The sequence below is a fragment of the Leptinotarsa decemlineata genome, unplaced genomic scaffold (genome assembly GCF_025532065.1).
Source record: "Leptinotarsa decemlineata unplaced genomic scaffold, Ldec_3_MD MMD2_tig00078422_RagTag_RagTag, whole genome shotgun sequence".
In the NCBI taxonomy this organism is placed as follows: Eukaryota; Metazoa; Arthropoda; class Insecta; order Coleoptera; family Chrysomelidae; genus Leptinotarsa; species Leptinotarsa decemlineata.
The window spans coordinates 3879718-3951806 of record NW_027412747.1 but is presented as its reverse complement, the minus strand read 5'-3'; the positions used below and the strand labels follow the sequence as shown (position 1 = coordinate 3951806).

At 35.5% G+C, this 72089-nt stretch overlaps 3 protein-coding genes and 1 long non-coding RNA gene across 4 annotated transcripts; 1 reads left to right on the top strand and 3 right to left on the bottom strand.

The window, feature by feature from the left end:
• Positions 1-18149: 18149 nt before the first annotated feature.
• Positions 18150-26799, bottom strand: Naa80 (N-alpha-acetyltransferase 80). Its single transcript, XM_023160535.2, has 2 exons — positions 26674-26799; positions 18150-18863 (listed from the first exon to the last, which is right to left on the bottom strand). The coding sequence occupies exon 2, from the start codon at positions 18861-18863 to the stop codon at positions 18309-18311; it is 555 nt and encodes a 184-aa protein (XP_023016303.2). The 5' UTR covers positions 26674-26799; the 3' UTR covers positions 18150-18308.
• On the top strand, positions 26798-45149 carry MED6 (Mediator complex subunit 6). The gene is made up of 3 exons (XM_023160534.2): positions 26798-27000; positions 27061-27235; positions 44658-45149. Exons 1-3 carry the CDS (start codon positions 26798-26800, stop codon positions 45018-45020), a joined length of 741 nt encoding a protein of 246 aa, XP_023016302.1. The 3' UTR covers positions 45021-45149.
• An 8808-nt stretch (positions 45150-53957) lies between these two features.
• Positions 53958-55640, bottom strand: LOC141487198 (uncharacterized). The gene is made up of 2 exons (XR_012468255.1): positions 54976-55640; positions 53958-54910 (listed from the first exon to the last, which is right to left on the bottom strand). It is a non-coding gene; the product is annotated as an uncharacterized lncRNA (long non-coding RNA).
• A 3257-nt stretch (positions 55641-58897) lies between these two features.
• Positions 58898-59901, bottom strand: CIAPIN1 (Cytokine induced apoptosis inhibitor 1). The gene has a single exon (XM_023160531.2). The coding sequence runs from the start codon at positions 59748-59750 to the stop codon at positions 58995-58997; it is 756 nt and encodes a 251-aa protein (XP_023016299.1). The 5' UTR covers positions 59751-59901; the 3' UTR covers positions 58898-58994.
• Positions 59902-72089: the final 12188 nt, after the last annotated feature.

Genomic DNA, 72089 nt, shown 5'->3' with positions numbered 1-72089 from the left:
CGTTTCCTGGCTGGACTCAGAGGATAGCTCACAGTGTCATCAGCAGTGTCTGTACTGGACATCTTGGAAAACAATTTTAAACAATATACTATAACGCACGCCACACAAACACGCAAACGACTGATTACAACCCTGTGCTGGTACCGAACTCGTACCAAGAAGGCGAATTCACCAATGAACGCTGCCCTTTCCATCTGACACTGGGCGATCACGTGAACATCACGTTTCGGTTTTGTTTTCTTTAACTCTATCTTGGATTTGGATAGACTTTAGGTATTATCAAAAAAGATCTTCAACGGAATGGTTACTCCAAAGTGATGGTGGGGCAGACTTTGGCTAGAAGACAGCAAGAGCCTCGCAAGTAGGGAAAGTCTCAATACAGTCCATCCCCACTCCCCACCGCGTACCCCGCGTACAGCGGGCAATTCAAATCAGTAGATGAACAATGCGAATCCAAGTCCAATCCCTTGCTTTTTCTTATGACGCTTCTTTTTTTATAATTAACGACCTCCGATCTGAAATTTGTGAAACACCCAACTCGAAGTAGGAGAGTGAGTAAGAGAGAGAAACGTGTGACGTAATCGATGCAGAGACAGGTCGAATGAGTATCGGAGAGATTCAAAGAGCGTGGCCCCCTTTGGGACTCCGCCTCGCCCCTCGGGCCTTTTTATGGTTGACCCCTGAGCCCCTCTTGTCACACACCAGTCACCTGGTCCTAGTGATCATCGGCAGCTGAGGAAAATTAAAATAAAATAATTTACTGGTCAGAAAATTGAACCCAGGTCGTCGGCGTGGTAGACGTTGTCCTTAGCCTCGACACCAATATAAGATGTTGGAAATGAATGTGAAGTAGCGATAATGATAGCGACTGTTTTGTCGGCTGTCATCGGTTATTCAGAGTGACAAATAAAAACTACATTATTAATGAAAAAAGCATGACCTCAATGTGTGCAAGGTGTGGCAAAATACATCATTAGAAAAAACGATGATGACGAACGTTTACAGTGTGGCCTATTTGAAGCGTGTGCTATGATTTGTCATTTATATTGTTTCGCTTACCAAGTGGGCGTCATTTGGAGATGACGAACTATCCGCCTCTCATTTGTTTAGGATTTAACGTTTGAACGTGCGAGCGAACATGTCCGAAGGACACTAAGCCGTATCTTCGTTAACCAACTTGGCATTATCAAGAGGAGGAGAAGAGAAGAAGATGGCACCAAGAAGATCAGATGAGTATGAACATGAATAGAAAAATTTATATAGGTTATTGTTTGAGAAAGAAAAAAATATGCGGTGACGAGGAGCTTGTACTATAATTTGTTATTTATGGTGTTTTGCTAACTAAGTTCTCGTCATCAGGAGATGACAAACTGTCCGCCTGTTTATTATTTATGATCCCTCGACGCGAATTGAGTTTCGGAGCTTCCGAAATTGATTTTAAAAAAATAAAACTTCCGAAAAACTCAAAGTTGAGTTACAATTATATTTTATTAGCAATGTTAAAGCCAAAGGTACAATTATAACTAACTGAAACAAAGAAAAACTCATATTTATAATATCGGGTAAGCTTGGGTAGAATTGCAGCGTCTATTGAATTCCTGATATCCAGCGTGAGATACTTAATGTAAATGCACTCCGGGAATTGGCCTTGGCTATATCTATAACATGGGTTGTCCATACATAACACCTCCCCTCGTTGTTTAGAAATTAGGGTTGATTTATCAAACCTGATTTCTAATCCTAAGATCTTCAATCGGTATGCACCGATTTTCTGTATCGGGATCCTGTCTGGTTCTTCTAGGTGGTCCAAGTTTCTTCATTAGTTGAACTGAGATCAGGTATGTTGCGAGACAGATCATAACGATGTACAGGAATATTGTCCACAAACTAATACCTGACGAAACGATGGGTTCTTCCTCTTGAAGTTTGTCCCGTACATGGTCCATTTGATTTTGGATACTCTTCAAGTCGTCAAGATTCAGTGATTCGAGTCGAAATGGAGGTGTTTCTTCAATGTTTTTCAACAGGTTATCTTCGGGTTTGATATCCAGATGAGGTACTTTTGAAACTTTTGTTTCAATATTAGGGTTTTTGTGGGTTTGTAGAATGGTGGTGTCTAGTTTCAGTTTACAGGTTTCTGGAATTTCGATCACATAGGTCCCTTTGAGAGATGACGTTTCTTCTTCGTTGTTACACTCTGACGAGGCCGTTGTTTCATTTGGAAATATTGCGATCCACTGGTTGGAATTTATCTTTTGAATTTTTTTGTCACGTAGTTTTATGGGCTCTGGATGACAATTTTCATATGTTTGCGTGAATCGGATAAGATGCACTTCGCATGGAGATTGTGCGTCCGCTGGGTTTGCCTCTGGCAAGGTACATAAAGCTTCACCTGGAATGGCTTCTTGACATGGTTCGTTAGACAATATATAGTGGTGCTCATTGAGAAAAAGGAATTTGTTTTCTGGGACGATAATTTGGTATAGATTTGGTTTGGTTTCAATAGGAAGAGAGTACAGGTGATAATAGGTATAGTCGTTCGGTTCGGCGACTGGAACTTCCAAAATGAATACTAGTTTTGTTTCTTCCTGGTATGCTTTGTTATTTTGTTGTTGTTGTTATTTTTTCGAAAATGATTATGTTTTCTCTGTTTGGAATATACGGAAGAACAGCTTCATTCAAATGGTGGGAGATATTTTGCAATTCTTCGAGAAAATCATCGGCTTCTATAATGGATGGGTGTAGAACCGCTATTTTGGCAAAGGTAGTGGCAATTTCTAGATCTTCCAGTATCCTCAGGATCATGTTAGTGGTAGCTATTAATTGTGTGAATACTGCATTCATATTCATTCGTTCATATGTTTCAGCATACGATGTTATTTGTTTCCGGATTGCGCCTTCTAGTTGTTCAAGTTTCAGTTGGATTGTTAGTTGATTTCTCGCTAATGTATGTATTGTGGAATTGAATTTTTCGATTGCTTTTGTGGTTAAAGAAATCTGTTCATCTAGTAACATTTTTTGTTTATTCTGTTGACCTTGGATTTTTTGAATCGCATTTTCATAGCGTTGTCCATCTTCCGCATCTAAATTACCGGTTATCACTTTTACGAAACTACCGAGAACATTGATTAGTCCTCGTTTTATCCGAGTCAATATTAGTGTGCGTCAATTTAGCTTCGATTTCATGTAGTTGCTGATCCATTATGTGAAGGTAGTTTTTAATATCCTTGCTAGAATTAGGACCATGCTTTGGAAAACCGGAGTTTATATGACTGGTAATATCCTTTATTAATTGAAATTCTTGAATCAGGTCCTGCAGGTCAAATACTCTGATGAAGGTCCAATAATCTATGATATTTTGGGTTGTGCCAAGTTTTTGAGGCAGTAGTCCCGGATTTTCGTTTATTTTTGTTGTGGTTATTGTTGAGGGTTCAACTGTTCCAAGGGTCCAGCAGATTGTTCTGGAACAATAGGGTGTCTTAAGTTATCAAAATGTACTCTGCGTTTTTGATTGTTACCATTCATTATAATGCAGGTGTTATCTGAATTGATTTGGTCGATAGTAAAAGGTCCTAAGTACCGGGCTTTCGATTTGTTTCTTTCGCTTTCTGGGTTTCTTTCAAATATTTGATCTCCTACTTTGAAAATGTTTTGATCCTTTTGGTTCTTATTTCGGCTTGAAATAATACGTATTTTATCATTTTGAAGTTTCTCCTTAACCTTTTCGTATGTTAGTGATATTTTCTTGCGATGGTCTTCGACATATTGTTGGTAATATTGACGCTCATAAAATATGTCGTATGGATTTCTGGAAGCTGTGTGTCCATAAACCAGTTCCAAGGGTGTGTATCCTGTCGCAGAATGGATTGAGTTGTTGTATCCTATGATGGCGTATGACATGAGTCTTGATGGGGTATCAGATGATTGTTGTTTCACAATACGATAATGTTCAGTTAAGGTGCCATGTAGTCTTTCAATCAATCCATTTGATTGAGGGTGCTGGGGTGTAATAAAATGAATGTTGATTTTATGAAGTTTCAAGAGGGATGAAACTGTTTCATTTTCGAATTCGGTTCCTGAGTCGAAAGTTATGGATTCTGGCGTTCCGAAATGTTGAAAAAAATGAATAAGTTTATCCGAAATTTCTATCGCATTTTTACTTTTCACTGGGTATGCCTGACCTAATTTGGAAAATTCATCCACTACAGTGAAAAATGTTTGACCTTCTATTGTGAATAGGTCCGTATTCAGTTTTTCAAATGGTTTAGTTGCTGTTTCCGTTATTCTCAAGGAAATGACGAGTCTGTGTCTTTCATATTTGTTCTTTTTGCAAACTAGGCAAGAGTTGATGAAGTTTTCTATCGTTTGCTTCATGTTAGGCCAGAAGTATTTTCTGTTGATTGCTTTATAAGTTTCGTTGATGCCTCGATGATTGGTTTTTCCTTCATGATAGTTCTTTATGAGTTCTTCTTGTTCCGAAGGTATGTCTACAACTATTGTTCTGGTCTCACACCTCACCAAAATTGGATAGTCTTTATTGAAGGTGATACAAAAAGTTTTACAAAAATCTCGATACATTTCTTCCTTGTCGAAGTAGCAGAAGTATTTCTTTCTTGGTTCGCAGAATTGAATGAGTAAAGCTTTGATTTCCTCTTCATTGTTACCTTGGGAAACTTGAGCATGGACTATGGTTTATTTACCTCGTTTTATTACTTTTGGTGGAAGGGGATTGTTTAAAACAGTAGTTATTATAAACTGTTTCTCCTTCTTGTCGATTGCATCTGGTATAATCGATATACTATCTGGTGGTTCTGCTTCTTGTCTGGAATTTAGAGTAGTTTCCGAAATATCGGGCATTGGTGATGGTTCGGGTGGTATCGTATTTTCAACAATCATTGGTTCCGGAATAATCGGTGGGGAATCAGGTGCACGAAAAATTTCTTCTTGTCGTATTCCCGTGTCCATAGGTTCTGGGGTGATCAATCGGTTTCGACTATCTTCTTCCATCCGTATGAGATCATCTAGGAGTTGGTCTAATTCGGGGTCGTTCTCGACTTGGGTGGATCTAGCATCAATTTCCATTGGATTAATTTGTATCCTTGAGAGAGCGTCAGCATTGGTGTTGTGTTTTCCTTTTTTGTATACGACTTTGTAGTCATATTCCTCGAGGCGAAGTCTCCTTCTTACTAATTTTGAGTTGGGTTCTTTCAACGAAAAGAGCCACTGTAGTGGTCGGTGATCCGTATAGATAGTGAACTTCCTTCCGTAGAGGTACGGGCGAAAATACTTCGTCGTCCAAACGATCGCCAAGAGTTCTTTTTCTGTTGTCGAGTACTTTTGTTCTGTGTCGGTCAAGGTTCTTGACGCATAGGCGATAGGCTTGTCCTCTCCGATTTGTCCTTGGGATAGTATAGCTCCTAGTGCGAAATTGCTCGCATCGGTGGTCAAAATGAAGGGCTTACTAAAGTCTGGATATTTCAGTATAGGGTCATTAATAAGAGTTTTCTTGGAATTTTCAAAACTTTCTATGAAGTCAGCTGAATGCACGACTTTGGCATTTTTCTTTAAGCATTTGGTCAAGGGTTTGGTCAGCTTGGCAAAGTCCTTTATGAATCTTCTGTAATACCCTAGTCGTCCAAGGAATGCTTTAATTTCCTTCTGATTTTTTGGTATCGGAAATTTTTGAATGGCACTAACTTTGTCTGGATTTGGTTTCACTCCATCTGGAGTTATTATATGTCCGAGGTAAGCGACTTCTTTTCGCAGAAATTCACTTTTGTCCAACTGGATTTTGAAGTTGGATGTCCTCAGTCGTTCAAAAACTTTTCTGAGGTGTTCCAGATGTTCCTGCAAGGATGTGGAGAAAATTATGATGTCGTCTAGATACACAAGACATTTCTCGTTCTGTATACCTCTAAGGATGTTATCCATGACGCGTTGAAACGTCGCTGGAGCATTTTTAAGCCCAAATGGCATCCTCTTGTACTCGTAGTGACCATTCTCCGTGCTGAAGGCTGTTTTTTCGATATCTCGTTGATCCATCTGAACTTGGTGGAACCCTGAAGCGAGATCCAAAGTGGTAAAATATTGACTTCGGCCTAGCTTGTCCAAGATATCGGTGATATTAGGTAGTGGATATTTATCATCCACTGTCTTTTGATTGAGTTTCCTATAGTCAATTACAAGCCTCCACTTCTTCTTTTCTGTCGCGTCCGGTTTTTTCGGTACGATCCACAATGGTGAACTCCAAGGTGATGTAGACGGCTGTATGATTCCTTGCTGTGGCATTGTTTTTTTTGGTTGCGAACTTCCTGCTGGTGAACTTGAGGATATCTGTATGATTTGGTGAATATAGGAGTGTCTTCTATTAGCTTGATGGCATGCTTTATTTTATTATTGAAGGTTAGAGGGATCTGCTCACAGTGAAAAATATCCTTGAATTCGGAACAAAGTTTTCGAATTTCCCTTCTCTCTTCTTTATTCATGTGATCTAGCCGTAAATTTTTTAAATTTATATTTCGTAGTTCTTCATAAGATTCTTCATTTCCTGTGAAATTTGAGTCTTCAAAATTGGTCACTTCGTAAATGTCGATAGGCTCGATGTTAATTGATTCAAATAGATCTATTATCAATTTCTCATTTGTTGGGTTTATTATTGTTGTTAAAGCCTTTCCGTCATCAACTGCAACGTATGCTGCTGGCATTTCCAAATCTTGAAATTTGTTGTAGCTTATAATTCCTTCTTTTAGTGGTTTGTTGACCGGTATCTCCACAATATGTTCAGTTCGGGGAAGAAATTCCATATGAAAAATTGATGTTTTCGACTTTTTGTGTTTTCTTTGGTTCTTTTCTCCTTCGAAATAAAGTGGAATGGTTGTTTTTTTTGTTAGCAGCTCGTTCCTGTCTAAGTTAATTGATACTCCAATGTTTCGCAGCAAGTCGATTCCAATGAGTCCATCGTATTTAGGATTGAAATCGAAAATGAAGAACTTTTGGCAAAGATCGGGTCTTTTGAAAATTTTTGATAGAGGTATAGTTATGCTATAGTTGTGCGTGGAAATATTGTGAGCTGATTGTATCTGGAAATGATCCTCTTGAATATGCTGTGGGTAATATGTGTAAGCCGAATTTGTACTAATGAGAGTTTTTGTTGAACCAGTGTCTATCATGAATTTTGAATTAGTTTCAGGAAAAATAATGTACGGTAGTTTGGAAATAGATGTAGCGTTAATCTCAACTAAGTCATTGATTTGTCCTGTTGGGTAATACGAAAATTTTGGCATTCTTCCGGTTCATGTCCAGGAATTAGTTGTTCCTGTGTTTCTGTAAAATTTTCGTACAACTGATAGTTTTCTTCTTCTTGTTGATCGAGTGAGTGGTACTGATTGTATCCATAATCCAAATTTCCATTGGCATAGTCTGCCTCTTCTGAGAAATATAATTCTTCAGACACGAAGGTTGGTTTAGGTTTAGGCTGTGTGTTTTTTGGAAATCTTCCTGATGACGTATCCATTGGTGTTGGTCTGGATGCTTGACGGAATGGATTTGGTTGAAAAACGTTCCTCTGGGTAGGTCTGCTTTGTTGGCTACTCTGCATTGTAGATGAATTCCAGGCAGGTGGTTGCCTGAAGGGTGGTCTTTGGAATGTCACTTGATTTTGTGGTATGAAAGGTCCAATTGGTCTCTGACCAATAATCTGGCGGTTTTGCGAAAATCCTGGAGTTGGACGAATTACTGGATTTCTTGGTTGTGACCTAGTGAACGGTAATGTGTGAGTATCTCTCCTTTGGTTATGCACTTGTATCAAAGTATTGGTTTTGTTTCGCGCATATGAAATATTTTCTTCACTTAAAACTTGAGATAAAGCTGTTTCAATATTTTGGGGGCCTCTTGAACGAATGATTGATCCTAATGGTTCGTTCAATCCTGTGAGGAAAGCTTTCAATGTGAGACTATCATATGAGCTGGTTTTGACAACTCGAACTTGTGCATCAGGTTCGTTGCAGGCAAGGTTTGAAAGAAGAAGGCTTCTTATACCATGACATCGAGAACCATATTGTTGTGGTGGATCGCTATTTCCTTGTCTCAAAAGCATAAGGTCTCGAAGCAGTGAATTTTCGTCTCTTTGATCGGCAAAATTTCGTTGAAGTAAGTTGCGAAGGTCTGCCCAAGACGTTATTTCCCTTGCTCCGGTTATAGTTTTTGCTCTCCCTGTAAATTTGTTTTTTATGCAGGTTATCGAAAACTTATTGATGAAGGCTGCTGGGTCCTCTCTTTTGGAAAACTGGTTCACTATGAGGTCACATGCTTCAATAAAATCTGCTAGCTCTGCTGGTTCACCTTCAAATCTTGGGATGGCATCCAAATAACTTGTTTGAAAAGCGGTCATTTCGTCAGGTTGTTCTTGGGTATTGTTTTCAGATAATTCGTTATGAAGATTGATATTCGAAATCAAATTTGCGAGATAATCAATTTCAGACATATAAAGGGAATATAAGGGGTATGACCGTTAAGGATTAAATTGGGATAAACGAGCAATCACTTACAATAATTTTTGTAGTATCCTCATTGGTCCAAATGGTCCTGAAGGGTTACCCAAAAATTGTCAGTGGGAGACTGACCCAGAATCGCCTCCACTTAACTACTGCTACTGGAGATGAAATTAATTGAGTGTTCCTGGTATTTCAACAGGTTGATTGTCACTGATAGTCCACTGATAATCCAATAAATTGTTTGGCACTGATAATCCAGAGTTTTCTTATCACTATGTTCAAATTTTTTCACTTGAATGTTCGATGTTTGTTCAGTTCTTAAAAATAATTGGAAATAACTTCGACGATTTTGTTCGAAATCTTCCGGTTCGAGGATATAGCAATGGATTAGTGTCGATTTTTAGATCACTACGGGCCACTACTATCCTACCGACTGCGCCAATTAAGTTTGGGAGCTTCCGAAATTGATTTTTAAAAAATAAAACTTTTCCGAAAAATACAAAGTTGAGTTACAATTATATTTTATTAGCAATGTTAAAGCCAAAGGTACAATTATAACTAACTGAAACGAAGAAAAACTCATATTTATAATATCGGGTAAGCTTGGGTAGAATTGCAGCGTCTATTCAATTCCTGGTATCCAGCGTGAGATACTTGATGTAAATGCACTCCGGGAATTGGCCTTGGCTATATCTATAACATGGGTTGTCCATACATAACACGCGCGATTGAAACACGCAGACATTCAAGATGTAATTGAAAGAAAAAAGTCTTAATGATATAATAATATGTCAAATTCATTTGCATCTATTTTTCTGGAAGGGTAAAAATATTATCCATTTTTTGATAGAAAAACAAAACGTTAACACCATAGTATGATATTTTCTTCTATGTTCAAATCATTTAATAACAAACATATTATCTATAGTGAAATCGTATTGATCACTCGACGGCTTGAAGAATAAAATATTGATAGTTTTGTAGTTTATCAATAGGTTACCGTATAATTCGTATAATCGAGTGACTATCACTCGATTAAATTTTCTTGAAATCACCATACAAATTCAGTATTCAAAATTTCGAATGATAGGTTTTTCGTATCAGAATATTTGTCAATATTCATTTTGTTGTCAGTTATGGGAAAAACCACACACAACAAATTCATTATTTTCGTTGCTAGTTAACGGTATTTGTGAAAATATCATGGATAACTCGAGGAATCATCACGTGTGAAGTAGGTATATGACAGTGATAGGCATGTTTTAGAGCACTACGTGTCATGAACCTGTGTTTCATGATAAAGCGTCTTAGATTGAGGAAATTCTGGTTTATGATATACACAGAATGGCTAATTCGTTTGTTCGCTCGACCGCCCCATCGTTCGTTTGCCCTATGGGCTGAGGATGTTATATTTCCAGCTCTTCTTCAAAACGGACTGGAAATAATTTTACCTATTCTCACAAAATTGTATAGAGCTAGTTTGGCGTGGAACTATATACCACCCAGTTGGTTGGCAGCTAGGGATATATATTTACCTGAAGTGGGCCGGAGAGACCCACACCCCAAATCGGTACGACCAATCAGCCTTACATCCTTCCTGCTGAAAGGACTTGAGAGGATACTGTACGGACATATCAGGAGGGTAGCAATATATGCATCCCCACTGAATAACCACCAGTATGCTTATCAAACCGGCAAATCGACAGATTCAGCATTAAACAACCTCGTTGAGAAAATCTCCCAATCCATTGACAACAAGGAGATTACGGTTGCTGTATTTCTTGATATTTAAGGAGCATTTGACAATGCACTACCTTAAATCTATAGGATTGTCTCTGGCTAGAAAGGGTATAGAATCCACAATAGTTGGCTGGATCTATGCCATGCTAGTAAACAAAACTGCAACTACGACTCTTCAAGGCGAGGCTATCAGGTTCAGGGTCACTAGGGGCTGCCCTCAAGGTGGGGTACTATCTCCCCTTCTGTGGTCGCTCCTGGTGGATAGTCTGCTTGATGCCCTCGACAGAAGAAAAGTTGATCTGCAAGCTTATGCAGATGACCTTGTCATCCTGGCAAGGTCCACGTCGAGAAGGGTAGCTTGTAATATCCTCCAAAGCGCGTTAGACGTTGTTCACAGTTGGTGCCTGAGGGAGCAGATGCCTGAAAACCCCAGCAAAACTGTGTTGATCCGCTTCACCAAGAGAAGGAAATTGGACGATCTAACGCCACTTTCCCTCAATGGTGTGTTCATTCCATTTGGAACGGAGGTGAAATATCTTGGCATTGTCCTCACCTGGAACGCTCACTTGGAAAAAGTTTTACACAAAGCCAGACTGTCTCTACGGACATGTCGAAGGATTTGTGGTAAAACTTGGGTTTAGGTCCCAAACAAATCCATTGGATTTATGTGATGATTGTCAGACCAATGATCACGTCTGGTGCAATTGCTTGGTGTCCGAAGGCTTTACAGAAAACGGCCCAAGCGAAGCTCTCTGGATTACAGACAGGCTTGTCTCGCTATCAGTGGTGCCATCAGTACCACACCGTCAGCGGCCATGGAGATCCTTCTGTTTCTGGAAAGAGAGGCTAGATGGACTGCATACAGACTTGTGCACATTGCCAATTGCAGAAATCAATTCAATGCAGAGTGCAACAGACTGTTGGTTGACATTGGAAGTCATAGCATTCTGGAAATGACCTCTGACTTTATGCCTCCAACTGTCAACTACGAACTGCCTATTCCCGAGTAGAGAGGACTGGATCCTGCGGGAGAAGGAAATATTAAGAGCAGATAGTTGTTGGTTCACAGATGTATCAAAAACACCTTCCGGTTCTGGTGCAGGTGTTTTCAGTCGCAGATCCAGGACATTGTTATCTACCTGCCTAGGAACTTATACGACTGTATTTCAAGCGGAAATTTACGCTATTGAATTGTGTGCGGAGAGATTGGATAAATCCAACCTCACTCACAAGTCAATAAAAATATTATCGGACAGTCAAGCGGCATTGGAAGCTCTTGGCTCCCACAGAGCAACGTCTTAATTGGTAGCAAACTGCCAAAAAAACTCTCCTCGATAGAAAGACTAAACATATTGTCTCTGGTCTGGATTCCTGGCCATACTGGTCTGGAAGGCAATGAAGCTGCCGACTCTCTTGCGAACGAGGGTGCTGCAAGCGGCTTCATTGGACCAGAATCTGTCATTGACATCGCTTTGGGCTTTTCCAAACAAAAATTTAAGACCTGGGTGGCAAGAAGAGTTATGGACTTTTGGCAGGATCTTCCAGGATTGGCTCACTCCAAGGCGTTTATTCACCCTTCGAAGCTTGATTCCAAACAGTTGTTGGACTACAGTAGGGATAAACTACGATGTCTAACAGGCCTTCTTACAGGTCACTGTCATTTGAATCATCACATGCAGAGACTTGGACTGTCGGAAGACAGTGTGTGTCGCTTCTGTCTGGAAAATGATGAAACTGCAGAGCATATACTTTGTGCCTGCCCCGCTGGGGACCGAATCAGGTTCTTTGGGTCCGGCAGATCCGTACTCTCACCATCTGACCTGAAAGACCACTCACCATACAAACTAATCGGCTTCGTTGATTCGTAAGAAGCTGGGTTGATTTGGCCGAGTTTGAATAGGTGTAAGCCACAATAAACCCTTATGGGTTGCGGTGGAGGATCGAATAGACCCACTCACTTCAGACCTACCTACCTACCTAATAATGGTCTTCAATTTATTATCTACCGACTTATGCACTGTTGCTGAGAATACCCCATTTTTTTCAGTTTTTTTAAAGACAAAACACAAGCCTTATTGGAAAATCCTCAACGTTCTCTAAAAGCGGCATCTATGCGAAATTGGCGGTTTACATTGGATTTGAATCGATGGAGATTATGTTCATCTAGAAAAACGTTCTCGGAAAGATTATTCCACATAAACGCAGTTCTCCAAATGAAATAGTTTTTAAACAGTGAAGCCCGAGGTGTACTGAGTTGGACCTCAAAACGATAAGCAGCCACAGTTCGTCGCGTATTTTTGATATGTACCGCTCTTGGTAAAATCAAATATGCCGTGTTAGGAATCACACGTTAAAAGGTAAGACCACGTTAGTTCTTAGCTCGCACAAGTTTCTCAACTTCTAAGAGTTGTTATTCGTATGGGGGCGACAGCTGATCAACGGAAAAACAGATTTTTCAATTGAACACCTCTCTTGAAAATGTCTATAGAAGAGAGAAAAATCTCCAACCTATCTTCGATGTTTCAGACTATCAAGGTTGCAAGTAATGTTTTTGTCTTCAATCAGGCAGATAGCTCTTTTCCAGATCGAATTCATCAACTTCTTTTACAGTAAAAACAACATCTGAATTATCGGAAAGTTTTATTTAATTCTCCTTCAATGCCCTTTGAAAAATCGTTAACATTTCTTCATCAGTAAAACAAGAGGAAGAACGTTTCGATGCAATTGGCATATCTGAGCGAAATAATTTGCTATATCATGTAGGCCCTGTACTATTTGCCTGTCCCAGGTATAGTTTAATGACAATTATTGTGGATACTAACAATCAAAACGTCATGAAAGATTTCAAATAAAATTTGCCGTGAAACATTGTCAACCACTTTCAAACAAAATTTTAATGTTCTTATTTCCTATACCCTTAATAATTGAATCAATATTCTCTTTGTAGATATTTGAATTCAATATTACTGGAGTTTTTTCCCAACACCAAATCGTTATTTTTTTTTATCTTCCTCTTGAAGATGATCACTTGGTGATCAAAACACGTGTCGAGGTGAAAAAATAACGATTTGGTATTGGGAAAAAACTCCAGTAATATTCATTACTACACCAAAGGTTCCAAACAGTACATCATAAGTATTTGAATACAGTTTATTTATGTTAGCAAGTTTTTTAACACAATTATCACTTAGTTTTTGACCCTTTCTGTGTGAATGGTTTGCAGCGTCAATTAACAAACTTTTTTAAATTCATTTGTGAGTAAAGCAAAGATCTGAAAGAAATGTCTTCATATTTTTTACAAAAAAAAAATTGTTTGAATGAGCGCTATCATTTACACGCATTTCCATGTAATCTGCTGGTGCTGCCTAATTCACGGAATCTGTAACTTAACATGGTGGACCGAATTCCGCAATCAAGAATTCATCAATATTCAAACTACTATAAATATTTCTACTTACGTTATTCCTTTTGTTTGTGGTTGTTTTAAATTTTTTAATAAGGTAGAGATCTACCGACTCCATTTTTCCCAAAATTTGCATTCAACATTGTAAACGTTCGTCATTTTGAAATTTATCAGCTTCACAGCTTTCATTCATGTAAACTTAAATTAAAAATAAAATACATTGAACTTCCATGGTAACACCCATATTTCAATATTTCAAACAGCAACCGACTAACGCACTACATTTAACAAACTATACTCTTTCGAGGAAATATCATTAATGCCTGAATAATCATTCCTATTTTCTTACCGCTAACTTACATATCTCATCTCATAAATACTCAAACTATCAAAAGAACCAATGTGTTATAGAAAAGTCTCATCGGATTCCTATTCACAGCTATCATTTGCCTCCATCGTTCCCGTCGACAATGATGTCAATTCACACCTCTACCAGAGGATTAGGGTGTTCAGTCCGAGAATACCTACCACAGAGAAGCGACAAAGACGGCCATTTTGTGTCCCTTTTTCGTAGACGCATGCGTCGACTTGGTTGTCTCCACGTCATTATCGGGCTTAGTTGTCTCCATTAGTCTGTGAGCACTGAGCAAACATAATGAGGTAGGTAGTTAGTTACAAACGGTACCTACCTAGCTCTGTATACATTAAAATTATGCTATTAAAGCAAGAGTTTTCAGGAGATAATTAGTTTTGAAGAATCCATCGTGAGAGAAACAGTAGTTGTGTGTTTTTGAATCGACACTAGTGACAATCTTCGAGTGAAATTCTACGAGTTAAACTAATATCAACATAAAACTAGATTTTGTGTGTATTTATAAGAAGTGAAAATCGAAATGCCTGGTTACTATGTGTTTTCCGCGGTGGTTCAGCTAGAACCGGTGAAGGAACGAGTATTTTTAGATTTTCCCAAGACTGTGAAAGGTATGTTTGGAAAATGTATATCTAAACTGATAGTAATGAGAAATAATTAAATTTGCGATATTTTAAAAGTAAATTACTAACTATTTTCAAAGTTCGATTTTCGAAATATGTGACGATGAATGGGAATCTTGAATATACTTTCAATCAAATATTTAAAATTAAATAGATCTGTTTATAAAAGAAAAACTGATATATTATTTCTTCCTACAGGGCAAAAGTTTGGTTGGAAGCTTGCAGTAGGCAAGATTTACTACCAACAATCGATTCACTTCACAAAAACTACAGAATTTGTGAGCATCATTTTGAAAGTAGGTACATATCAAAGGAAACTGTGAGAAATACATTACTACCTGAAGCAGTACCGACAATATTTCCACCCATTTTGAAACCGGAAAAGACCAATCTCAAGTACCTGATAGAAAAGTGATCAATTTGCCGGGTAGATTTATTATGGAAATTGAGACTTAATCCTTTCTTCAGGTATCACAATTGTTCCACCCTCAAAGTGTGTGAAAAACGCAAATGATGAAATGCCTTCATTCTCCTTGACCGTAGATGGTAAGTTTATTTTTAATTTTAGTAAGTGGTTACACCATTTGAATTTTATATTTTTAGATATTATGTAAATTACACCTTGTAATGAGCACTCTCTTATTCAGGTTTCTTTCCTGACCAAAAATTCAATTTTACGAGTAGATAAGCAGTTTTTTTTTAATTTAAGGTCCAAGTACTTCTCGAGAAGTTGGTTTGCAGATGTTCCAACCTGCAGTGTAAATGTGGAATGCGAAGAAAGAATTTCACCACCTCTACTTTCGCCATCTACTTTCACTCAAACTGAGTTGAAATTAAGCAGCAATACTCCACGAAAAAGAAGATTGCGAAGTAAATTGAAAATTTTACGGAGGGAGAAAATCAAAAAGGGATCTAAGGCGACAACCCGTTTATCAGTGAATAAATTTTTAAAAGGGTGTGATGCTTTTCTTGAGAATCCTTTATCGGAAGTGATAAAATCGCATGTTGTACAAAAGAACAAGAAACCTATATCTCGCAGATATTCTTCAGAAGTGAAGCAGTTTGCTTTGGTCAACTACTTTTCAGGTTCTAGGAATTATAGACATCTTAGCAAGTTATTGACTCTTCCAACATGACGATGTTTGCAAAGGATGACCCAAAAAATATCATGTAGGCCGGGCTTGGAAAATTCAGCAATATTCAAGGCACTTGAAATTAAAATTAAAACAATGCTCGAACGGGACAAGCGATGTGTGATATCTATAGATGAGGTGGCTTTAAAATCCTTTTTTTTTACAGGATGTGATGAAATTATTGGTTTCGAAGATATTGGAGAGGCAAATAAGAGGAATTCCATATGTAGAAATATTCTCGTTATTATGGCTAGAGGAATTTATTCTCCCTGGAAACAACCGATTGCTTTTTTTTCATTGAATCACAGCTACCAGCAAAAAACCTACGTAATATTTTGGATAAGTGCATTTCTAAATTATCCAATATAGGTCTGCATGTTGATGGCATCGTGAGTGACATGGTCTCTAACTTTTATGAATTGTCAAAGTTATTAGGGGTCACTTTGGAAGAATCTGAATTTGAGCTCGGTGGTAAAAAACTTGTTTATATTTTTGATCCAAGTCATTTGATAAAAGCCACTAGAAACAATTTTTTTAAACATTCATTTCATTTTGAAAGCAGAAGTGCATCTTGGTCTTTTGTGCGCTCTTTTTATGAGCAAGACATAGGGCAATTTTATAGATTTGCACCAAATCTTACCAAATCACATATCACTCCAAACAATTTAAAAAAAATGAAAGTGAGTCTAGCAACACAAGTTCTAAGCCCTGCAGTTGCCAGTGGAATGAATGCATTCATGGCAATGAACTCACTTCCTGCTTCTTCTTTTGGTACAATTCAAGTAATAGAGACATTCAATAACCTTTTTGATTTGTTGAATTCGTGTTCTTTACGACATCCCTATAAATACAAAAACGTTTTTGAAACTTCGAATTTCCAATTAGATTTTTTTGAAGAGGCTCTAACGTTTTTGAGAAATTTTGAAATTTTCAATTCAGAGGACATAAATGTCACAAATCGAGTCAAATTTAGAAAATGCTGCATTATTTATATGAATAGTGTAATTAAAATGTGGGATAAGCTTTCCAAATTAAATTATAAATATTCAAAAACGAGACGAAAATTTCTTTGGTGCTGTAAGACAACAATGCGGAAATAATGTTAATCCGACCCCCATACAATTTCAAAGGGCATTCCGGAAGTTGTTTTGCCAAAATTATTTTCATTCCAATCATATAAATTGTAAGAATGATTTAGATGATTTATTAATCAGTATACAATCCACAAACGTAAATGATATATTTATATCAGATGAGAATCACTTTTCTCCAGCCCTTGCTCTTTCGGATTATGATTATAAAAATGAAGATGTATGTACTCAGAATTCATTCAGTTACGTTTGTGGATACATGTTAAAAAAAGCTCTTCAAGTTCATACATGTTATGTGTGTCACTCTTTCAGCACGAAGTGCAGGACTTTGGATGTAAATCGTCTGTTAAGTTATTTTAAAGCTTATACTACGGAAAAAAAAACATGTTTGGAAATTTGTGCTCACCACCAGATTAATTAATTGATTTTATATATCAGTTGGAATGTTTATTTAACAATCGATTTACAGAAATTTCTACTGGGGGAGCAGTTTCGAATATATTATTCAACCTAATGAAGGGTGTATATTTTCTTCATCCTTGTGAAAATTTTCCAAAAATATACATAATTAAGCTATTCATAAGAATGAAAATTTTTTATAGTATCAAATATACTAATAGAGATATCAATAATACCAAAGGTAAAACTGTAAAAAGGAAACTTAAGATTCTGTCACATTTTTAAATTAAGAGGTTTTGGTAAAATATCTTGTTTCATTATTTTTTCATTTGGAACCTTACTTAATTAGAACCCTCAGATTATATTGATATTGTTAATGAAAGTTTAAGTTAAGATTACATAAAATATCAAAAGTCACTCCTATTCATTTCATCCTTAGTGGACTTATTCATTTCAGAGGATATAAAATGATTATATAATATAAGCATTATTCTATTATCGTAACTTTATTTTAATTTTCTATCTAATGAATTGGATTTATAAAATAAAGTAATTTAATTTATTTCTTAAAAGCCAATTCATCATAAATGATAATAAATTGGCCACATAGTTAATATTCTCTATTATTACTGCGAAAGTTGTTCAATTAGCAATATAAAAATTGAATAGAGTAAGATGCCCTTCACATTATAATTTTATATTTCACAGTGAGCCCACGTACTATACTAGAACGTAAGAGTATGTATTTTTATTAGTGTATATCGCTGAGAGGTCATTTTTCTCAGTGAACCAGGTTGTCTATCACTCATAATCTTCATCAAAGGATCCGACGTTAATGTCACTTCTCTGTGGTAGGCATTCTCGGGTTCAGTCGTCAATTAAATAAGTGAAATGATAATAAGTGTGAAAGGTTTTATTCTATTGTATTTACATATAAAGTATGATCTTGTCCGTTCTTAATAATTGAGTCTTGAATCAACTTTCAGTTGATTCAATTCTTGTTAATAAGTGCCATAAAACCAATAGTTTGAGTCGAAATTTTTGTCCCTGAAAGTCATCATAATGCTTTTTTCATAAAGATCTTCTCCTTCACATTTTTGAATATGGGCAGAGGGGGTGGCAAGGGTATGTTTCCTGTAACGCACGTTTTGATAATACTGTTGTTATCAGATACCGGCAGTGGTGCTGCATTTGAAAATACATAATTTCCGTATATAGACACTGGCATACACTCAATGTATCCTAACTTAACGTAAAACTCCTCTTGCCCTCTCGTCGATAAATAAACTGTGTCAAGCCCCAATGTGAGTTTACAGTACGCTTCGGCTTCTTTCATCAAAACGGTTCCGTATCCTTTTCCTCTATGGCTCCTCTCTATCACCACGGACTCCACGAAGCATGCGTTTTTCTTACTGGGGATGACGGACAGTTTCAAATGACCCACTAGTTTTTTTTCTTCAAGAAGAATTAATGATGTAGGAAGGTTATCGCAAGAGTTCTGCAGGCTGTGTAACCGGGCAGTTTTGGATCGTTTCCATTCGTCATTTATGAGGTCGCAGCAATCGTTTAGATATTCCTGATGTTTGTGGAGTGGCAGTACTGAAAGGGCCATCTGAAATGAAAGAGGGTTGCAAACAGGTACGTATTAAGAGGGTGAAACTCATGAACAAGACAAATTCGGGTTTAGGATATATCAAATGAAAGGATGTGAAGGATGACGTCATTTTCTATCCAAAAACTATAAACATCTTTTTTACATAGCATGTGTTTATGAATTATTTTTCTCAAATTTTCGTACAAGACGTGTGCTATAGAAAAAAATATATACTCGACGATAAAACGCTCTATCGATTGTGAAAGTTCGTTCAAACGTCGATAGAGCATTTCTATTACGTCTTGTACGTAGGAAATAAACTTCTTTCATTACCACGAGATATTAGGTTCATAAATAATTTTCATTTGGGTATATATGCCATTTCAAAAAATAGAATAAATGTCAACTAATAGGCCCACTTGCGTTGGGTTGGATTTTTTAACCATGGAATGGGGATGACTGAACAGTTTCAGTCATCTTCTGATGATACTAACTTGGTTGGCAAATTCGCGTCGAGAAGCAGTAATTTTGTTCAGGTGTGGAGAAAGTGTTTTAAATAGATTTATTTCACGTCAGAGGTTCCAAATCTACCTATTAAGTAAGGCATTCGTGATCTGAATAATGATAATAATACTTTTATTATTTACCAATTCTACAAATCACAAATGCTGTAACTGAGGATATAATATAAAGTAATAATACATGGGACCAATGAGACAATAGAATGTTCATGAAAAATAAATGGCAATCCGGTTCAGGTAATAGTTGTGCAATGTTTCTCTTCTTCCACCGGTTCCAAGAAAGTTGTGGATAATAATCTAGGTGAATACATTCCAACAGATTTTATTCGAAATAGGAAAAAATATAATGAAAGAATAGTAGAAAATAGTCAAAAGATTAGAGGAGGAATGTTAAGCCAATTGCTTTGCTACCCGTCTTCTCTAAAGTTATAGAAAAACTGGTAAAACAATATAATAAATTTATTCCAGTTTGGCTTTCAGTCTTCAAAAGGAATACAAGACGCAATATTTTCGCTCCTGGAAAACCTGTACACCAAACTTAATGAAAGAGAATCAGCGGCGGCCATGTATAGTGACCTAACCCAGGCCTTCGATTGTGTAGACCACATGCCACTTCTTCGCAAGCTAGAAGTTTACGGATTTAGAGGATCTGCATTAATTTGGTTTGAGACGTACCTTTCTCATCGGCGGCAGAATGTTCTGTTAGATAAAATTTCATCAGAGGAACGTTTCATTGGCAGTAGGGTCCCACAAGGTTCCGTTCTGGGACCGGTGTCGTTTCTCATTTATGTCAATGACTTAGTCCATGTGGACATAAGTGGTAAATTCACATGTTTCGCTGATGACACCACTATCCTCTGGCATAGCAATACCGCCTCAAATTTACTTGATCAAATCATCGTCGACATAAGAAAGGTGAAAGAGTGGTATGATTCCAATCTCTTATCATTCAACATCGACAAAACAAATGTGGTCACGTTTAGATGTAACATAGGGGTAATACTCGGAAAATATAAAAATTGAAAATTTGGAGAAAACACATTTTTAGGGCTCTTCATTGATGAAAATCTAAAATTTGATTCCCATGTCGACTATTTATGTAAAAGACTAGTAGCAGGATGTCATGCAGTGAGAGTTGTTGCAAGAGAGTTAGATAGTACTATTACAAGATCAGTGTATTTTGCACAAATTGAGTCCTATTTACGTTATGGAATTTGTTTCTGGGGAAATTGTGCACAGTTTTCTTTCAACATGGTATTCTCTCTAAAAAAAGATCCAACAGATATTTATGCAAGGCTAGGGATTCTGACCTTAGTATGTCTTTTTAATTTGGAAACAGTGTGTCTTATCCACAAAAATTATATATAATCAATTTAATACCACCTCAACTTATAGTACACGCCAGTCTTACTTCATTTCCTTTCCAACACCTACTCTAGCCCTTACAGAAAATTCTATTATTTTCAATAGTAAGAAGTTATTTGACTACCTCCCCATTAATTTAAGGTGGATATAATCCAACGCCCTTCGTGGTATTAGCCAGGAGAGTAGTTATTTTCTGATAGGTGTCAGTCCAATAACCAACAGTGTAGGGGGTTGAGACTGGCCTGAACGAATTGTTCTTTCAGATGATTCGACTCTTCTGAAGTACATCAACAGCGTAAGACGTTTCATTATCTTCACAATGAAGAAGGAAGACCCTAGTAGATCGTGCTTTCGGGTTTTGTAATACGAAGGAAGGTATCGAGATGGAACTAGGCATTATCAAAAAAGATCTTCAAAGGAATGGCTACTCCAAAGTGATGGTGGGGCAAACTTTGACTAGAAAACAGTAAGAGCCTCGCAAGTAGGAAAAGCCGCCTACAGTCCATCCCCACTCTTCCACTCCCCACCCCAGTCGACCAATCAGAAGCTATCCAGCGTACAGCGGGAAATTCAAATCAGTAGATGAACAAAGCGACTCCAAGCCCAAAATATCTTGCTTTTTCTTATGGCGCTTCTTTTTTGTGATTTGCGAACTCCTATCGGAACCTTGTATCGGAACCTTGTGGAACACCCAACTCGAGGTAGGAGAGAGAGTGGGAGAGAGAAACGTAGGACGTAATCAATGCAGAGACAGATGGAATGATTATCGGAGGGATTCAAAGAGCGTGGCCCCCTTTGGGATTCCGCCTCGGGCCTTCTTAGGGTTCACCCCTGAGCCCCTCCTGTCGCGCACCAGTCACCTGGCCTAGTGATCATCGGCAGCTGAGGTTAATTAAAATGTAATAATTTACCGGTTAGAGAATTGAACCCAGGTCGTCGGCGTGGTAGACGTTGTCCTTAGCCTCGACACCAATGTAAGATGTTGGAAATGAATGCGAAGTAGTGATAGTGATGACGGTTGTTTTGTCGGCTGTCATCGGTTATTCAGAGTGATAAATGAAAACTACATTATCAAGGAAAAAACATGACCTCAATGTGTACAAGGTGTGGCAAAATACATCATTAAAAAACGATGATGAGGAACGTATACAGTGTGGCTTATTTGAAGCGGGTGCTATGATTTGTCATTTATATTGTGTTGCTAACCAAGTTGGCGTCATCAGGAGATAATGAACTGTCCGCCTCTCATCTGTCTAGGAGGATCACTGAGCCGTATCTTCGTTAACCAATTCGGCATCATCAGGAGGAGGAGAAGGAGAAGAAGATGGCTTCAAAAAGATCAGATGAGTATGAACATGAATAGAAAAATTTATATAGGGTGTTGTGGAATTTATTTCTGGGGAAATTTTGCACAATTTCGTTTCAATATGGTATTCTCTCTACAAAAAAGATACATCACATATTTATGCAAGGCTAGCTACAGGAATTCATGCCGCCCATTATTTGTGAAGCAAAAAATTCTGACCTTGGTATGTCCTTTTATTTTGGAAACAGTATGTCTTATCCACAAAAAATATAAAATTCAATTTAATACCTCCTCAACTTATAGTACACGTCAGTCTTACTTCACTTCCCTTCCAACACCTACTCTAGTCCTTACACAACATTCTATTATTTTCAATAGCAAGTAGATATTTGATCACCTTCCCATTGATTTAAGGCGAATATATAATGAAAAGAAATTCAGAAAGAAAGTAAAAGAATTCCTTGTTGGGAGGCCTTATACGAATTCTACCAAGGCTCTATCGAGTAATTGTCATGTAGCTTTGTGTAAACAAGTTAATTACATTTACTCAATATTAATATATTCATGTATTTATATTTGTATCTGTTCAGCTGGGCTTAATATTGTTCTGTCCATATACTCTGCTCCTGTCTCGTAAGCATTTTTTATAGCTTATATCTGTTAATTGAATGTTCCATCTACACATTTTAATTTACTAGACTTTGCCAATAAGATGTTCAGATCTTGGGTAATGAAGCATATTTTGATTTGATTTCAAATTTGGTCAAGGAAACAGTTACGTGCAATGTTAGATTTACTGAATGCTCAGCAAATACTCTTTGAATTCATGGCTGAATGCTTTTCTGGGCAAATTCAAAAATGGACTATCAAGTTTATAGATAGAATGATGCGACATTGTAGCAGAAAGACGGCAATATATTTCTTCGGAATGTTTTGGAATTGTAAGAATTTTTCGTTGACGAATGTTCAGATTGTGTACGTCACTGAATTTCAGTTTCTTGTGTAAATAGGGAGGTGTACCCGACGTGAATATATTTTAGAATATGTTATACATATGATGTACATAGTTGTTTATGTTTTCCTTCAACTGATACGCGTTAAAATTTACGAATTCCATAGATAAGTATAACACTGTAATTGTTAAATGCAGAGTTTTAACATTCCACTATTCCTTCTTGTAATAATGATTACTTTATATTTTGAAGATATTTATTCAGGTATAGTTCTTCTACCATATTACATTTTTCACTATAAACTTAACAACAACATACATCTCGAATCATATCATAGAACAACAGAAAAACTGCACTCCAACAGTAATAAAGTATAAGTTAGGTATATTATTTTTTGTCAAATATTAAATACCAAAACACGTGTTTTCGTAGAAGAAGGAAACCTGTAAGAACCTCTAGATAGCAATAGCAGGCTCACGACATTAGAAATATAGGGGACCCGTGGGTAATTCTTGCGGACTTATTCGCCTGACCATGAGATGGCGATAAGAGTACCAATATTGGATACGATTTTAGTCATTTTAATTAGGTGAGAATTTCCTGTGGGAATTTGAACTTCATCCCCTAACTGAATGAAGTTTGAAAATACAAAAAAGAATTAAGTCAGTCGTGCGCGGAGAATTGGTTAGTTCAGTTGAATTTCCCACAAAGTTTGGAAATTCTAGAGGAAGCTTTGAGTGAATTGAAATATTGAGATATTTCAAGTCACTGTTTCGAGAATGAATATCGGGTTTTGATGATATGATGATGATATGAAGAACCAATACAGACTGGAAATAATATTGGAGACGAAGAAAGTGATGGTCTTGAAGATTTGTTGTGGAATTGGCCGCGGTGGTAGTGCGCCCGACTCACGATCGGAAGGCCGTGGGTTCGATTCCCGCCTCGACAAGATATTTTTCTCCAGGGAATTTATGTGGTTGAAGCTGGGATGATTCTACAACCGTGTTAGGAAACACACGTTAAAAGGTAAGACCTCGTTAGTCTTTAGCTCGCATAAGTTTCTCAACATCTGAGAGTTGTCGTTCGTATGGGGGCAACAGCTGATTAACGGAAAAACAGATTTTAAACAGATTTTTTTTCGAACAGTTTGATCTTCCTCTTGAATATGATCAACCTGTTTGACAGATACACAGATTTCGAAAATCAACTAGAATTGGAAAGGTTTGTCGAATCTAACGATGAAGAAATGCCATCAAAGAGACAAAAACTAATAGATAAATGAATAAAACTCAAGAAAAGTTATTTATAAATAACAAGATTAACGTTTTTAAAAATATTATAATTAATAACGTAATCAGAATGAAGTATCTGAATTCAATAGAACGATTTACATCTATATTTATATTATGAGTTTTTCTATGACAAGAATGTAATTAGAATTTAATAAATACATTTTTAATTGAATGAAATTGTAACAACTTTTTTTTTATGAAATTGTACATAATGATTAAAGATAATTCTCGAATTCCAGTTTCTGGCTTCCTACTACTCCATCTTGATACAAAAAATGTGGTAATCTTTCAAAGAAAGGAATTAAGCAATCAATTTTAATAGAAGTAATTCTATACATAGATGTGTAGATCATGCAAAGAAGTAACTTTCAGACACAAACTGGAAAACACCCTCCTGAAACAGCTACTTTCATATAAACATTGAATAACACAGAAGGGCTTTTTCTTCCAGTTTGTGTCTGAAAGTTACTTCTTTGCATGATCTACACATCTATGTATGAAGTTACTTCTTAAAAAATTGATTGTTTCCTTCCTTTCTTTGGAAGATTCCCACATTGTTTTGTATCAAAATCTAGTAGTAAAAAGCAAAAAGCTCTCTTTCCCAAGAAATTAGTCACTCCTAAAAATAATATCCCTTCAATTCAAATACAATCAAACGCATGAATGAATGTCTTTACGATGTTATCGATGATATACTTATTTCGTGACATAACATCGAAATGTATGAATGAATTGTGTGTTTTTCCTTATAATGTTAAACAATGAAGAAACACTTCACTGTGATATTTTCGAACAGGCGTTTTTGTAAAACTGTAGTGAAAAATCTCACAATAAAGTTTCTTAAATACGCAATGGATTTTTAAGTATTGACTGATACCATCACATATTACTTTTATAATAATTCCGTACTGCGGAATATTAGCCACTTTCTGTGGCATTCAATATTCACGTATTCCTCAGAGTAATAATAAGACATAGAGTTGCCATGCCTGCACGGTGCCTATACCAATACAATACATGTGTTTTGAAACAGGTACAACTATACAACTTATTGGCGTGGGGGGGTGGCGGGTAATGAGAGGTTATGGAGAGTTTGTTTACATTTGAAGTAAGTTGGACCATAAGACAGTGGCGGTTGGTTTAGTTAATAATCGGAGTTAATAATTCAAAAATGAAAAATATGTTCTTCATATGTGTGCCATAGGTGATATCCATTCTGTGATCAACAGATTGAAAAGGTTTCTGCTCAATGTTCAGTTTGTATACTAAATAGTTATTCTTGTGCAACCAGTGTTATATCTGTTATTTCTCACTCAACAACTAACTTACGTCACACAAGAGACTTTCGAGTTGCATACAGACAATATTCGATAAGAAATGACGGTTGTCATTTTTTTTTACCTCTTTTTGGTAGGGATAGGTCAAATAATGAAATAATGTAAACCTAGTTTCAAAAACTTCATTTATAAGAAAAAGATCAAAAAAACGATCATTACAAACATCAAAAATATCCCCTTTCATAATGTCGGTCTACAAAGAACCCTATATACCAATTTTGAATGAAATCACAGAATAATATCAAACCTCAATCGTAATTATAAATATTTATGATTTCTAATCTTAAATTCTTTATATCGGACCTCACAAACCGTACCGCTTGTTTATCAAATCTGAAAATAAATCACAAATTTCTTCATCTGATTTTATGAAGCAAAGTTCATTATTTTTGAGATTAACATTTATCATTGTTATGAATTAGTTCATTTGAAATAATTTTATTTTAACCCATCAAACCACGCGCTTTATTATAAAGTCATACATAAATAAAAATCTAGTAGGTGGTAGAAAAACTGGCCCCATTTCCATAATCATTAATAATGAATCAGATTTCCTGTAGGAACTATTTGAACAGAATACATTTTCACCTGAAATGATTTATTTTATAAATATATAATATCCCTTCAGTTATCAACTAAACCGACCGCCACTGTTTTATGGTCCAACTTACTTCCCGTAAACAAACAAAGTTATGCTGCCTTCAATATAAGGAATGAAAAGGCGTCTCTATTGTCTTTTGTTAATCTGAGACGTATTATCCGTTATAGGTTATGTTGGTGTATTCACACCTACTTTAGAGTTTTTCGTTTAAATTTTAGGTTAGTATTATTAATCAGTAGTTAAGAAAATTAGTAAAGAAACCTTCTACATTATAGTTTGATAATGTTTGAAAACATTTATGAAAGTTATTTTTGATGGAACCAAAAATCCGTTTTCGTAATTCATAATTTCCTCTGTAGTAAGAGTATTATACAAAACTTTACGAAAACCTTATTCCATATTTTCCTTTTTGCTAATTCAATGTAAGTAGGTAGAAAAAAAGGGACTCACATTTTGAGATCAATATAGTTATTATTTATAATCACTTCACTCTTCCAAATCTTGTCATGCATTCATCTCAGATGATAAACATAACCTACAAAAAGTAAAAATACTTTTTAGAAATCCCTTTAAAATGATGGCCGGAAGATTAGCTATGTCGGCTCCTGGCATTCCAGACAACCCCCTTAGTCTTTCATGGCACGATTCGGCTTGGATTCCTATCTTGAACACAGCAAACGTTTTGGACTACTTTTCACAGGGGTCAAACCCATTCTTTGATAGAACTTGCAACAACGAAATTGTTAAAATGCAGCGGCTCAATCCAGAGCAGTTACAGTAAGTAAGATAACGATCATTATCTTTATTGATTTTTTTAGGTGTGTGTGTCTTTTGCAGGAATATGACTGGTCTAGAGTACATTTTGTTGCACGTTCAAGAACCAATTTTGTACGTCATTCGGAAGCAGCATAGGCATAGTCCTCAACAAGTGACCCCTCTTGCAGATTATTATATCATTGCTGGAGTTGTGTACCAGGCTCCGGATTTAGCAAGCGTGTTAAACTCCAGACTTGTAAGTATCACCAACGATGATGAAATTTATGACAGTAAACTATTCAGCAAAAGCTAATTCATAGTAATTCGGTAAAATGTGATGTAACCCTGTTCGATTGTCCAAAATTGGAATGGGTACAATCTATAAACAGTATATAATTCAGGTTCTACTAATGGTATTTTCAAAATGAAGACAAGTCTTGAATCTACTTGAAAAGCTTGTAATTCAATTATGTCTAGATATTTTGATATTGAAGAAAGTCTTGTTGGTAAAGGTAAATTGTTCCTTTATATTGTTTGAGCAATTTCCTGAAGGGACGAAACTAAATCATCTGGCTTTATAATTGATGTATGAATAAGACTATCATTTAGATAGTCTTCTAGAAATGCATAACTTTCTAAAAGTTGTTCGCAAATTTGGATGACTTTCAACTTTGCGTTTATTAAAGATACTTTATCGGATAGAATATATATCCATACTTCAATTTGAATTATATCTTCATTAAATGCTTTTTCATCAACCTGTAATTGTCGTATTGTAGTATTAAATTCTTTAATTACAGAGGTTGTGACTGAAATTTGGTTTTTTAATAAATTTTCAATTTGATGTTTGTCTTTATAAATCTTGTTAATACATTCATTAAAATGTTCGCCGTCACTGGCATCAAGGTTGCCGGTTATAGCTTTCCATACATAACCTATTCCATTTAAAAGACCTCTTTTGTGTCACTTATTGTAATCATTGGCATCTATTTGCGTTTCTTGATATTTCAATTCTACTGAATCAGCTACTTTATTCAAAAGACTAATATGTGTGCTTATCTCTGAACTGAAAGTTTTCATTCCGAAATTGTTTGTTTCAATTAGGTGAATAAGATTACTTAAAATATTTCGATTATGATCAATGGTTTCTTTTACAGGTGCCATGTCTTTTACAACTAATAAAGTCCATTTTTCATTTAATATTTTCATGCTTCCTGTTTCATGATAATAAATACCTATCGTGCTGTTCACAGGTACTAGCATATACTGGGCGTTGGTTATTGGGACAATAATTACCAGTAGAAGAATCATTCTTGATCTGAAACAAAACTGGGTTTCAGTCTATTGAAATTAACTTTTGTTGTTTGGTTAGTTTCAGGATTTCTCAGTAACGCTGAGTTTTTGAAAATTTCTATTACTTCAAAAGGTCCGTTGAATTTATTTTCTAGCTTATTTTTGATTTGGGACTCTTTTACATATACTTTATCACCTATATTATAAGTTTTTGGTTCGTGGTGTAAGTTACTATCAAATCTTATTTTATCTTTTTCTTTCTTTCGTTCAGTGTTTGTGCGTGCTACTTTATAATAATATTCCATACGATTATTAAGATCTCTGACATACTTCGTCATAAGGTCTTTTTGATTATATAAAGTTTCTGGGGTCTGCCGGATGTGTGTAAAATATTAATTCATAAGGACTAAATCCGTGGGTTTTGTTAAGACTGTTGTTATAGTATATAACAGCATAGGGTATAATAGAAAATGGGTGGTCTTTGGGGTTTCTGTCAAATTTACTCTTATCATTTCCATTAGGGTGGCATGGAATCTTTCAAGTGAACCATTTGATTGTGGGTGGTCAACACTAGAAAATGTTAGTTTGATATTATAGAGTAAACATAAGTCTTTTAATAAGTAATTATTAAATTCTTTTCCTGTAAGTTCATCTCTAATTGTAAGAAGATAATTCTTTGGAATTTCTAAAATGTCAATGTTTATTCTTTCAAAAGCTGTTTTGGGAGTTTCCGTGATTACTAACGGATTTTCTAAGTTTTTCCTGCAGTTTTTCCTCACATGCTTCAATAAAATTTTCAACATCTTTTATTATACCATTCCAGTTGTATTTTTGCTTTATTCTTCGTAAAGTTTCATTTATTCCACAGTGTAAATTATTTTTACCGTTATGGAATTAATCTAATATGATTGAAATCTGGTCTTTGTCAGGGGTCGTTACAATATTTTGACATAGTTGGAATTTTATGTCATCTTTGTCGGCTAAAATATAGGATAACATTTCTTGTATTGGGAATCCTACATTTGTTTCAAGTTGGCATACTTTGTTTGATACGAATAAATGTTGATCTTTGTATAGGGAGCTAAACAAGTATTCTATTGCTACGTCATGATCAAAAGGTAATGGGATTAAATAATATTTTCGATCTTTCACTGTTTTGCTAGATACAACATAGATTTTATTATAGAAGAAATTGGGATATTCTTCAAAAATGTCTTCGAGTATTTTGTCATAAATTTCTGTAAGTTTGTTTCTTTGCAGAAAACAATTATGTCTTTATGTTTTTTTGTTTAAGAATTGGTCATTAGTAAAAATAAATTTAGAATTGTGAAGGTTTTCAATTTTTCAAAAATTGTTTCCTGACCTATTTCAGTTTCAGTATATGAAATTTCTTCGTTTCCATTTTGGTTTCCATTTTCGATTGCGAAAATATTTGAATGAAATTTTGCGCATTCTTTGAAATAATTTATTTTAATTCTAGACAAAGCGTCTGCGTTTTTTTGTATTTTTCCGAGTCTATAAATTACATTGAATTGGTATTCCTCTAATTTCAATCGCCATCTGGCTAATCGTCTGCCAGGGTCTTTAATTGAGAATAACCACGTTAAAGGGCGATGGTCTACTATAAAATTGAATTTTCTTCCATAAAGGTACAGACGAAAATGTTTAATTACCCATACAATAGCTAGTAATTCGCTTTCTATGGTAGAGTATTTTGTCTTGGCTGGACATAATGTTCTGGATGCATAGGCGATAGGTAAATCTTTTCTTATGGCTCCTTGAGATAATACTGCTCCTATTGCAAAGGAAGATGCGTCTGTTGTTAAAATAAAGGGTTCGTCAAAGTTAGGGTATATTAGAATTGGGGTTGACGTTAATGCTTTTTTCACATCTTTTTGTAATAAGTGTGTCATTGGTTTAGATATTTTGGAAAAATTTGGGATAAATTTTCGGTAATAGCTTGCTAAACCTAAAAATTGTTTTATTTCTATAGCATTTATAGGCTCTGGAAAGTCTATTATACAATTAACTTTTTCTGGGTTTGGTTTTACTCCATCTTTAGTTATAAGGTGTCCTAGATATGCAATTTCTTGTCTTAAAAATTCGCATTTATCGGGTTGTATTTTTAAATTTAACTTTTCGTAAGCGTTTAAATACTAGTTTTAAATTTTGCAAGTGTTCGTCAATTGTTGGGGAATAAATTATTATGTCGTCCATATAGACTAGACATCTTTTGTTTCTAAGTCCGGTTAATATATGGTCTAAAATATGTTGAAGGGTGGAGGGTGAGTTTTTCATTCCAAACGGCATCCTCAGGAATTCGTAAAAGCTATTTTCTACAGAAAATGCAGTTTTTTCTATGTTTTTAGGATCCATTTCAATTTGGTGGAATCCTGATGCTAAGTCAAGTATGGTTAAAGTATTGACACTTTCCTAACTGATCTAAAAGGTCTGAGATATTAGGTAGAGGATATTTATCATCTACTGTGAGTTCATTTAATTTTCTGTAATCAATTACAATACGCCATTTTTGTTTTCCAGATGCGTCAAGTTTTTTAGGTACTATCCAAACTGAGGCTGACCAAGGTGAGACTGATGGTCGTATTATATTTTGTTCTAGTAGTTTTGAAATTTGAGTTTTCACTTCATTTTTATGAACGTGTGGGTACCTGTAAGATTTTGTTGAGACTGGTTGTGCATTCTCTTTTAGTTTTACATAATGTTTTATTTCACTCGTGAATGTTAGTGGATCTCCTTCTATATAAAATATGTCTGAGAATTCTAAACAAAGGTTCTCAATTAGTTCTTTTTCTTCTTCATTTAAATGTTCTAAACGAAGCAACCTTTTTATTTCTGTTGAACAATTTGGAAAAATTTCACTGAAATTATTTTGAATTTCATTTTCATTAAATTTTTCAAATTGTAAGTTTGGAAAGCCAATGGATTTTTCAATTGTGTTTCCGTTTACTACTGTTACTAGAAATTCTCCTTTTCCATTTATTTTTACGAGGGCATTTGGAAGTCTGACTTTTTCTTTTTCAGCAGCTAACAGTATAGCTTCTGTATTTCTGAGTTTCGATTTTAATTTGAAAACTTTTTCTACTCTTGGTTCGATTTTTATGTTATTGATGGGAATTTCATCTTCTAAGTATTTGTAATAGTCATATTTACTTTCGAAAAAGTAATTATCAGGGTCATACTCAAAAATATCATTTATTTCAGCCGTCGATGTTTCAGGGTTAAGACTGACTTTATTTTGATTTTGTTTCTCTTCTGGTTTTTGGTCATCAATCATTTCTGTTGCTTTTCTTAGCGGGATTGTGCCATAATTTAATTTTAATTGTTGGTCTTTAATATCTACTACTCCTTCAAAATGTTCCAAAAAATCGCATCCTAAAATTCCGTCAAAATCGATATCTAAATCGTGTATATAAACTTTATGTTCAACTCTCTCAACCGGTTATTTGAATATTTTCTTTAAATCGTTTTGAATAATTTTGAAAATTGATAATCCTGCTCTGGTATCAATTAGTATTTTAAAGTTACTTAAACTGTTTATATAATAAAGGTTGCTTAGAATCGGGCTTATACAAATAATTGTTCTTTGTTCATTGTTCAAAGGGGACTGATATTTGTTTTGATGACTGCCGCAAATTTCTTGGTTATCGGCTGTGCTACACATGATGGGTCTATTAATAACTTGTCTGTATACTGGGTTTGTCGTAATTGGGGATTGATATTGTCTGATTGACTGTTGGTAGTTCGTATACATGGGTTCTCTATAGGAGGTTTGTCTAAAGATAGGGTATTGTGAAAATCCTCATAGAATTGTTCTTCTTCGTATTGATTTTGATTTTGAAAATAATAATTGTTTTCATCGTAAAATGAATTACTTTCCAAACTGTATTCATCTTGATATTGGTTGTCATTATAAAAATATTCATTTTGGTCATACTCATTATCGCCATTTTAATCATTATAATCAATATAATGGGTTCTCATGTTATTATTTATTGGACTTTATGGATTTTTCTGAATTACGGTGGGTTTATATTGTGGTTGACCGTAATTCTGTTGTCTAAACTGATTTGTTTGATTTGGTTGTGTACGTTGTTGTACTTGGAAGTTTGGTCTTGGAATATATGATTGTTGGTAGTTGTGTGGTCTTTGAAAACCTTGTTGAAAGCTTTGACTTTGGTTTCCAATGGGTCTCATTGGGTTTTGATTGTGCGTATAATTTCTTTGGAAATTATTTTGGGTATTTGTCATTTGTCTTGGCTTGTTTTGACTGTGATTTGGAGGTAAACGTGTATTTAATCTTTGATTTTCAAAGTATGAGAGCTGTATCTCACGTTTTATTAGGGTTGATGCTTCTAACATCGTTGTTGGGTTACTTGCTCGTATTATGCGAACTAGTTTGGGTTCTAATCCTGTCAATAAAGTATTTAATATCATTGATTCGATTAGTACTGATTGTGCAATTTTTTGTTCATAAGTCAAGTTTGAGGCTTGAATGCAAGATAACATTTTTGCATTGTGACTTTGTAACCTAGAGAAAAATGTCGGTGCATTTTCTCCATTTCCTTGTTTTATTCTCTGAAGATCTTGAATTAGTGACGTTAGATCTCGCGTATCACCAAAGTGAGAATTTAATAAACCTCTGATCTCCTGATAAGTTCCTGGGTTTCTGGAATTTATGAATTGAGCAGCTTTTCCTCTCAATTTATTTCTGATGTGAATTGTGAGTAAAGTATTTTGTTGATCTACGGCCATGCATTCGGCATGATCGCAAGCATTTATGAAATTTCCTAGCGAAATGGTATCACCATCATATTCAGGAACAATTGAAAATATTTCAGAAAGTTTGTAGGGTTCAATTGGATCATTATTTTCAGCCATTTTTAAATTTGTAATTCAAAATTTAAACAAGGGTTAATCAAAATTTCAACTTCAATTGTGATGATAATTCAAAGTGTACTCACGCCTTTCTTATCCTAGTTTCTTATGCTATTCTTTTTGTTTTTCGTTGTGGCTTCTGGTTGTTTGGTGTGGCGGGATGAAGTCCTACTTCATGAGCTCTGGCTACAGCAAGATGAGCAGCGTTCGACGACTTACGCGTATTTCCTGGAGTGATTTCTTCACAACGGATAGGCAACGGCGACGACTTATGCGGGTTTCTTGTTGCTGAAGAGACCGTCCTGTCCACTGGGGTTGGTGCTTGTTCTTCTTCTTGTCGAAAGTCTAGAGACTACCGCTGTTTGGATATCAGCGTTTCTCAAGATTCTACAGACTGCTCCAATTTGTTATGTGGTTTACACTGAATTTATATTTTCAAAAATAATAAACTTTATTGAACATAATTATTTACAATAAAGGCATTTAACATTTAAAAGTGGTTCAAGATTTCTACGAACTTGGATAGTTGCAAAGTTGTTCAAGAAAGCGTCGTCCTCTTGTTCTCCCATATTTATAGGATCAGGAACTTCTGATGTAGATGTGCGTTTCTTCGAATGTTCTAGAAAAACTTTGAAAATGTGCTGAATATGCTGAGTCATTTCCTAGGTAACTGCGTAGTGGCTGATGCAATACTTTGTTATTGTGGTGCAATTCTTGGACAAAGGGTGCATTGATTTTTCTAATATAACATATATTATCACTCCAAATTTTCAAATACCAATATCTCTAGAAGCAAACTGTGAAACCCCTGAAAATAGTTGAAGATTTTTTTTTTCAGCAGAACATCATCAACTGTATTATTTAGAAACTGTTAACTTGAAATATGTATGGCATTTTTGATTCATTGGAACAAAACAGTAGCGTAGTTGAAGGGTTGGCTATACTGTTCTTAGGTCAAGAAATCATGTACACTTTCATTAATAGATGTTGCTTTTTATTGTAAAGATATGTAAAAAAAAAGTCAACAAAAAAAAATTGATTTTAGAACCAAACGTGAAAAAAAGAAACAAGGTGAAAAAGTAGCATTTTTGAAAAAAAAAATTACAGAAAATTTTATCATTTTTAACAGGGACATGTTGAAGGAGAAGAAAAGTATTAGTTCGTTCTATACTCTAGAGGGCTTCAATATATACCTATGGTTAATATAAATCTCTTTGTATGGATAGAGATGATCCAGATTTAACACGAAATCTATTGTCAGACAAAGACGTCACAGGAAATGGTTGACAGCTAACATTTGAAAATAATAAAAATACATTCAAAAAACATTTGTGATTTTTGAAGGAGAAACATAAGAAAATGGACTGTATCTGAAAAGTTATCTGTTAAAATTTAAGAAACGTCACTATTTATACAAACTAAAAAATAAACTTGATGTCAGAAATTAGGAAATTTGTGTGTGATTACTATAAAAAGTTAACCTATGACATGATATTTGTTTCATATGTGAAAAAAGACTGAAAAAAATTTAAAAATCCATGTGAAGTATGCATTAAAGCTAAACAAGTAAAGTTGCCTTTTACCTCAGAAAGGTGTAGATCAACAAGACCTTTAGAATTACTTCACACAGACATAGCAGGACCTATTGGTCCACAAACATTTGATGACAAAAATTACTTCCTAACCATTTTGGATGACAATACATTTTATACAGTAGTCTACCTCCTTAGCTATTAAAGTAAGCAAAATGTTATATCCAGGAATGTGTGCAATAAATGAAAGCCAATTATAACCCGAAAGTGATAATGAATGAATGTTTGGTGTCAGAGAAAAGGAATAGTTTTGGATGTAACAGTCTCTTACACACCACAGTTGAACAGGAAAGCAGTACGACTCAATTGAACTCTTCTCGAAAAGGCTCGCTCTCTAATATTTGACTCAAGTCTTGAAAAAATATTCTGGGGAAAAGCTGTTAGAGTTTCTGCTTATTTATTGGTCTAACTTTCTGTGTTTTTTACAACTTTTATTTGTAACTAACGTTTCTGCAGTTTCGTGTATATGTCCTTATAGGACGTGCAGTTTCGTCCTTACCACTTTTATTTGTAACTAACGTTACTGCAGTTTCGTATATATGTCCTTACAGGACGTGCAGTTTCGTCCTATAAGGACATATACACGAAACTGCAGTAACGTTAGTTACAAATAAAAGTGGTAAAAAACATAGAACGTTTCAATTCTCTTTTCTTCATTATGATTTCCTACCACCTAGTAATGGCTACATCCATCACTTTACTAAAATTAGTTATTGATGAAGCGGTAAAAATAAATAATTTCATCAAATCACGACCACTACAATTCCGATTGTTCTGATTGTGTGAAGATTGTGGCAGAAAACATAAAACACTGCTGCTCCATACAGAGGTGGGATGGCTGTCTCGGGGTAAAACTTTAACAAGACTATTTGAACTTAGAGCCGAGTTACAAATGTTTTTTCAGATAGAGTAAATACGTACGCACGTGCGTCGATAGTGTTCCGTAAGAAACTGGAGTTTAAGTGTTTTTTTGTCGATAGAAAATTTCAAATTTCACATCAGGGTGACAGCAGAAGTAACGCGAATATTTTTTTTTTGAAAATGAAGTCAGTTTCGGGTCCTGAGTTGATGAAATTGAATAATATCTAAAATTGATTCAGTGTATTGGGACTGACTACCTAAACACTAAACAGTTCCGATATTCTGTGACTGAACCATAAAAGGACCTGCAATTAACATAAATTAGCACATCTGGCAAGACAACCGGCCACCCTACCAGAGGCGTAACAAAGTGAATGAAAAGTTTCATGGAAGCTGCATCACAGAGTGAGTAAAGACACATATTGCTTTGGCGAGTTCCAGTGGCGTACAAAATTCTATTGATGCGCAGAGTATCTCGTTGGCATCCAACACATCACTTGGAATGCAATTTTGATTCATAATGGTTAATTGCGCTTCCTGTTCATCATCTGTGAGCCTAAATAGGCCTGGTATTATTTGCAAAGGCTGCAAAAACGAATTCCATGCTATTTGTGTAACAAAAACAAGATAGTACCCTCATCAAATTGCTAAATAGTATACCAGGGTTATGCTGGAAATGCGACAATTGTTCGAGGAACTGCATTATTATTGGCCCGTCCGGTATACAAAATGTGGTGGAATCCAAGGTGAATATTGCTCTTTCTTCTCTGAAGGTAGAAATAGACGCACTTAAAGCAGATATAGTAGAGCTGCACATGAAACTGAACCCGCATCTCATATGCCCCTGAAGTAGTCTGATGTGCTCAAAGACAGATCTCAACCTGCGGTGGTCATTCGTCCCAAGAACAATGAGCAATCAGTCTCGCGAACAAAGTCGTATACTTTGAGCGCTATCAATCCGGCAGAAGAAAACTTGCAGATCGCCAGAGTAAAACCTATACAAGATGGCGGTGTGCTTATTGGATGCAAGAACCTGTCTGACAATGAAAGATTTAAGCAAGTGGCACAAGAAAAGTTAGTAGAGGTGGCGGTGTACTAATTGCTGTACACGAATATATTGTCTCATCACCAGTCAATTTGTCAAATTATCGTTTTCCAGTGTCTGGCTTCATTGACACAGTAGTTGTGAAATTATCTTTCTCCGATAACAGTCTCTTTCTGATATGCCTTTATATCCCCCCTAAAACAACGATAAATGAAATTGAAACATTCAGGGAAGCTGTAGAATCGCTTGACCCACTGTATGACCATGCAATTCTGATGGCTGAGGACTTCAACATACCTGAATATGCGTCATATTCGATCGTAGTAGCCCGCATACTACTTTGTTGAACAACATGTCAGAGTTTTCCGGATTATTGCAAAATAACTTTGTTTTCAATGAGATGCACAGACTTTTAGACCTGGTGTTCTGCAATCACTTCTGTCTCGTTGAAAAATCCCTAGATCCATCAAATCATCCTGCTTTGGAAATAACATGCGAACTGAACTTCAAAACGAACTTGAAGAAGAATAAATTTGCATCATGTTTCCAAGATGTATACAATTTTAAAAAAGCTAACTTTGCGCTCATGTATGAGCTGATCCTCAATCTCGATTGGACGTTTCTAAATGGGTTTCGCAATGCAGATGATGCCTGTCTTCACTTTTATGAAAAATTATACAGTGTATTTGATCGGTGCGTGCCAAAATTCTCGATAAAATCCAAAAATAATTATCCAGCCTACTTTGATGGTGCATTGATAAAGAAAATTTGAACTGAAGCAAAATTTTGTTGTAAATACAAAAGAAACAGCGACATTCACGCTTTTCACGAATTCAAACGTCTTTGGGCAGATATCAAAGCAGCCATTAGAATAGCTTATAAAAAATTCATTGAGAAAACTGAGAGCGAGATTATCCATAACCCCAATAAGTTTTGGTCATTCATTAACAAGTCAAAATATACAAATGGAATCGGAGATAAAATGTTACATGAAGGCAAGGTACTCGATAATCCCTCAGATATTCTTGACGGATTTACAGATTTTTTCAGTGGTTTTTATGTAGTGTCAACATCAAGTGACCATGCGAACAACAGTAGTGATATTCCCAGCTTAGTAATCAAAAACTTTAGTATTGAAAATGTTTCATACTCTAAAAAAATTAAAGCCTAAATTTATTGCAGGACCTGATCATATTCCAGCATTCATCATTAAAGATTGTGCCTCAGCTCTGGTTGAACCACTAACAACTCTAATTAATATATGCCTGAAAACATCAACTGTACCATCAATATGGAAAATGTCGAAAGTCTGTCCAATTTTCAAAAAAGGAGATAAAAGTGAGATACAAAATTACAGACAAATCTCTATCTTATGCAACTTTTGTAAAGTGTTTGAACCGATTTTTTTAACAGCCTCTTGAGAAGACAATCTATTGTCATATCAGCAACATTATTAGCCCCAATCAACAGGGTTTCATGAAAGGACGTTCAACCGCCACCAATTTTGTAACAATAACTCAATGTATTGCAGAGGGTATTGATTGTCAGTCTCAGACTGATGTCAGACTTGACCATAGTATCCTGCTCATCAAGTTTTCGACTTTTGTCGCAGCAGTACGTCCAACTCAATGGCCTCAAGTCTATCGAACATATAGCCACATCTGGTGTACCGCAAGGATCAAATCTAGGACCCCTACTGTTCAATATGTTCATTAATGATATCGGAGCTGAGATTGATGTCAATTTCCTTTTATACGCAGATGACTTGAAACCATCACAATATAACATGTTCTTATGATAGCGAACGTCTCGCCCTGAATTTAAATCGCGTTGGTGTCGGAAGAATAATATATCTCTCAATATATCCAAATGTAATGTAATGTCTTACTAACTGAAAACGAACTTGAATTCACACAACTACGTCATAAACAATCAAGTTCTGGAGCGTCCTGACACACTGATCTAGGTGTTACTTTTGATTCTCATCCCTCTCTTTCAATAAACATATTGACACTACTCTAACAGCAGCTTATCGCATGTATGAATTCTTGGTTAGAAATACAAAAGACTTCGAAAAAGCTTCATCATTGAAATTACTTTATTTCACTTTTGTTCGATCTAGGGTGGAATATGCATCTGTCGTGTGGAGTCCCTAATATCAGGTTTATATAAATCAACTAGAAGCCCTACAGAGGCGCTTCCTAAAATATATGTCTTTTAAACTTGAAGGCACGTATCCTACTGTAGGAATACCCTATTATGAATTGCTTGTAACTCACAATTCCTAGACGGTCATCTAGGAATAGTGTCACATTTTATCTCAACACTCCGCGTACAAATATCATGAAAAAATTTAAATTTTTTTTTTATTTAGATTCACAAATTATATTATTTAACTACATAAAAACTACATTAAAAGTGCACTGCAGTGTAAAAAAGAATAACCTTAGAACGCAATTTGAAATTTTGGTTTGAATTACCTGTACATTGTTGTCATATCTCCAAGAAAATGTCCAAAACAAGAAGTGGACAAGTGGACGATAGTATGGTGGATGCTATCCTAAATAAATTATCACCCAGATTATCAAACATGATTGAGGAACATCTGGAGAAACAATTTGAAAAACAATTCGAGAAAATAGGCAAAAAGTTAAATACCCTATTCGACAAATTTTCATCACTGGAACAGACAGTCGAAGCGAATAAAAACCAAATGGTGTCCTTAAATGATAGAATGGATAGGATCGAACAAAAATTGAAGCTAAATTCTCTGAGGATAATTGGATTAGAGGAAGAAATGAGAGAAAATTTACTTACCAAGGTACTCAATTTGTTGAATAAGGTACTGAAAGTTGAAACTACGGCGAATGATATAAGTAACGTATTTCGCATGGGAAAAATTACTAATTCTCATAATAAGCCCAGTCCTAGAGTGGTACTGCTTACCTTTGTGTCGTGTCTAAAACGGAATGAGATATTCTCAGCCAAGAAAAATCTGAAAGGAACGTCAATGTTCATAAACGAAGATCTGTCTGATGCACGCTACAAAATCCAAGGAAAAGCCAAATCGAAATATGGAGCCAGAAACGTATGGTCTAGGAATGGCAAAATATATGCTAGAGTTGACAACACTGTTAAACTGATAAACCGAGAAGCAGACATGGAATAGGACTTTTTGTGTAGAGTAAAAAGTCATTGATAAAAATGTTTGCATTTCTTCACACTGGAATTTAAAGATGTTATTGATTTGCTTTGAAGTTAGAATTTCTAAACGGAAATATTTTTTATTTTATTCTTCATTTATTTTATTAAGTAGCACTCAATTTGGTATTATGGAAATTCAAACATCTGTAACACTGTTGAATCCAAATTCAATCTGAAATAGTTTAATTTGATATTTAGAGCTCACCAATGCAATAAAAATCGTAGCAGAATAGGTACATATGACCTGAATGTTTATTACCAGAATTGCAGGGGACTAAATACAAAGAGTAATGAGTTTTTTGGGAGAAGTCTTGTCGAGGATTTTGATATCATTATAGCTGTTGAGTCATGGTTACAGGAGAACATACAAGATGGTGAAATAGTTGACGTACAGCGGTACAATCTGATAAGATCTGATAGAAATTTACAATACACTAATTTGACTACTGGTGGGGGAGTTTTTATTGCGCTCAAAAAATCATATAAAGTTCTGCATGTTAACAGATATCGGAAAGATTTTGAGGCAATATCAATCACTTTCAAAGTAAGTAATCAGAAATATACCTTATGTGTAATTTATTTATCTCCCAGTAGTACAGTTCAAATAGTTGAAACGGCATTTAATTTTTTACAGGACCAAATTTATGATAACGAAAAAGTTTATGTTATTGGTGATTTCAATATACATGATAGAAATTTACAAAAATACAATATGTTACAAGATTTCTTAGACTTTAATAACTTTTCACAGTTGAATAACATTCAGAATACACAAGGGAAAATATTAGACTTGGTACTAGGTCCGGAAAGTTCTATAGGTAAATGTTCAGTTGAAAGAGATTCATTACCGTTTGTAAAAGAGGATAACTATCACCCTTCCTTGAATATAAATATCAATGTTTCAAAAAGTTTTAATATTAAGCAATCTACACAAAAGTGTAACGAGGTGAAATATAATTACAAAAATGCAGATTTCTTTGCTTTAAGTACGAATGTCAGAAATACAGATTGGTACGAGGTTTTGAATGATAATAATGTAGAAACAGCTTTACACAAATTTTACAGTACATGGGGGGCAATTGTTGCGAAATGTGTTCCAACGTACTGTATTAATACTAGTAAAATGAGCAAATACCCTTCCTGGTTTTCAAAAGAAATCAAATTATTACTAAAAATCGATGTTTCAAATTGAGATTTTTGTCCAATCAATTCAATGAAAAGTATAAAAATATTAGGAAAGAGTTGAAAAATTCAATAAAAAAAGAGGAACAAAAGTACTTCAAGAGATTGGAGGATAATATAGATACTGATATTAACTCCTTCTGGAATTATGTTAATAATAAACAAAATAATTCTCCGAATTTAAATTCTTTCTACTACCAGGGAAATGAAGTATTAGCTAATGAAACTACAGAATACTTTGCAATATTTTTCTCTTCCACGTTTTGCCAACAACAAACCTCATATACTGTAAACTCTGAAGATTCTGATGTTTATTGTAATGATACATTTGTAATAAATCGTTTAGATGAATCTGATTTCGATAATGCGGCAAAAAAAATTAAACCAAAAAAGTCAGCTGGAGTGGATGGTATACCGCCATATATACTTAAAGGCTGTCATGAATGGCTCAGAACACCATTGCTTCATATTTTCAACCTAATAATAACTAGCAAAACTTTTCCATCTATTTGGAAAACATCTATAGTTACTCCCATACATAAATCGAACGATAAAAAGGATATAGAGAACTACAGGCCTATTTCAATACTATGTTCCCCAGCAAAATTATTTGAACAAATTATTCATACAAAGTTAAATCAACATGCCAATAAATATATTGTTCCAGAGCAGCATGGTTTTATGGCTAATAAATCAATTAGATCTAATCTATTTCTGTTCAGTAATTTTGTCTCTGAATGTTTTGGAAACAAGTCTCAACTGGATATAGTGTATACTGATTTCAGGAAAGCATTTGATCAGGTGAATCACGATGTATTACTGTATAAATTGGGAAAGTATGGAGTAATAGGAGGGACATTGCAGTTATTATCAAATTACCTACAAAATAGATTCTTCATGGTTAAGCACAATCAAAATATATCGTCAAAGTTTCCTATAACTTCCGGAGTCCCACAAGGCTCTAATTTGGGACCTCTATTGTTTTCATTGTTTATTAATGATCTATCTTCAGTGCTGAATTATTCATCCGGTTTGCTTTTCGCAGACGATTTTAGAGTTTTTAAAAATGTAAAAACGGTGAGGGACTGTATACTCCTACAGAAAGATGTAAACAATATAGTGAAATGGAGTAACGACAACAAACTTTCATTCAACATAAATAAATGCCATGTCTTAACTATACATAGGATTAAGCACCCAGTTATTTTTGATTACACAATGGACAATGAAGCATTGGAGCGTGTAGAGGAAGTTAAAGATTTGGGGGTAACCTATAATAACACATTTTCCTTTGCCAACCATATCTACAATGTCATCAAATCTGCTAATCGAATGTTAGGATATATAATTAGAGAAAGTAGACATTTCAACAGTATTAAAACTATTAAATTACTTTATTATACCTTAGTTCGGCCCAAACTTGAGTATGCATCCGAAGTTTGGTCAAACGAGAATGCAACGCTATTAGGTAATTTAGAAAAAGTGCAAAATAAATTGCTGAGATATCTGTATTTCAAAAAATATCATAAATGGCCAGATTATAGAACGGTGCGAACATCAACACTTAGAGCAGAATTTAAAATATTATCTCTACAGCAAAGACGTTGTTTGAATATTATGATATTTTTGTATAAAATCTTAAACAATAGAATAAATTGTCCGGAAATTCTATCGTTAATACCTTTTAATGTACCGCTGCGACGCACACGTTCATCATTTGAATTTAACTATCCTGTAAATTTATATGGATCTAGATCTTCTCTTGTATACATGCTCCGATTGGCTAATCAAACAGGTGTTTTAATATCATTGGACTGGACTTTATCGCAAAACAGTTTTCGCCAATTGATATTAAATTATTTGGTTAGTATTTCTGAATAACGTCTCCCTGTCATTCTGGTATATTGGCAGTTAAGGTTGTGTAAACATTATGTTGCTATTTTTAGTATTAATTTTATTGTATATGTATTAGTATTGAACTAAAATTTTTGTTTTTTTTTGTTATATCCATGTAATTAGGCTAATCAGCCTGTTTGGATGAATAAATAAATAAATAAATAAATAAATATTTGTAAATGCCACTGTTACTCCCTATTCTGTAATTGGGTTCATCCTGTAGAATAGTGTATGAAATAAATAAATAAATTTGAAAGACCGTTTGTATGATAAAACTTGGTTGTTCCGACTGTCTTTTATGGCGGATATCTTATCTGAACCAAATAAATTTATCATTGCAAAGTAAACAGAAAACAGTGTTCCAGACCTGTAACAAAAAACTGCCTTCAAAAGAAAATAAGATATTTTATTATTTTCGTTGGTAAGAGAAAAATAGAAAGCCTACGTCAATGAGTGACTTTGTTAGCAATAACGACTCAGAAATGTTTCAAGATAATGCATTTGAAGAATTGGTCCAATATCTCACTTCGATGCGCGCATATTTCCCATCTTGCAACAAGATATATGAATCTCTTTTAGAAATGTCATCAGACTCAAGATTGGAATTAATGTTCGAAAGGACACCTCTCAATGATTTCTGATGCAGAATCCTTGATGAATACTCAATGCTTGCCAGAATGGCTCTAAATATTTTTCTTCCATTCCCAACAACATATTTGTGCGAAACAGGATTCTCAACCTATGCAGCGATCCATCCTTTAGTTGAAAATTATGCGGTGACATGCCTGGCAAATCCAATAAGATTAAAAATTCTGATGGTTAATTCTCAGCTTTGGTGGCATCGCAAACTGTGTCTACGCTCGATAGATAAACAATAATAAAGAGCGAAAACTGTGTAGGCAGTGAGAGAAGGCTAATTATGTGAAAGAGACAGTAGACCGGCTTCGTTCTCATCCCTACTTACGCTGTTTACTGGGTGAGAAGTGACACCAGTAGACGCCTGGCATAACTTATCTGTGATCTGAATGGCTATTAAAAAATAAAGGTTGGTAATTGAAGAGTAAAAATTGAGGGCTGTATATATTTTCTAATGTCACATCATAACAAAAACATCAAAACTTGTCAAAATTTTTTTTTTAAATGTTTGGGGTGGCGCACCCTTAACACTTGAGTATATGAAAATAGATTAAAACCTATTCTCAGACCTACCGAATATACATATAAAATTTCATAAAAATCGGTCAATATATCCCCGGAACTAGTTAAACTTCAAAGAAATCTTCATACCAACTATGGCCAAAATGAGTCTTTAGGTAGAATTTTGAGACTTACAAACACTTACAATGTGGATTTAAAACTTTATAATACTTCTTTGGAATCATTTAAACATTGAAAAGATTGTAATTGATTGACTTATTTCTGCCTTTATTTTTTTAATATTTTTTCCTTATGTCTAGCTGATAGTTATAATACATATGTGGATTTGTTAATTTTTTGTTAAAGTAGGTAATACCATGAATAAATAAATAAATACAGGATTTTAATGAAAACATTCAATTAAGAAATCAAAACTCCACATTAAAAGTGAAATTCAACAATTATAATTGTTATTATATTTTTTTGTATATATTGAGTATATATTGATTCGGATTGATGTCCTGGAATTGGGTGAAACCTGCGAGAAAATAAATAATTTATTAATATTGTAGCTCTCTGCTGTGCACCACCTTCAATCCTCCTTCGAGGAATCTTCCAGTTTCGCTAAGTACCATCCCAGCAAAGGCTACTCGTGGGACTTCAAGTCGCAAAGAGCCAATGTTGAAAAAACCAAGAAGGATGAAAAACCCAGAGAGGAACCGAGTTCCTTATTTCAGCGCCAGAGGGTGGATATGCTACTGGGCGAATTGATCAGGAAATTCCCCCTGCCTACTCCTCCTCAGCCTGCCAAAGCATCTGCGGTTTCTACCAAACAGGAATCAGAGAATGGAGGAAGTGAGAATAAAGAGATCAAGACTGAAATCAAGCAGGAGAAAATTAAACCTCCTCCCGAGAAGAAACCAAGACTGCATTGATTTAGGTCTGCTGAAAGTCGGTATTTGTATATAAAATAGATTTATGTGTATTTGTGTGAAAATGTTTTATGTGAGTAGTGGACAAAATACTGTTTGTATCAGAAATATAAACATAAGGATACTATGTGATTAATTCTTTTTCAGAAACTTTGATGTAAGCTGTGGCTATACCACTCGAAAAACTAGATATATATATATATATATATATATATATATATATATATATATATATATATATATATATATAGAATACTGCTTTAATATAATAATCAATATTATATTAAAGATTCTTTTGAATTTTCAAATTTCATGCAAGGAATGAAACTACCTAAAAATTTCGAAATTATAAGTTTGGATGTTATATCACTTTTTAGTAACATACCAATAAATCTAGTAAAACACAGCATTGAAAGACATTGGAATATTATTACTAATCATACCAAATTAACAAAAACAGCCTTCTTAGAATTAATAGATTTTATTTTTGATACTACTGTTTTCGTTTATGACAACGAATATTATAAACAAATACTTGGTGGTACTCCAATGGGGTCAACTTTATCACCTATTCTAGCCCAGTATGTGATGGATGATTTATTATATAAATGTATTCCAAAATTATCATTTCAGGTTCCTTTTTTAAAAAAGTTTGTGGATGATATAATATGTGCTGTACCTTTTGACAAAATTGATGATATAAAAACCATTTTCAACAATTACAATCCATTTATTCAATTTACCATAGAAAAAGAAAAAACAAAACAGTACCTTTTTTTGATACTCTTTTAATCAGGAAAGATGATAACTCTGTTATTTTAGATTATTTTACTAAACCCACTAATTCAGGCAGATATATAAACTATTTATCCTGCCATCTACAAAAAATGAAAATTAATTTAGTTCTAGGTTTAAAAAATTGAATAGAAAAAATTTCTCATCCTACATTAGAAAAAAATGTAAAACAATTATTCAATATTTTATTAACTAATTCTTATCCTCCAAAATTTTTAAATAAATTGTTATATAATACTTCATCTAATATCATCAACATCAGAGAAAACAATAAAGCTGAAAATCCAAATTTGAAATACTTTTCCATTCCTTATGTCCCTGAATTGTCCAGCAAAATCATAAACGTATTAAAACAAGAACAGAATATAAAAATTTCACAAAAGAAAGTTAAACCCTTAACCAAACTACATTCAAAATTGAAAGATGAAGATCCGTTATTTGAAAAGTCAAACAAAAAACAATTTAAAAACCTGCATAGCTCTTCATAAAAATAATTGTAAAAATTTAAAACGAAATTCTTGTGCTCTCACACAACACGTTCTAGATAATGATCATTCAGTCAATTATACTAACACCACAATTCTCCATTTCGAACCAGATTTAAATAAAAGGCAATTTCTGGAAATGGCTGAAATCAAAATTAAAAAAACAATATCAACAAAAAGACGGACATCGACAACCTCAGCAATTATTCATTTTTACTAACAAAAAATAAAAATCTGAGTACATCCTGTAATATTAACATAGTATAAATCACCATGATGAACGGCATTGAAAATATATATATATATATATATATATATATATATATATATATATATATATATATATATATATATTACAGTCCTCGATAAAGCTAATAAACATCTGCGAAAGCTCGGGCAGCTAAAAAGAGTAATATTTATTCTAATCAGACCGAATCCCCGGCATAATAAGTACAGATATAAAACATAATAACAGAAAAAACTGTAACATATCTGTGCTATGTGAGGATTATTACTTTATGAATTTTAATTTTGAGAGAACTCTTGAATATGATAATGACAATTTCGACATTGAGTGATGTGGGATACTTTTTGTTATAATTTTTTTTGTTAGTAAAAATGAATAAATTTTGCTGAGGTTTTCAATGTCCGTCTTTTTGTTGATATTGTTTTCTTTAATTTTAATTTCAGCCATCTCAAGAAATTGCCTTTTATTTGAATCTGGTTCGAAATGGAGAATTTTGGTGTTAGTATAATCGACTGAATGATCATTATCTAAAACGTGTTGTGTTAGAGCACAAGAATTTCGTTTTTTGTTTGTCCTATATATATCTTATCACAATTGTTGTAGAGAATTTCGTAAACTACATGTGACTTTTCGAATAACGGATCTTCATCTTTCAATTTTGAATATAGTTTAATTAAGGGTTCAACTTTCTTTTGTGAAATTTTTATGTTGTTCTTGTTTAAATACGTTTATGATTTCGCTGGACAATTCAGGGACAATAGGAATGAAAGAATATTTGAAATTTAGATTTTCAGCTTGATTGTTTTTTCTGATGATGTCTATAGTCTATAAGCCCTATGGCTATCATAAAATCTAGGTTATCTATGAATATTCAGTGAGCACCTAATTAGCACTTTATTCTAATGCCCTCATTATAGTGAGAAAATACCATAAAAACTCAGTACATCAGTCATGGTGGTTTTCAGGTCCATGAGCCCCATAGCAATTATGGAATCTAGGTTTACTATAAATATCTACTGAGCACCTGATTAGCACTTTATCCTCTTGCTCTTATTTATTGAGAAACGTACTATAAAAACTCAGTACATCAGTCATGGTGGCTTTAAGTTCCATGAGCCTCATAGACATTATAGAATCTAGGTTTACCATGAATATCTAGTGAGCACTTAATTAGCACTTCATTTTGATTGTATATGTATTAGTTTACGAGCATTTCGAAACTTTATTGCATATTGTTAATTTTTTTTCAAATCAGGTATCCCGAATTTTTTTCCGCTGATTCATGGTCGTTTTCATCTTAATTTCTTGCAAGCACCTAATTAGCACTTTTTTACCACACTTAGTTCACACCTAATTGAGCACTCGTCCTCGTTTTCGAGATACCTGATTCTTAGATCTGTTGTTTAGCGAAATTGGAAGCTTTTGTTTATTTACTAGAAAATTTTACTATCGTCACCGTTTAGCACTTAATAAGCACCTAATAGTGTTTTCTTAACATTCATTATTTTATTATTATTTTCATCATTTAATGCTAGCAACGCAACTTTGAGTATAGAGTTACGGTGTAAGTTACAGAGCACCTAATTTTTGACTTCGGTACCTAAAAAGTACCTAATTTTGGCATTTTCTAAATGCGATTTTGGTATTTTACGTTGCTGGCTTAACAGAACTTGTTTTAAGTTCTATCAGTTTTGTGTGGTCAAATGGAAGATGTTGCACAGGTTCCTGATGGTTTCACTTCAGCTTTCTGTGCGGTATTAACTGAGTTAGTTGTTGTTTCTCCGTCAGGTACCTATCTGCCACACGTACCTACAAAATCGTAGGTTTTTACCTGAACTTGAGTATATATAGATTTGTCTGAATTCTGCACAGAACACGCTGCCAAGTTTACTAGAATTAAAATATTAATAAAAAAAAATGTGAGCCGTTATGGGAAGCCTGGCCTCGAACTTTAATCTGAGTGACAGCGAAGTAAACAACTACTAAAATGTTATGTTATGCTGATAAGGTAGTTGAAGACACTAGTTTACTCCGAAAAATAGCACATGAATTCATAATATTTTCACCAATATTAATGAAAATTTCTCAGTTGAAGTAATCGAACCTCACCCGTCTAATATTCGAGGTATAGTTTTTGATTTTAACTTGACTAACTCGAAAGCTATCAAGGAGTATATGCTATGCAGACATATGACTGCAAACAATATACCTACAGGAGTTTATAAACATTATGTGTTATTTTATTTATAAAGAATTTTATAGTTTTTCCTTCTCTGCCAAATTCCTTACAAATTATCTGTATTATCAATACACATCAATATTCAAAAAAAAATTAGAAAAAAAATAAAAAAAATCAATTTTAAATTCAATGAGGATTTAACACATGAAAACTGACTATCAACAAATCAAGTTACAGCAAACAAAAATAAAAATGAAGAGGATATTAAAGCATACAAAAAGTTAAAACTTGAATATAAGCAAAAATTAAACAGTCTTAACTGGAAAGTAATTCTATTTATTAATAAGCACCTGGAATGTCATTGATAGCAATAGAGAAAACAAGGAAAAGGGTCTGGCCATGTCTGATTCATCAGCAGATGATTTCTCTCGATGATTTGTGAATGTAGTTGATGATTTGGTGACACATTTGGAGATTGAGAATATCATAGTCCGAAAAACTCTTCTTTCAAAGTATTTATGATTATAAAAGTGATCAGTGACTTTATCATTGAGCCATTAACACGTTCAATTGAATTTACATGATCTCAACAAGTTTTCAAATTCTTTGAAAAGAACAAGTTACTTACCTACCAATTTTCAGTACCTATAGGTATAGATTTGGAAAATCCACAGTTATTGTCCTATATTACGCTTGTGAAAAAGTATTGGATGCTTTTGAATAACAATACTGTTCTGCAAAGTTCTATGACCTTTCAAGTGCCTCCGATCATAAGATTATGATCGAAAAACTTGAGTACCTATTACGGGATTAGGGGAAGCCAAGTGAATCTGTTCAAGTCATACCTCAAAGTTAGGAAAGCCAGAGTGAACTGGGAAAAAAGTGTCCGATTTTTTAGTCGCGGAGCATGAAGTACCATAAAGAACTGCCACAGATCCCATGCTTTTCATCATCTATGTCAGGGGTCTCCAAACTACGGCCCGCGGGCCAAATCCGGCCCGCGACAGCCAATGATTTACTGTCATCAATCTGGCCCGCGACAGCCAATGATTACCTAATTGTTGTTACTATTGCTGTGATAAGTTGAAGAAGAAAACACAGAATGATAATTACTCGGTTTTATTTACTTGCAAGGTAAAACTTAATGACAGAAATGATGACAAAGAAAACTTAACTTAAGTATCTAAGTTTAAGCATATTAATAACTAACAAATGATTGAAATGAATCACAGTAAAACAAAAACACTTATGAGATTTATGTAATCGTGATTTTCCACCGACAATACTTTGTAGTTGTGGATCAATTTTACTTGTACCAATTATCAAAAGAGATTTAAGTTGCTCATCGGTTAATTGAGATCTGTAAACATTCTTTGTGTACTTCATCTTGGAAAACGTTTTCTCGCACAAGTAAGTAGTACTAAAAACAGAAAACAACCCACGAGCAAATTTATGCAAATTATCAAATTGTTCCAGTGGAAGACTCTTATAAAATTCCAACAAAGATGAATTTTTATATTTGTTCTTAAGCATATCACTGTACCGTAAATCAATAATTTCCATTTGGACTTCCGGAGCCAGAGTTTCAATATCAGAATCAAAAGGATTTTGAAAAAGCTTAATTTCATTCGCAATGACATCAAAATCTGAAAAACGAGTATCAAAATTTATCTTCAAAGCACTCAGTTTCGATTGCAAAATTGACGGGAAATTCATTCTTTGTAGTGTGGCTGGATATTTCACATGTTTCAAAATGTGTGAAACATTTTTTACGTAATTGCGATTGAAATAGTATTATTTTCTGCCTGAAGGATTTGATATTGGTGTATAAATCAGGGAGAAGCTGATTTTCTCCTTGCAATCTCAAATTCAGTTTAAAATCTGTTTTTCCGTTCACCAGCTGTCGCACCCCTACGAACGACAACCCTCAGAAGTCGAATCTTGTGCGAGTTAAGGATTAACGAGGTCTTACCTTTCAACGTGTGATTCCTAACACGTTCATATGATTTGTCAAATCGACATAGAAGGCTAACTTCCACATCCACTCATTATTTTCTAAATCGGCAAAAGGGCGCTGCTTCTCATTTAAAAAAATTTCGATCGAGCCAGCGTACGGCAGTATGATATGGTAAATCATTTTCTCCAATCTGTTGAATAAACTCGCGGAATTGTCGGTGATTCAGCCCAGTGGATCTGATGAAGTTAACAACTGATATGACTGGTTTTAGAACTTCAGACATATCCAAACATTTTACGCACAAGGACTGTTAATGAATGATACAATGTAAGACTAATGGTTTTGAACCACCATCATTTTCTACAGCCTTTGACACAAGTGCAACCACTCCTTTATTTTTACCATACATATTTTTGTCTCCATCAGTTGTTATTTCAAATTTCTCCATCGAAGGTTTTTTTTTATTTATGGCATTTTCAACTCCCTTAAAAATATCTGCCCCAGTTGTCGTGGCGTGAATACTATCAATATCAAGAAGTTTTTGATACACTTCATAGCTTTTATCTACTCCGCGAATAAAAATCAACACCTGAGCAGTATCTGACACATCCGTTGACTCATCCAATGCTAGAGAAAACCACTCATGGTGTCCATTTTTGTCAGACAGTTGTTTCTGTCAGACATGTTTTCTGCGATGTCTTGCACACTCCGAGCCACGGTGTTTGCTGACAAACTGACACTTTTAAATAAATTTACCTTTTCTTGACATATTTCTTCGGCTACTGCAATCAAGCATTCTTTTATCATTTCTCCATCGGTGAATGGTTTGCCACGTTTTCCGATTTCAAGAGCCACACGAAAGCTGGCGCGAGTTGCAGACTCTTGTTCAGTATTCGCTTTGGTAAACAAAGATTGCTGCGATTTGAGTCCGCGTTTCAAAGCTTAAAATTTTTCTTTCCGCAAACTTCCTATATACTTGGAGTAACTTTGAAGATGTTTCGATTCATAGTGTCGTTTAATGTTATAGTCTTTGAGAACAGCTATGGTTTCATTACAAATTAAACAAAGCGCCTTATTACTGGACTCAATCACAAAATACTGAAAGTTCCATTTTTCTTGGAACGTTCTGCATTCACTGTCGATTTTTGGCTTCTTTTCCATACTAACAAATCACACATAAAAACAATAAGTCAAATCAAAATACTTTTATTGACGGGTGTTACTTTATTTCACAATAGACAATTTCGCTTCCTTCGCCTTTCTTACGCAGACTAACTCGTAGTTGCGCCGCTAGCCTTTTTATATGCAATTATTACTGCCATCTCGAGGTGATCGGAATACACTAGCTAGAACCAGAACTTTCTCGAACCAACGCGGTAATTCCAAATATTTAATTACGCCTAATGCCACCTAGCGGGTAGCTGAAAAAGATGGTACATAGTACCACTACTCGCCACTAGATGTCGTTAAGTGTCACAATACACAATAATAATTGAAATGCAAAAAAAGCGTAAGTTTGCTTAGGTCACGCACTTTGCGACTATCCTAGTCTAGAAATATAGTTATGGGCAGAAATTGGCCGTTGGAACAAACTGAAAAAATCATTATGCCCGAAGGCTTCAAAGTTTGGAGACCCCTGATCTATGTCAATGACATGATGTTCAACATACTGAACCTAAGTGATTCTATTCACCCCGTTGGATATGCCGCTATAAAAGGTTAACAGAACCGTTACTAGACAATCTCAACCAAATAAATACAACTTCTGATTATTTTATTTGGTGATTGATCTTTCATGTCAACTGGTAAAAAGCTTCTTTGCCAAACGTTGAAACTTGATCCGGTCCGCGGCTGGGCAGGCACAGACTAAGTACTATGCTATCAGAGCCATAAATTTCTTGTCAGGTAGGTAAGCAACACAAATTTGGGACTTGACGCCCTTCCATGGCTGCAGGTTACTAACCACATCCACCATTCTGGAGACGCTCTCCTGATCCTCTCATGTAATCATACCAATGGACCATCTTCTGGAATATTCTTTAGGGCACCATAATGTATGTCACACAGTATGAGCGTGAGATTATTCTACAACTTATGATGCACTGTTTGGAACCTTTGGTTTAGTAATGAATATTACTGGAGTTTTTTCCCAACACCAAATCGTTATTTTTAACACCTCGACACGTGTTTCGATCACCAAGTGATCATCTTCAAAGATGAAGATTAAACTCTCCTTCCTCTTTGAAGATGATCACTTGGTGATCGAAACACGTGTCGAGGTGTTAAAAATAACGATTTGGTGTTGGGAAAAAACTCCAGTAATATTCATTCTGATTCAAGTTTATTACAGTGCACAACTAAATCGAACTTTATTTTGAGGCATGAGATTTTTCACCTGTTGTTTACCAATTTAGGCTCGCTTATTTTAAATCTACTCTCAGATTTTTTTGAGCAGCTCTAGTATTAGGTACTTCAGGTACCCCCTTAAAATGTTCTCTCTATTTGACTGTGTATATCGCTAGCGTCAACGTCTTACTAGTTTCTGTTTCTTTCTTGCAATGGCTTCGTCTAGAAAGACCTGTGTAAACAATCTAAGTAGATTTTGTCTTAATGTGACAAAAAATTCTGTTTAAATGTGTCCGACTTCGTGAAAAATGTCTACATGGAGTACTTTCAATGGCCATTTGAAACAAGCCTGGATACGGAATATAGTGTGTAAAACATGTGTGGAGTCTACGATTATGAAAAAATAACAAGAGGGATCCTTTTTGAACCTCATTAGTCCTATGATTTGGCGTGAACCGTAGAAACACCACGACGACTGTTATATTTCTGCGTCGTAAAAATAACAGGATTTAACCGCCAAAATAATTCCAAGTGGGTTTATCGTACTGTGCCGTCAGTTACTAGACCTGTCCTGCTTTCAACAGATATATTAGAACCCCAACCATGTATATTTCAGGTACGTCTGCAACAAATTGTTCAACGAATGAAGGAAAGTGATACAAGTAGCGAATTTGAAGACGCCGAAAGACCAAGACCATTCAACCAAGAGGATCTAAATGATATAATAAGAGATCTTGGATTGTCTAGCTTCATCAAAACTTCTAGCTTCTCGACAGAAAGAAAGAAATTTGGTCACCAAAGAAACGAATGTCTCATTTTACTGAACCAGGGAAAAGAAATTACTTCCTTTGTTTTCTAAGAAGGACGATTTTGTTTTTTGTAATAATATTCCGGGATTAGTTAAAATGGGATTGAAATAATACGACCCTAATGATTGGTGTTTGTTTATAGACTCGTCGAAACGCAGTCTCAAATGTGTGCTTTTACATAATGGCAATAAACTTGGCTCTTTGCCTATTGCTCATTAAACCAAAACTAAAAAGAATATTTCACAATGTCTCTGATTTTAGACAAAATTAAATACACATAACATAACTGGCTCATATGCGTGGACTTGAAGACGGTTAATTTCCTTTTGGGTTGGTCCAACAAAGCGTTTATACGAAATATCCGTGTTTTATTTGCTTGTGGGATAGAAGAGCTAAAACTGAGCGTTGGGCCAGAAAAAATTACCACTTAGACACGAATTATTACAAGTCAAATTTATTGTAATTAACCCCCCTCTAGTGCATCGGGAACGTATAAAATTACGTTCTTTACACATCAAACTAGGATTGATGAAACAGTATGTAAAGGCTCTAAACAAAGAAATGAAATGTTTTCAGTATATAACCAGATAGTTTCCAAAATTGAGTGCCGAGAAGTTAAAAGCTGGAATTTTCGATGGAACACAAATTAATAAACGATGTAAATTTTACTGAAAGTATGACAACCGCTGAAAAAAATGCATGGAGTGAATTTATTTGGCTCGTAAAAACTTTTTTGAAAATAAGAACTCCGTCGACTTTCGTGACCACGTCAAGCAGTTACTATTATACTTTCAGCAATTGGGATGCAACTTGAGCATTGAGATGCATTTCCATCATAGCCACCTTGATCGATTTCCTGAAAATCTTGGAGATTCAGGCGAGGACCAGAGAGAACGCCTTCATCAGGATATTCGCACCATAGAGGAGTACTACCAGAGCTATTGGGTCTCCTAACATCAGTCCACAGGGAAATAGCATAGTGAACGCAGTTGCTCAGAGGCCTACTAGCAACTTCAAAATCGATTTCTGCTACATCAGAGGACTCAACTCAAATATAAACTGAGTGCACCAACATCTGCAATCAAATAGTTCTCATATGTTATTGGGCTCACAGAAACCAAAGTCAGTGCTTCAACAAACCCCGTCAATTTTCTATATCCCGGTTATGATTTCCACTCCCGATTCAGACGTAACTTTGGAATATCTCTTTTTATCAGAAGCGATATTTCCTGTCAACAGGAGGAAATGCTGGAACTCCAAATCTTTAATGTTATGTGGTTCAAAATAATATCACAGAAGATCACCAAATTCATATACCTACTGCGTTTATCTACACTTGCTGCACTACTTTCGACACTTGCAAACACCATTGACTTTCTGCAAATCAATCATCCCAGTGCCGAAATTTCCATATTCGGTGACTTCAATGTCCACAATATCGAATGGCTCAAATTTTCAAATATCAACGACGAAGAAGGTCGCGAAGCTGAGGCCTTTGCAATGAGCAGCGGACTTACTCAGATTATGAATGAGCCAACTAGGATTCCTGACCGTGATGGAGAATATGTTATATAGTCTTCTGGATCTATACTTAACAACCAATTCAGAAATGTACAGTCACCGTAAGGTGTCCATTGGTATCTTCTGACCACAAACTCATTTCAGTGTTGAGTGAAATACCAATAAATGTTGGGAAACAATTTGAGCCGCGCAAAGTTTCGCATTACAGATCAGCTGAATGGGAGGATCTTTAAGACCATTTCCGAAATTTCCCTTGGCTAGATCCATCAACTTATGCTTCTGAAGTCACGAACTAGGTTCGTTAATGCTCGCAACAGCTACAAACTTAGGATAAACGAAAGCAAAGAACTTCACAATCAGAGAATCAGGGATAAACTGCTTGCCAATCCTAACGGGTCTAGAACGGGTCTAGATCCTTCTGGTCGGTAGCTGAAGCTGTTACTGAAAACTTTACAAAATCCACAATTTCACCACTAACACAAGCGGATGGTTCAATTGCAAGAACAGCCATAGAAAAAGTGAATCTACTAGCTGAACAATTTGCGTCCCTCTCCACAGTCGATCATCTGGGAAAGGCACCACTCACTATTCCTACACTAGAATCCACAATACCGGAAATTACTTTTCGACAGCGTCTAGTCAGGCGAATTTTGAAACAGCTCAATATCAACAAGGCGTCTGGCTCTCATGAAGTGCCCGTCATTGTACCTAAAAAGTGCGCAAATAAACTCGCACCAGTATTTTGGCAGACTTTTCAACCTGTCTTACAAGAAAGGGGTGTTTCACCCTTGTTGGAAGATTGCTCGCGTTCAGCCTAATCCCAAAACGGTTAAGAAAAATCTTCCAAATAACTATAGACCAGTCGCTTTGCTATCAGTAATATCAAAAATCATGGAGAGAGCCTCAAATATTTGGAAGGCTTCAACATCTTGAGCGATCATCAATATAGCACTCGGAAACAACAGGCGACCTTCTATCGTATGTCACCCATATTTGGAATAACGCAATCGAGAAACATGGAGAATCAAGGGCAGTTGCGCTCGATATTTTTAAGGTCTTTAACCATGTGTGACATGAGGGTTTGCTGGCCAAACTTAGATTCTATGGCTTGTCGGGTCATTTCTGTGTATGGCTCTCCAGCTTCCTGAAAGAACGTTACCTGCAAGTGGCCGTCGATGAATATGTCTCGAATAATTTCACCATCAACGCTGGTGTTCCTCAGGGATCCATATGGTCTCCAACCCTCTTTTTATTGTATATCAATGACTTATTGGAAAAAAACAAGAATCCAATATATTGCTTTGCTGACGACAGCATGCTTGTCTCGTCATTCCATTTGCATTCCAGGACATTGGCTACGGAGGCACATCTTCACCGGCAGCAGGAGGTTGCATATCTTAATGAGGATCTACAAGTGATTTCGAATTGGGGTGAAAGTAACCAGGTTCAATTCAATGCCACAAAAAACCAGGCATCGGTTTACTCCACGAAGATAAATGTCTCCGAACCGGATATAATAACCTCAAGGTCAGACCATTCCGCTTTCTGCTTCGATAAGTTTGTTGGGGGTTGAAATGGACAGCAATATGTCTTGGCACAATCATGTCGCTGGAATTGCGAAGGCTGCTTCTCAGAAGCTTGGAACAATGATTCGAACTAGAAAACTATACACATCTCAGCAACTTTTGATGCTTTATAAAGCTCAGGTCAGACCTTCTTTGGAGTATTGTAATCATGTATGGAGCTCTGCCCCCAAACATACCCTGAAGTTGCTGGATTCCATCCAGAAAAGAGCCATCCGCCTGATTGAAGACGCGAACATCACGTGCAACCGCGAACGTCACTATTTAAGAACTCTTTCATCTGGGGAACTGCGTTTATGTGGAATTAACTTCCTGAGAACGTTTTTCCAAATGGATTTAATCTCCAACGATTCAAATCCAATGTGAATCGCTAATTTTGTACAGGCACCAAGTTTTGTTCTAATTAGACAGTGAAATACATTGTTATATGACGGAAAACCAATTTTTTTCAATAAAAATAGCTACCCTTCATATCTCAAAAAGTAGAGCTGCTAGCAAAAATCTGAGTACAGATTTGGAATCAGGCTACAAAATGCAGTTGGGTCCATAAACATTCCTTGCAACAAAAATGTTGTGCAGTGTTATGAATCAGTATATTCTGCATTATCATTTCACATCGTGTTATGGGAAAATGCTACCGAAATGAGTAGGATATTTATTACACACAAATAATTATTAGATTGATGTTTAACACAACTCCACGTGATTTTTGCAGAAAAATTTTCAAGAGTAAAAATATTTTGACAGTTTGCTGCATCTGCATAAGTATATAAATGTTGCTTGATTACAAATCAAAATCATGAAAACAACTACTACCACCAGTAACGCACAAAATTACTAAAAGTGCTACTAATTTAATAACACTGACTTAGAGAACATATCTATATTTGAGAACTTGCCAACTCATGCTGGTTTGTTGCTGAAAGATTTATTATTGTCTCATGCTTACTATACATCACAAGAATATTAATAATTGAGAGTTGAAAAACATGCCACCGTGGACCAGCCTACCCAACCAAGGCGTAAGCGCATTTGCGGCGCCGAGGCCAAAAGGAGAAAGAGTGCGAAGGAGGCAGGGGTGGCAGCAACTATAAGTGCACCCTCCTCCTCCTCCACTCCACCTACAACAGCAAGGGCACTTCCTGCGGCGGGCGCCAAGAGCTTCGCCTAGAATAAAGGCAAGCAACCGGCTGCCCCTGCAGAAAGCTCCCTGACTTGTGCACCTCCATGGAGGGAATCCCAAGAAGCTTGAAGAAGCCACGTAACGACAGTAATGTCCCTGCACCTTCCAAAACTTCGCGGAGGCCACCGTGAGACACCTTCCTGGAAAGGACAGGATGGACAATGAACTAGGAGGACAACTCCTCGGGAGGATGTACCATGGGTCACATGTGGTCTAAGTGCTGTGGGTGTACACTCACCCTCCCTACTCTACAGATACAGAATTGATCTGTTTATTTCTGTGCAAATAATTATTCTTTAATTTTATATTTATCTATTCTATATTACTGTTATTAACAATTTGTATATGTATGTTATGTATCACTATAACATGTATGTTTGTTTTTTAGATCTTCATACAGGATTAAAATTGTGAACATATTTTGATTTTGGATGATTACTTTAACATGGCTTTATACTAGGAAATGGCGCCTGATATCATTAAATATTAATGATTGCAAAGAAATAGAACCCTTTATAGAAAGTACTCAATTTGATCAAGTTGTATGTAAAGTGTTTCATGAACAGAAAATTGTCTCATTATTTCAAACTATTGAGAGCAAAGAAAATTTTTTCAATTTGTCATGTTTGATTTGATGAATGGAATAAGGCAAGTAGTTATCATATTAAAGTGATGAAATTCCATCCATTTCGAATTTGTTCATTAGTCAAGGTTCATGGAAATGATTACAATAAAATGTAAATACTAAATGATAAGATATGAGTTGACAAAGAAAACTGTTTGAAGTGCTTTATTTCAGAGATGAATAAAAATATAAATAATTGATCTATGTTTCAAAGTCCATAGATTAACAACAAGGAAAAGTGTGTCAGTTAAACATCAGCTTGCAATTGATTATCAAGTAGCTGAACTTTCTCTCCCGGTTTGAAGGCTGGCATGCCCAAATAGGGGCAAGAAGCACATCGAAAAGCATCTCCTAGGTAACAGCTACCGCATGATGACTTGGGAGCATCTTTAGTGCTGACTTCCTCAGTATTCTTCACTTCACCTTCCAATTCTTCAGCTAAACCACACGAACAGTCTTTGCAAGCCTTGCGCTTCCCAGTTGTGTTACATACTCTCAAAGAACTTGGGTTGGGCTTCTTCAAATCTTCTTCGTCTAACAAGTCATCAGGGTCTATTGTTTCAATATCGTCTGTTAGGTCATCTAACTTCCATACTGCTGGTGGAGTTTTCTTCAATTTGAGCAGGGCAACTGAGCCCGATTCGAATTTGGGCTTTATAGCACTGACACTGTCGTTTGAAATACTTACACTCATAAAACCATTCGTGATAAGTTCTAACTTTAGTCTATCCTTCTTGGATACATTTATTCCAAAAAGTTTACCACCTGGGGTTAATACCTTCAATAAGTGTGCAAATAATTCAGAGTTATACTTTTCTTCAGGTATATCACAGCAGATCACACTTGCAGATTCACTTGAGAGAGATGATAGTTTTTCAAAGGGCACTATTGTGTGATTAAGGAATTTATCTATTTTTTCTTGCACTGATTGGTTTCCTCCTTCTTTTGTAACCAACACAAGTAGTTTTTCTGACGTTTCAAGTTCACTGAAGAATTCTTCCATTTTATATATTTATAGTTATAGACACACTATTTAAATTTATCAATACTTTTCGACTTTAATTGAAATAGATTAGTAACATGAACATTTAACATGACATTAAACAAATTGACTGTTTGTTCTTTGTTCCTGTTCTGAGTACTACTGATGACATGACAACCATTGCTGCTCCAAGGCAAACACATTTTGTACGAAAATGACAGATGAAAATGTATGCTTTTCGCTATAATTGTATAGCATCAATGATCGCCAACACTGTCATTAGAATAATTGACAAGTGACAGCTTCCCACATGATCCAAAGATGGAATAAAGCAATTAGGGCATACGCAGACACTACATCGTATGTGAAATGTAAATATTTTGAAATGGTTATTGCAAATATATTGATTTGATTACTATTTGCATTAATATTAATTGAAAATTCTGCATTCACTAATTTAGCTCTAGCTCATATTATGTATCAAATCAAATGACAACACAGTCTCCTAAAACAAAAATCAAAAGGGGTGAGGTGAACTACCAACTACCATTCATAAATATTCATTTAAAATTCGTCATTTCTTTTTTCTCACAGTGGATTTATTTTTCTTTTAGCGTCAGCGGTTTTCGAGAGATTTGACATTTGACTGATTTGAAAAATAAGTGCTTTGTGCTCGGTGATCGTGATTTATGACTTCTATGAGTTCTATGACAGACGGACACGCCTATCATAATGAGACGGAAGACAGAAATAGACAGATTACTCGACTATCGAAGGACGAAGTGATTGAAATTTGTAAATATATACCATGGCCTCGATCCAATCAATTCAAAACCAAATGAAGTCAAATTGTATGCTTTTCGTCAATGTGGTATGCATGTACGAAAATATATTGAATTGTATAGCAATCCGTACAATTGTATGGGAGAGGGACTCTATAATAACTCTCTTTAGGAATAGCGACATATTTGACAATCATTTTTAAGTTTTGTAATCTGAACGACCATTCGGTAGTTATCGCGTGTAACGAAGGTAGATCGGTGATTTCTATGATTGCGACAGCGATTTTGATGTCTCCTGACCGAAATGATAGTTCTCTTTTTTTTACAAATGGATACAACTAAGAAGGAAGTCGAAATTTTCACCCTTTAAATCAAACCTAGGTAACCTAACCATACTTTTCGATGTATTAATATCAAAGAGTATTTTTGCTTTGTTAATATTCTTGACCGTGTGTGTTGTTGGAAAAGTGGATAGATAATATGGAGGGAATTAAGAGAATGAAAAGTAATACTGCTCACTGGGTGCTACTCATTGATTTTTTAGAGGAGCACCTAGAGATGGTTACGCATGCATTTGTAGGGATCGATGCAAGAGAAAATTATAGAAAATTATGGAGTCAAGTAGCACAGCAATTAAATAGTTTGGGTTATGGGACGAAAACACTCGACAAGTGGATAGAGGTAATTTTTTCAAGAGTATTCGGAGGTGTCAGTTATTTATTAGAACATAAATTGATCAGTATATCTTTAGAAAGTGTTATAGCAAAGGTATATTTCAAGGCTTTTACCAAATGGAGCAGCCCTGATGACAACCATTTTCATGTGAACAGAGTTGCCAACTGTCCCTACACATGAAGCAAAATTCCGCTACCTCATAGTAACAAAAGACAATAGAGAGGTCCTCAGAATAATAATATGACATAGAGTTACCATGTCTATACCAATACAATACATGTGTTTTGAAACGGGTATCGTACTATCCTTTTCTGTACAACTTATGGGCCAGGGGGGTGGCGGGTAATGAGGAGTTATGGGTTATGGAGAGTTTGTTTACATTTGAAGTAAGTTGGACCATAAAACAGTGGCGGTTGGTTTAGTTGACAATCGGAGGGATATTATATATTTATAAAATAAATCATTTCAGGTGAAAATGTATTCTGTTTAAATAGTTCTTACAGGAAATCTGATTTATTATTAATGATTATGGAAATGAGGCCAGTTTTTCTACTATCTACTAGATGTTTATTCATGTATGGCTTCATAATAGAGCGCGTGGTTTACTGGGTTACAATTAAATTATTACAAATGAACTTATTCATAATAATGATAAATGTTAATTTTAAAAGTAATGAACTTTGCTTCATATAATCAGATGAAGAAATTTGTGATTCATTCTCAGATTTGATGAACAAGCGGTACGGTTTGTGAGGTCCGATATAAAGAGTTTTCGATTAGAAATCATGAATATTTATAATTACAATTGAGATTTGATAATCTTATGTGATTTCATTCAAATTTGATATCTAGGGGTCTTTGTGGACCGACATTATGTTTTTTTTCAATAATTCATGCTGATAAATTCTTTAATTACGAAAAATCATTAATGTGAATGAAAAAAAACTGTATTAAAAAATGAAAAATATGTTTTTCATATGTGTGCCATAGGTCATATTTATTCTGTTATCAACAGATTGCAAAGCTTTCTGCTCAATGTTCAATTTGTATACTAATAATTTGTATAATTTCATATTTCAAAACTTCTTTGCCATCTATCGAAGAAGTAAAGAAATGAGCTATCAAAAAAGGAGTAACTGCGAATATATTCGAATTTTTTTATCCATTTCTGAAGACGGAGGCACCTTTTGGCCTCCGAAACGTAAAAAGATAAGTATTATTTCTTAATAATTTTTTTGATAGGTAAAATTGTTAAATACGACAAGTTACTGATAAATAGAAGATTTTTCTTTGTGAAAAATACTTTGATTTTTACGCAGTAACTTATCGGGGTAAACTAAAAAGTTTGCCCTTCTACACTTGTATAAAGTTCTCCATTATAATTTTTATATTTTTTCAGATTGTGGAAGGTAACAATTACCCAAAAAAGGTCGATAAAAAAACTGATTTTTTCCTTCACAAAAAATGACTTTCGTTGAATATTTAAGAGAACGGTATGGGCTGCAGTGCGTTAATGATTTCAAGACATTGGAGAACTTATACAAAAAACTATCAGGTTTCCACAGCAGTTTAACATTCTTTTGTAAATGTAGGGACAACAAAATCTTCCATAAAGGTCTCAGATTGAAGTTGCCGTATTTTCATAATTTCATATTTCAAAACTTCTTTGACATCTGTCGAAGAAGTAAAGAAATAAGCTATCAAAAAAGGAATAACTGCGAATATATTCGAAATTTTTTATCCATTTTTGAAGACGGAGGCAGATTTTGGCCTCCGAAACGTAAAAAGATAAGTATTATTTCTTAATAATTTTTTTGATAGGCAAAATTGTTAAATACGACAAGTTACTGATAAATAGAAGATTTTTCTTTGTGAAAAATACTTTGATTTTTACGCAGTAACTTATCGGGGTAAACCAAAAAGTTTGCCCTTCTACACTTGTATAAAGTTCTCCATTATAATTTTTATATTTTTTCAGATTGTGGAAGGTAACAATTACCCAAAAAAGGTCGATAAAAAAACAAATAGTTATTCTTGTGCAACCGGTGTCAAATCTGTTATTGCTCACTCAATAACTAACTTACGTCACACAAAGAATATGATTTCCGTTTTGGTTTTTCTTTCTCTGCACGAGGCTTTTGCGATGCATACAGATAATATTCAATAAGTAATGACGGTTGTCATTGTTTTAACCTTTTTTTGGTTGGGATATGTCTAATAATATAGCCTAGTTTCAAAAACTGTATTTATAAGAATAAGATCAAAAAAATGATTATTAAAAACATCAAAAACAATCCCTTTCATAATATCGGTCCACAAAGACCCCTAGATACTAATTTTGAATGAAATCATGATTTCTAATCGATCATTCTTTATATCGGACCTCACAAACTGTACCGCTTGTTTATCAAATTTGAGAATAAATCACAAATTTCTTCATCTGATTTTATGAAGCAAAGTTCATTACTTTCGAAAGTAACATTTATCATTGTTATGATAAATGATGAAACCACCGAAACAAAAATTAAACAATCACCAAATGATGTCAAAAGTATCCCTAGAGAAAAGTCCACCCGATGTCCCAAATTATATGGGTTATCACACAAAACACACCTCTGATACCCATTGTCAGCGCAACTGGATCTCCACTACATCCACTTGACAGGTATCTGGCCAGCATGATGCAACCACTTACACAACATTTACAATCATATATCAAGAACTCATAGTATTTCATTAGCCTCATAAAAAACGTCAAGTTGGCCATGAACGATATATGCCAGTCTGAAGATAATATCCTTGTATCCCTACGTACTAACAAATAGGGTGTGGAGAAACGTGTGGAGAAAACCACGACACCAGAGAGTGCCAAAAATTCAGAGAGACGCCGGCCAAATGCGCCAACTGCCTGGAAGCGCATCCAGCTAGCTTCAGGGGGTGCAACATATTACATAAACCAAGGACAGCTCAATCAGCATGGAACAGGCCCAGACAATCGGATAGTCAAAGGTCCAAACCGGAAGCAAAGAGAACACTACCGATGGCGCAGACAACCGGAGGCATTAAAAACAACAACGACCTTATAAACGTTCTAGGGAAACTTAGGACCGAGCACCAAAAGATCGCGCAAGCGGTACTAATTGAACTAGTGACAGCACCCGGAAACCATTAATGCCAGCACGGATTCCAGAAAACTGATCGTGGAACATCACGGCTGAGCATGGACGTCATGGTAATCCAGGAGACAAGGCTCAGAAACAACACTAATTTCCACATCTCAGGATATAATATGTATAGGACAGACAGGCCAGGGGTTCGCTTCGCCGCGGGTGGCGCGGCACTTCTAATATGGACATACCTAGCGCACCAAGAAGACAAAAAGCCGTAACTACAACTCTAAGAGGATGTAGCGGTCAGAGTGAAACTGAAGCGCCCTGCCTCCGCAGGGAATACTACAGAGAGCCGATATAGCAGAAATGTTCCCAGACCACCATCCAACAGTAACCATAGGCGACTTCAATAAAAGAGGTAGAGTATTCGCCAGGCTACTAGAAGACTTTAAAGACATCGCGGTGGTTGCTCCAGAAGCTCCAGCTGCTACAGGCGATCTATGTAGAGAAGTGCGCGGGAAGTGCCAACCGCGTGCTTCAATCTACAGGACACTGTCACTGATGAAACTCATCAGAATCAGAAGACGCCTGAAGAGAAAATACCAAAGGACACGCGCTCCAATGGATAAAAGGAGTATGCACAAGCCGGCAGTATCCTGCGGCAAGAGCTGCGTGCAATTCGAGACTGACAATGAAAAACCCTTCTGGAAGAATTCAACACCGAAGATCAATCTGCATGAAGAATACAGAAAGAACAGGAAGGGACACCAAAAACTATGCCCGCCTATACACGCCGAGCAAGGAATCGTCTACACGGACCAAGAGAAAGAGGAAACATTTGCTGACAACTTCGAAAGACAGTGTAGAGAAAATGATGTCTTGTTCACGGACGAAGTAGAAGAAATCGAAAACCAGGTCGAAGAGACGGCACGAAAGATAAGACAGCAGCGAAGGTACAACGCGCAACCCCTAACACCGACATCTCCCGAGAAAGTGAAAGGCGTCGTAAGGTGCCTAGCCACTCGGAAAGCCCCAGGCTCAGACCAAATTCCAAACCGGGCACTGAAAGTCCTACCAAGGAAGGGTATAGCAGCAGTGACTAATATTATTAACGCTATACTCAGACAACAACAATTCCCGCACCCGCTCAAGAAGGCAACGGTCATTCACATCTCGAAGGCAAAGAAGAACCACATATTTCCGGATAACCATGCGCCAATAATCTCAACCTCTTCCATAAGCAAAGTGGCAGAACGAGTCATCTTGAAAATACTAGAGGACCAAACCAGCGAACTGGGGATCTTACTAGACGAACAGTTCGGTTTCAGATCCAAACACTCGAGAGAGCTACAAGTCCTAAGGGTAGTATACTATGCGATATATGTTTTCAACCTCGGCAAACGATACCACACCGGGGCGATATTCCTAGACGTCTTCAAGGCGTCCGACAGAGATTAGCACGACGGAGTACTACTCGATACAAATGGTAAGACTAATCGAATCTTTTCTAGCTGACCGGCTATGCCGCTGCAGAGTAGGACAAGAACTCTCCACTATGCGAATACTTGAAGCAGTGGTCACACAAGGTGCAGTCCTTTCGCCACACCTCTTCTTGGACTACATAGCAAACGTGTCCAAGCCAGCGAACAACTTTTGGCACTCTATGCGGACGACACGGCTCAACTGGCGAGATCAACTACCCATGTGCAAGTTACCAGATACTTGCAACAACAAGCGGACAGATTAGAGGAATGGGCCAATCTTTGGAAAATCAGTATAAACCCCGGCAAGAGTCAGGCGATACTATTCACCCGGAGGTTTATACACCCGGAAGAAAACGCCATCTTCAACGGACAAGAGATTCCGTGGACCAAAGAAGCGAAATACCTGGCAGTCACTCTCGACAGAAGACTAACACCCGAAAAAACTTATATCCGATCATAGGTCGCAGAAGCAACATGGGACTCTACGTAAAACTGCTGCTGTATGCCTGCATTTCAAATTCGATCCTCATCATCGAGATCTCGGAAACTATGAAAGATACGAAGATGGGTGAATTGGGAAAAAATTACGCATTTACCTTTCTAACAATATGCCGTTAAGAAAGTTCTGAAATTCCGAGTATATCCGGAGATATCCGGAAGAAAACAGAAATTTTTATTTTTTTGGCTCTATTTTTTGAAGGAATCGAAAATGAATTGCACTTTCACATTGCCACTTTTTCCCTGCTACATAATGGTGTTTTCAGATTTGCTATCCGACGTTTCTTCTACCATTTCAATGATGTATCAAAAGTTATCATTCTTTTTCGAAAAATTGGTGATAATGAAAAAAATTGATTCTTATTATAATAGGCTTTGACTTTGATGTGTCTAAATTTGACTTTCAATTTGTTACACTCAATGACATTTTGTTATTGTACAAGTCATTGAATTTTTGGCGAAACACAGTTGGGTCTTTTGAAAAGTCAGCTGGGAATGGTATGCTAAAAACAAATTGAAGATGGCCGAAATACTTAACGAATCACGAAGCGGCTGAAAGACCTAAGTGATAGAATTGAATTTTCTAATTGGATGTATGGGCCGTAACTTTCCCATTTAATTTTAAGAAGGGAAATATCCGCTGTGGGTAGCAGGAAATGGAACGCGAAAGAGTGGGTTTATGGGGAGTCGAGAAGTGTCCGTTAAGGGTTTTGGGTCGTCGAAAGGTCGAGTTGAGAAAAAATAATTAGAGAATTTTTTTTCGGGAGATAAAGTCGAAAAACTAATAAAGTATTCGAAAGAAAGGGGCAAACGAGAGTTCAGTCGCGAGTTATTCGAATAGTGTGATATTCAGGGTACTTTTGGGAGTTTGGGAAAAACTCGGTTCTTTTTTCCTTCTTGGTTGCCAGTTCAACCGAGTGAAATTCTGGTTTAGTGTCTTGTGTTAAATTCAGTAAAACATAAAAGGATTAGCCGCTATCTACAGATAAGCGGAGGAAGAGAGCTATTTGTAAGAAAGTTTTAGTGTTTTTTCGTCTGCTGGCTAACCATATACTTTTATTGAAATACTGTGGGTGAACATTTATTTGAATAGCTTGTCTCATATAGAGTTGTCGAATAAAGGGCATGTTTATGAATATTCAATCGAATGCCGGTTGAGCATTCTCTTGTGGTCTGGTTGTTGATGTGATACTTTTGGTGGATTGGTTTTTTTCTGTTTATTTCGTCGTTTACATCATATTTGTAACTTTTGCATTGCTTATATATTTTTTATTATACTTTGAATACGGTGTATTATTGCTGGTAATTATACTGGTAGGAGAAACAGGGGAAAAAGGGGAACGTAGTATATAATCATATCCCGACAAAGCGCCTGGAAGGACTTGAATGAAAAATTTTTCTATTCTAAAACAATGCCCATTTGATAAGGGGAAGCTAAGCCAAACCTTTGGAGGGTGATCACTTCTGCAGGCAATATCTAACATAGTTCTCTAGTAAGTATCATTCTTCATTTCTAAATTTCAAATGGTGATAGCGGCTACTCTAATTTCAAGTTTTGGCTATAGTTTTCCCGATCAAAACTGATAAATATAAAGATCAGAGTATTTTTTTGTTTTCCTCGATATAAAATTGAAGCCTAGCATTGCTACAATGGCGGCTTCGTTTGGAAAATAAATATTCCTATTAGAAAGTATCTTCCGCTTTAAATACAGAGTTCAAACCAATGATAGGGGTTACAATCGGAAATGCATTTAAACTTGTATCTCGAAAGACGACAACCACATCGAACTATGTTCAAGTTATTGGATCAAAATCTCACCGGGTTTGGTTCGTTTCAAACGCCAACAGTCAAAGTAGGTAAACGATCATTGTAATTAGCAATTCTTTGAAACAGGCCCTGTAGTTTCTCAGAAAAGTCGACGACGATTGACAAACAGATTTTGTTTGTATCCAATTTTCAGATTGTACCGCATCTTGAAAAATAATTGTCAAATTTTGAATGGTTTATTGTTTTATTGAAAATAATAAACCAGCAGGACGGATCTTTGAAAGGACAGTGAGTATAGTCATTTCTTTTATAATGAAGTTTTATTTATTTTTTACATTCGAAAATATTAATAAAAAAAAACATACAAAACAATGTACTAACTCATTTTGAAAAAAAATAAATTCCAAAACATGATTATGAATTGAAATAATTAACAAAGTTTTTCCTAATGGAAAACGCTGATGTGATAGCACGCCTTCCATCAAGATCAACGTTTTCGAAGGCACCTATTCCATCTTGTGTGGTGGCTCTAATAGCTCAAGAAAAGCATCATCAATTTTTTTTGTCCTTAAAAAATTATGTAAAATAAAATCAGTTTTTACAATAACAATGGTGGGTATGTTAGTTTCTATTGGCCTGTAGAATACTCGCCACTTGTGTGCGAGCATGCCAAAGGCATTTTCAACGACCCTTTGTGCAGTACATAATCGACGATTGTAACTTTCTTTTTGAGGATCATTCCTTGATTCCCGATACGGGAATGGCTGCATAAGATATAGCTTTAATGCGAAACCTTCATCTCCTATCAATACGTTTGGGCAAAGTGTATTTTGTTCCGGGAGATTATTTTCATGTTCATGGTCTTCTGCTCAAATCTTTGTCCTATGTTAGAAGCTTCAAAAATTCCACCATCACTGTTTTTTCCGAAACCACCAATATCCACACAAATAAATTTATATTCCGGTCCAACAATAGCCATAAGTACTAAAGAAATTTTTTTCAAGTAGCAGTAATAGTTTGATCCACTTTCAGGAGGATATTTTATAGTTACATGCTTTCCGTCTATAGCACCGATGCAATTTGGAAATCCCCATACATTGTTAAATACTTCTGCACAAATTTTGGTTGTAGGTTCCGGTAAATGAATGGGCTCCAATTTTTCGATAATAGATTTACAAACGTCAGTGACTATAACACTTACTGTGGAAAATCCTACTCTAAAACTGTGACCGATGGTGTAGTTGCTATCACCTGTAGCGAGGAACCTACAAAAATAAATAAATAAATAAATTATGCAAATGAATAATGTTAAATAACAAGGGTCAACATTTATCAAATAGCCATTTATTTTCAGGTGAGGACGCAAAAAAAAAGGTGGAAAAATCTTCAGGACACCTATGCCAAATTTTTGAGGAATTCGAAGACTAACACTGGACAGGCCGCAAGCTCGAAAAAATGGTTTCGGGCTAAGCAGATAGAGTCTTTTCGTCCTTTTTTTGGATTCGCCAAAACCTCTTCAGATGTAGAAGCTCCTAGAAACAGCCAGGACTATGAAACTCCAGAAGATTCGAATAACACCTTTGTGCCTGACCCACTATCTGACCAGCCATTAGAGGAGCATGAACCCTCTATTAGTTTTATAGAGGAGGAAACAACTTTTCAAGTGGAAGAAAACAAGATTATTGAAACACAAAAGGAAGAGGCTGATAGTCAAAAAATGATGTCACCTCCTGCTAAGAAAAAAAATAAAGCCTGGTGAGGAACCCTCTTCGTCCGTAAAAGACGTTATGGAATATCTGAAAAACATAAGAAGTGAGATAAAATATATTCGATATTTTTGGCGCATGCCATCATGGTAAAAAAAAATTCCCCTAGAAGACAAGCCATAACAAAACTAAAAATGGAACAACTGATAGCAGAACAAGAACTAATGCATTTGGAAGAAATCTCTGCTGCCAGTTGCTCTGCATCTTCGCCGTCATCTGCTTCACCTAACGACCATTTTGACAAGGCTGGCAACAGTGTAATATATACTCAACAGTATAATGTCATGGAAGGCGAGCCATCAACATCGTACATGCCATCGTATCAAGATTTGTGATGTTTACTGATTTTTCAAATTTATAATATCTATATAAAATGTACAAAAATAAAAATTAATTGTTCAAAATGAATGTATTCGTATTATTTCCTACCTTAAGGCAATGGACAGTCGTTCCTCAGAGGATATCCATTAACGATAATTCGTATCCTGTTTTTTATATCATCTTTAATTAAATCTAAAAGCTCGTCGAAACTTTCGCTAGTCATTCGAAAATAGATGTAGAATCGTTTTTCATCTTGGCGAAGCTGTGGCATCAAGGTATGATATTCTCCATCCAAATTGATTTCATGCACCCATTTTCTATTTCTGAAAGTATTGCAATATCGTGAAATATTTTCTACCCGCAGTTTTAACAATAATAAAGTAGGGAAAGGTTTGGAATAGAAAGAGATTGTATTTATCTTAATAGGAAAATAGTCCTTACCTTTTTTTCCTTATTCTGCTAATAAAGCTAATAGCAGAAGTGCCTCTTATAACTGAGGTGTTGGAGGACTGTGAAAATCCGCACGAAAGTTTCGCGTTGGTGTGGGAATAGAGGGAAGCGATTTTTTCCGCCACGAATTTATTCGTCGCGAATTCGATTCGCGATTATTTTCGCTTTGGTTTGAGGGACCCTTTTTAACCATCTTCGTATCTCTTATAGTTTCCGAAATCCCAATGGTGAGGATGGAATTTGAAACACCCTGTATACCAAATAGATTCATATACCTGGACCTGGATCTGAAAATCCACTACGTAGATGCATATTTGTTTAAATTCTGTTTAAAATATGTTTTTCCGTTAACCAGCTGTCGCACTGCTACGAACGACAACCCTCAGAAGTCGAAACTTGTGCGAGCTAAGGATTAACGAGGTATTACCTTTTAACGTGTGATTCCTAACACGGGTTGGACGATAGCAACTGAAAATCGATCGTTCAGACTAGGGCTTGAACCACCGACCAACACGGCAGTCAATTAGAGAGAGTGAACAAGCACCCGCGTCGAACCACTTGGCTACCGACCGAGAGAATACGCAGAAAACGTGTTCGAAAGAGTTCAATCACACACCAGTCCAACACTGCGTGATCTACACGAGGCGCTCGGGATCTTGATCCCGAGAAAGAGACAAACACAAGAGGCCAATGAATCAGTACTAGAGACCACCTCCGAGAGTCGCTGTCAGGCGGCTCCGGTAAGTATAAAAATTGTATGAACAGACCTAGCATTCACTTCCTTTTCAGATACACAAACACTAGTTCGCGACCAAAAGACACTTGTTTCCGTTTAGTTGGGGCCCTATGCAAAAACTACACTCAGTAAAATCACGTTAAATAAAAATAACAGACGAAGAAAATACAAAAGCACCTAAAGGCTGATTTTGCAACGTAGTAGGTCGGTGTCAATCTTGCTGAAGTGCCCAACAGCGGGTTGATGCCCACTCGGCAATCAGTGGGTGTGGATGGAAGAGATTCTAGCTTCTGCACACAGTAACCGTTTGGGGAAGATTCTATCTCAGGGCACTCAAACCAGGGGTGGCATGGGAAAACACATTTTGTCTTCAATCGAGACTGCCTGCCCGGTACTGACATGCCCAACAGGCTGAAACAGCTGTCTACCGGTAGTTCTTAAACATGAAATCAAATTGGAAATGATCAGAATAGTACTCATTTTTATGTTTTGAATTTCATGGAATTATTTTCCAGCAGAGTGAATACCTAACCTAACTTTCCTTAATTTTATATCATTTCATATATATATATATATATATATATATATATATATATATATATATATATATATATATATATATATATATATATATAATTAAATAACTTGCTTCGGAAATAAACTTTTCAAAAACAATTTATTACGTGACAATATAGTTTGGTACATTCACTAGTTTAAAAACCAAGATGAACAATGAATATTGAGGCGCTGCAGTGTCAAGTATTTATAGT

What these genes read in the sequence shown, in the direction of transcription:
- Naa80 (XM_023160535.2), bottom strand. Translation starts at nt 18,863, where the DNA reads ATGGCCCTTTCAGTACTGCCACTCCACAAACATCAGGAATATCTAAAC.
- MED6 (XM_023160534.2), top strand. Translation starts at nt 26,798, where the DNA reads ATGATGGCCGGAAGATTAGCTATGTCGGCTCCTGGCATTCCAGACAAC. An exon ending in CTCAATCCAGAGCAGTTACA is followed by an intron (nt 27,001 to 27,060) that starts GTAAGTAAGATA and finishes TGTCTTTTGCAG; the next exon opens with GAATATGACTGGTCTAGAGT. An exon ending in GCGTGTTAAACTCCAGACTT is followed by an intron (nt 27,236 to 44,657) that starts GTAAGTATCACC and finishes TTAATATTGTAG; the next exon opens with CTCTCTGCTGTGCACCACCT.
- CIAPIN1 (XM_023160531.2), bottom strand. Translation starts at nt 59,750, where the DNA reads ATGGAAGAATTCTTCAGTGAACTTGAAACGTCAGAAAAACTACTTGTG.